Source organism: Phyllobates terribilis, unplaced genomic scaffold, assembly GCF_046119375.1.
Source record: "Phyllobates terribilis strain yellow unplaced genomic scaffold, ASM4611937v1 Scaffold_5__5_contigs__length_657084704, whole genome shotgun sequence".
In the NCBI taxonomy this organism is placed as follows: domain Eukaryota; kingdom Metazoa; phylum Chordata; class Amphibia; order Anura; family Dendrobatidae; genus Phyllobates; species Phyllobates terribilis.
The window spans coordinates 346634793-346706395 of NW_027362765.1; the positions used below are offsets into that span (position 1 = coordinate 346634793).

At 52.3% G+C, this 71603-nt stretch overlaps 2 protein-coding genes across 2 annotated transcripts in view; one reads left to right on the forward strand and one right to left on the reverse strand.

Moving 5' to 3' along the window:
* The first annotated feature begins 19057 nt into the window (after window positions 1-19057).
* On the forward strand, window positions 19058-60031 carry PDZD8 (PDZ domain containing 8). The gene is made up of 5 exons (XM_073684605.1): window positions 19058-19857; window positions 23940-24065; window positions 30693-30795; window positions 52212-52368; window positions 53917-60031. The coding sequence occupies exons 1-5, from the start codon at window positions 19115-19117 to the stop codon at window positions 56046-56048; spliced, it is 3261 nt and encodes a 1086-aa protein (XP_073540706.1). The 5' UTR covers window positions 19058-19114; the 3' UTR covers window positions 56049-60031.
* A 2352-nt stretch (window positions 60032-62383) lies between these two features.
* The window catches only part of SLC18A2 (solute carrier family 18 member A2), a 260285-nt gene continuing 251065 nt past the window's right edge, over window positions 62384-71603 (reverse strand). The window contains exons 12-16 of the mRNA XM_073684606.1: window positions 65836-65887; window positions 65692-65755; window positions 64812-64931; window positions 64517-64650; window positions 62384-63026 (exon numbers count right to left, since the gene is read on the reverse strand). Coding sequence (XP_073540707.1) covers window positions 62919-63026; window positions 64517-64650; window positions 64812-64931; window positions 65692-65755; window positions 65836-65887 — 478 coding nt within the window. The 3' untranslated portion in view covers window positions 62384-62918. The remainder of the gene's footprint in view (window positions 63027-64516; window positions 64651-64811; window positions 64932-65691; window positions 65756-65835; window positions 65888-71603) is intronic.

Sequence of the window (71603 nt, forward strand, 5' to 3'; positions counted from 1 at the left end):
CTTAACCCTCTGTGGGAAAGAGGGGATCCTCTGGTGTCCGATCTCCAGGCTTTCCTCGCGGCTTTCCGGAAGGTGTTCGATGAGCCCGGACGAAAATCTTCTACTGCCTCCTCACTTCTCCGACTCCGCCAAGGGAGTCTCTCTGTGGGCCAGTATGCCGCGCGTTTCCGAACCCTCGCATCTGAACTTGCCTGGAACAATGAGGCCCTAGTGTCCACCTTTTGGGAGGGTCTTTCCGGACGGATAAAGGATGAGCTAGCCGGTCGTGACATACCTCCCTCCCTGGACGACCTGGTGTCATTAGCTACCCGGATTGACATCCGTTTTCTGGAACGCGCTAAGGAGATTACCCGTGAGAGGAAACCTCTGCAACCCGCTCCCATCCTCCAAAGTCCAGTCTTGCAACCTGCACTCCCCCGGGTGTCTTCTCCAGCGCCTATTCAAATTGATCAAGTTAAGATGGTCAAGTCTCGCCAGGAGACCCGTCGTGCCAAGGGAGCTGCTTCTATTGTGGCAATATAGAGCATCTGATCCGCTCTTGCCCGGGAAACTCCAGTGTCTAGGACCGCTCGGAGAGGTCGTCCTAGGCAAGAGTTCTTCCTCTCCGCCCTTGACTCTGTCTGTTTCCGTTACCAGTGGTGAGACCCGCTTCTTCGAGACTGCCCATCAGGATTCCGGAGCCGCTGGGAATCTCACCCAACAGGCCGTTGTGGAGCGTTTTCAGATTCCTACCATACATCTGGCGGATCCTTTAGCGGTTTCCTCTGTGGATGGAAAGCTTCTCCCTGAAACCATCTTGTTGGTCACTGAGCCAGTAACTCTTCAAGTGGGAATGCTGCACTCGGAGAAGATCTCCTTTTACGTACTGTCCGGTCTCTCTCATCCCCTCTTGCTGGGCCTACCTTGGTTACAGAGACATGAGCCCGTCCTGAATTGGAGCTCGGGTGAGGTGCTCCGTTGGGGTCAGGAATGCCATAAAACCTGTCTGGTTCCGGTTCGTCCTGCTCGACCCCCGTCTACTCTGGCTAACCTACCTGACCTGCCAGTACCCTACTGGTCCTATGCGGACGTCTTTGATAAAAAAGGAAGCGGAGACACTACCACCTCATAGGCCGCATGACTGCCCTATCGACCTGCTACCTGGCGCTTCTCCTCCCCGCGGTCGTATCTACCCCTTGTCGCTGGCCGAGACCCGTGCCATGTCTGAATACATTGAAGAAAATCTTGCTAGGGGATTTATCCAGAAATCCACCTCTCCGGCTGGAGCAGGATTCTTCTTCGTCAAAAAGAAAGACGGCTCTCTTTGTCCTTGTATCGACTGTAGGGGCCTAAACCAGATTACCATCAAGAATAAGTACCCCCAGCCTCTCATCTCGGAGCTGTTTGACCGCCTAAAAGGCGCAAAGATCTTCACTAAGCTCGACCTGCGTGGGGAGTAATCTGGTCCGGATTCGCCAGGGAGACGAGTGGAAGACGGCGTTCAACACCCGGGATGGTCACTACGAGTACCGCGTGATGCCCTTCGGCCTCTGTAATGCTCCAGCCATCTTCCAGGAGTTAGTAAACGATATCTTTCGAGATCTCCTGTATTCCTGTGTGGTGGTGTACCTGGACGATATCTTGGTGTTCTCTCCTGATCTACCCTCTCATCGGAGGGATGTTCGTCAGGTCATGCTGAGGCTCCAGAAGAATCACCTGTATGCTAAGTTCAAGAAATGCCTTTTTGAGCAGACCTCTCTGCCGTTTCTGGGGTATATCATCTCTGAGACCGGACTGCGGATGGATCCCGAGAAGGTGTCTGCTGTCTTAAAGTGGCCCCGACCGGAGAGCTTGCAGGCTATTCAGCGGTTTCTGGGATTCGCTAACTATTACCACCTCCTTATTCCTCATTTCTCCTCCCGGACTGCTCCCATCTCTGCTCTTACCCGTAAGGGAGCAAATCCCAGGGAGTGGTCCTCCGAGGCAGAGAATGCCTTTATCTCTCTTAAACAAGCCTTCTCCTGTGCTACATCATCCGGATTGCAATAAACAGTTCTTCATGGAGGTTGATGCCTCTTCCTCCGGGGCCGGAGCAGTGTTCACCAAGAAATCCTCGTCAGGGCGGATGGTGACCTGCGGCTTCTTTTCCAAACTCTTCTCTCCGTCCCAGCGCAATTACTCCATAGGAGATTGAGAACTGCTGGCCATCAAATTAGCACTGGAGGAGTAGCGCTACTTGATTGAGGGGGCTCTGCACCCGGTGGTCATCTACACTGACCATAAAAACCTTGCTTATCTGCAGACTGCCCAAAGACTAAACCCATGTCAGGCCAGATGGCCTTTGTTCTTTGCTCAATTCTGCTTCACTCTCCATTACCGCCTGGCAGACAAGAACATTAAAGCCGACGCTCTATCCCGCTCTTTTCTGTCTTCCGACCTAGAGGAGGAGCTTCTACACATCATTGACCCCTGCAGAATTATGACTGTTGCTGCATTTGACCTGTCTCATCTACCTCCTGGTAAGATCTTTGCAGCGACTCAGGATCGGAAAAGGGCCTTACTCTGGGGCCATTCGTCCAAACTGGCTGGCCAGAGGAAGACGCTTCTGCTCATTGCCCGGCATTATTGGTGGCCCACCCTGCGGAAGGATGTTGCGGATTTTGTCACGGCTTGTTCCTCTTGTGCCAGTAACAAGATACCTAGGCACCTTCCAGCCGGCTGTCTCCTTCCTCTTCCCGTGCCTTCCGCTCCGTGGCAACATATTGCAATGGATTTCATCACGGATCTCCCTGTATCGGCTGGTTGTACTGTTATTTGGGTGGTTGCCGACCGCTTCTCCAAGATTGCTCACTTCATCCCTCTGCCTGGTCTTCCGTCTGCACCTGTGCTGGCTAAGGACTTCATCCGTCACATCTTCCGTCTCCATGGCTTACCCCTCCACATTGTCTCAGACCGAGGAGTTCAGTTCACTTCTCGCTTTTGCAGAGCCACGTGCAAGCTGCTGGATGTCTCTTTGGATATTTCTTCGACCTATCATCCTCAGTCCAATGGTCAAGTGGAATGGATCAATCAGATCCTTACCAGTTTTCTTTGGCATTTTGTCAACGCTCACCATAGCGATTGGGTTGAGCTCCAGCCCTGAGCAAAGTTTTCCTATAACAACCATGTGAGTGAGTCTTCTGCTAAGTCTCCGTTTTTTGTGGTCTACGGTCAACACCCCCGGATTCCGTTTCCAGTCTCCTCTTCTGTGGACAATCCTGCCGCGGAGTCTCTCGTCTGTGAATTTTCTGCGATTTGGGAAGACACTAGATCTGCGCTTCTTCAGTCCTCCAAGGGGATGAAGAGACATGCTGATAAGAGACGTCTGGATCCGCCTCAATTCTGTCCGGGAGACAAGGTCTGGCTTTCCTCCATATATGTTCGCCTCAAGATACCTTCCTATAAGTTGGGTCCGCGGTTCATCGGTCCGTTCGAGATTCTGAACCAAATCAATCCCGTGGCTTACAAGCTGAAACTCCCGGCCTCCTTACGGATCCCCAACTCCTTTCACGCGTCTATCCTCAAACCGGTTGTCCTTAATTCTTTCTCTGGCGATCCAGGTACCGCTCCAGCTCCAGTCTCTGCTGAGGACGTCTTTGAGGTAGAAAACATTTTGGCCACCAAAAGGGTAAGAGGAAAGACTTTCTTTCTTGTGGATTGGAAGGGGTTTGGTCCTGAGGAGAGGTCTTGGGAGCCCAGGGAGAACATTCATGCCCCTCGTCTTCTAGAAAAATTTCTTGTGGGCCTAAAGAAGAGGGGGCGTAAAGGGGGGGGGTACTGTAGCGTCGGCGTCTCTGCCTCCTGCCGGGCAGAGATGCCGTTCCCCTCACCGCCGCGGTCCCAGTTCATCGTCCTCCAGCTCCCCTGCTGCGTGCACCGAGCGCAGCTTCCCGGGCACTGTGCTTAGGGTTCACGCGCTCCCTCCCTCTTAAAGGGGCCGCGCGCTCCGTTCTAAAGAGTCCCCGGTCAATGGCCGGAGGACCACTCCTATTTAAAGCACCTCCTCCGAAATGGTTTTGTTTGTGTGTTAACACTCTCCTCAGCCCTCAGGTTCCAGTGCCCGCCAGTCTGTCTATCAGCCGTGCCCGCCAGCCTATGAGCCGTGCCAGCCTGCCTATCAGCCGTGCCCGCCTGCCTGTCTACCTGCGGTGCCCGCCGGCTACCCTACCCGGATCACCTGTTAGTTTACCTGCTGTTCCCGCCTGCTTGCCTACCCGGATCACCGGTCAGCCTTCCTGCCGTGCTCATCCGCTGTACCCGTCAGCCTCAGCCACCTGACCCGTGGGAGTCGCCTGCTCTCACACAAGGTCAATCCCAGAGTGGCACCTGGTTCACCTGCCCGATCCCTCACTGGTTCATGGAGTCGACTAAGCTGCCGTGCGACCAAGGTCGGTCCGAGCTGGCACTTAGTTACACCCCTCTGGTCCCTCCTTGCATCTCAGCACAGAGGTTCCACCACCCGGATCCGTAACAACAACAAACTGTCAAGAGAAGGAGCCCACCAAAACGCTCAGCCCGGCAAGGAGGACATTAATCAGAGAGGCAGCACAGAGATCAAAGGTAACCCTGAAGGAGATGCAGAGTTCCCAAGCAGAGACTGGAGTATCTGTCCACACGACCACAATAAGCCATACACTGCATAGAGGTGGCCTTTATGGAAGAGTCAGCAGAAAAAAGCCTTCACTTACACACAAGAATTGAGAATTGTAAGGCTCGTTTTGTGCTTGCCAAAAGACATGTGGGAGACTCCCAAAATGTATAGATGAAGGGGCTGTGGTCAGATCAGAAGAAAATTCAACTTTTTGGCCACCAAGGGAAACACTATGTCTGGTGCCAAACCAACACAGCTCATCACCCCAAGAACACCATCCCCATAGTGAAACATGGTGACAGCAGCCTCATGCTGTGGGGATGTTTTTTGGGGGCAGGAACAGGGAAAATGGTCCAAGTCGAGGGGAAGATGGATGGTGCGAAATACAGGGATATTCTTGAGCAAAACCGGTTTCAGTCTGTCAGTGATTTGAGACTAGGGCGGATGTTCAACTTCCAACAAGACAATGACCCAAAGCATACGGCGAAAGCAACACTCGAGTGGTGTAAGGGGAAACATGTAAATGTCCTGGAGCGGCCGAGTCACAGCCCAGACCTTAATCCAATGGAGAATCTGTGGTCAGACATGAAGACTGCTGTTCACCAGAGGAGACATATAACCTGAAGGAGATGGAGCAGTTTTGCCTTGAGGAATGGAGAAAAATCCCAGTGGCCAGATATGGAAAGCTCATAGAGACTTCTCCAAAGCGACTGCAGCTGTAATTGCTGCAAAAGGAGGCTCCACAAAGTACTGACTGTAGGGGTGTGAATAGTTATGTTGTCCTATTTGTTGTTTGCTTCACAGTAAATAGAAAATCAAATGTTCACAGTTGTCGGCAGGTTCTCTACATGAACTGATGCAAATCCCCAAAAAACGGTGAAATTCCAGATTGTGAGGCTGCAAAACATGAAAACCGCTAACAGGGTAGGAATACTTTTGCAAGCCAGTATATGTCTTGTATTGTTCATGTTTGTATAGTAGAAGCAAAGCTGAATTTTGGGATCATAAAAAAAAACCAGCAAGAAAAGCAGCAAAAAAGCAAAGTGTGAACATAAGCTAAGTGTGTTCCAATCATTGACATGCAGCAGTCAGTTGCCTCTGTGCCGTCTGTGAGGTCAGGAGTTCAGCGCCGTTGGCTCATAGACTGCGCAGACATGGCGGGGCACTCTCCACCTCTGATGGCGCCCAATTCTGCCAGGCCTGAGCCCATGCATAACGCCCAAAGGTGCGAGAAGACGGCGTAGCTGCAGAGAGGAGGCGGCTCCCAGTCCTCTGATTACAGTCACCAGCTGACGTCTCAATAAAGTTTATGAGCTCGTAACCTGGCGCTGCCAAAAACTGCGGAATGTGCGCCGCCTGTCAGGAGGGTGGAACCGCACGGAGGCAGCCTCGCCACTCAGCAGCGCTCCCAGCCCGAGGACTACAATGTCTCAGCCCAGGTCTTCTGCTCAGAGGATTCTCCAGACTGGATACATTGTAGCAGAACCGCAGCTGAGACAAAGCTTCATGTAAACAGAAACAATGACTGTTCCCCGAACGTCGCCTGTCCCAGGCCTTCTTGTATTTTGCATCAATGATTTGTCTGTGGTGGGAGAACCAGCAGGTCAGAGCACGTAGCGGGAGGCCATATTGTTTCCTGTGGTGACCACCTGCCCCCGAGCGTGCAGCTCCTCCACCCACGAGCAGGCAAATCCCTACCCCCATAGTGGGCAGCTTCTCCACCCCCGAGTGGGCAGCTCCCCCACCCCAGAGCGGGCAAATCCCCAACCCCAGAGTGGGCAGCTCCTCCACCCCCGAGCGGGCAGCTCCCCGACCCCAGAGCGGGCATGTTTCCCCACCCCCGAGCGGGCAGCTCCCCCACCCAAGAGCAGGCAGCTCCCCAACCCTCGAGCGGACAGCTCCTCCACCCCCGAACGGGCAGCTCCCCCACCCCAGAGCGGGCAAATCCCCAACCCCAGAGTGGGCAGCTCCTCCACCCCCGAGCGGGCAGCTCCCACACCCCCGAGCAGGCAAATCCCTACCCCCAGAGTGGGCAGCTCCTCCACCCCCGAGCGGGCAGCTCCCCCAACGCAGAGCGGGCAAATCCCCAACCCCAGAGTGGGCAGCTCCTCCACCCACGAGCAGGCAAATCCCTACCCCCAGAGCGGGCAGATCCCCCACCCCCGAGCAGGCAAATCCCTACCCCAGAGCGGGCAGCTCCTCCACCCCCGAGCGGGCAGCTCCCCCACCCAAGAGCAGGCAGCTCCCCAACCCTCGAGCGGGCAGCTCCCCAACCCCTGAGCGGGCAGCTCCCCCTACCCCCGAGCGGGCAGCTCCCCACCCCCAAGCGGGCAGCTCCCCAACCCCTGAGCGGGCAGTTTCCCCACCCCCGAGCGGGCAGTTTCCCCACCCCCGAGCAGGCAGCTCCCACACCCTGGGGCGTTCACTCCATCGAGGGCAGCGTCTCCACATTAATCAGGGCGACCCGTCTTCCATAGACTGACAGCCGCCATCAGTTCGGGTCTCCGTGCACAAATGTGGCTTACAGGTGTGGACTGGGTACCTGTCACCCCGTGTGCCAATGATCATGCACCGCACACTGCAAAGACACAGAAAATAAAGTACTGATTAATCATGTGGCAGTCACAGGCCACGGGAGACAAGGATCTCCCCAGCCACGGGAGACAAGGATCTCCCCAGCCACGGGAGACGAGGATCTCACCGGCCACAGAAGACGAGGATCTCACCGGCCACAGAAGACGAGGATCTCACCGGCCACAGAAGACGAGGATCTCACCGGCCACGGAAGACGAGGATCTCACCGGTGGGGGGAAACTATTCCCTGAAGGCGACAGGAGCAGAACATCTAATAAAACATTCACATGGTAAACGTATAATAACTGCTGAGAAACAGGACAGAGGAGGCACGGAGCGCTGCTGCCACCTGCTGGACAAAGAGCACCAGTCACAGAGCTGCAGAGCATCAGTCACAGAGCTGCAGAGCATCAGGCACAGAGCTGCAGAGCATCAGGCACAGAGCGGCAGAGCACCAGTCACAGAGCTGCAGAGCATCAGTCACAGAGCTGCAGAACATCAGTCACAGAGCTGCAGAGCATCAGGCACAGAGCTGCAGAGCATCAGGCACAGAGCGGCAGAGCATCAGGCACAGAGCGGCAGAGCACCAGTCACAGAGCTGCAGAGCATCAGTCACAGAGCTGCAGAACATCAGTCACAGAGCTGCAGAGCATCAGGAACAGAGCTGCAGAGCATCAGGCACAGAGCTGCAGAGCATCAGGCACAGAGCGGCAGAGCATCAGTCACAGAGCTGCAGAACATCAGTCACAGAGCTGCAGAACATCAGTCACAGAGCTGCAGAGCATCAGGCGCAGAGCGGCAGAGCATCAGGCACAGAGCTGCAGAGCATCAGGCACAGAGCGGCAGAGCATCAGTCACAGAGCTGCAGAACATCAGTCACAGAGCTGCAGAACATCAGTCACAGAGCTGCAGAGCATCAGGCGCAGAGCTGCAGAGCATCAGGCGCAGAGCGGCAGAGCATCAGGCACAGAGCTGCAGAACATCAGTCACAGAGCTGCAGAGCATCAGGCACAGAGCTGCAGAGCATCAGGCACAGAGCTGCAGAGCATCAGTCATAGAGCGGCAGAGCATCAGGCACAGAGCGGCAGAGCATCAGGCACAGAGCTGCAGAACATCAGTCACAGAGCTGCAGAGCATCAGGCACAGAGCTGCAGAGCATCAGGCACAGAGCGGCAGAGCATCAGGCACAGAGCGGCAGAGCATCAGGCACAGAGCTACAGAGCATCAAGCACAGAGCGGCAGAGCATCAGTCACAGAGCGGCAGAGCATCAGGCACAGAGCGGCAGAGCATCAGGCACAGAGCGGCAGAGCATCAGGCACAGAGCGGCAGAGCATCAGGCACAGAGCTGCAGAGCATCAGGCACAGAGCTGCAGAGCATCAGGCACAGAGCGGCCGAGCATCAGGGACAGAGCTGCAGAGCATCAGGCACAGAGCGGCAGAGCATCAGGCACAGAGCGGCAGAGCATCAGGCACAGAGCGGCAGAGCATCAAACACAGAGCGGCAGAGTATCAGTCACAGAGCGGCAGAGCATCAGGCACAGAGCTGCAGAGCATCAGGCACAGAGCGGCAGAGCATCAGTCACAGAGCGGCAGAGCATCAGTCACAGAGCGGCAGAGCATCAGGCACAGAGCGGCAGAGCATCAGTCACAGAGCTGCAGAGCATCAGTCACAGAGCGGCAGAGCATCAGGCACAGAGCTGCAGAGCATCAGGCACAGAGCTGCAGAGCATCAGTCACAGAGCGGCAGAGCTTCAGTCACAGAGCGGCAGAGCATCAGGCACAGAGCGGCAGAGCATCAGGCACAGAGCTGCAGAGCATCAGGCACAGAGCTGCAGAGCATCAGTCACAGAGCGGCAGAGCATCAGTCACAGAGCGGCAGAGCATCAGTCACAGAGCGGCAGAGCATCAGGCACAGAGCGGCAGAGCATCAGGCACAGAGCTGCAGAGCATCAGGCACAGAGCTGCAGAGCATCAGTCACAGAGCGGCAGAGCATCAGTCACAGAGCGGCAGAGCATCAGTCACAGAGCGGCAGAGCATCAGGCACAGAGCGGCAGAGCATCAGTCACAGAGCTGCAGAGCATCAGTCACAGAGCGGCAGAGCATCAGGCACAGAGCTGCAGAGCATCAGTCACAGAGCGGCAGAGCATCAGGCACAGAGCGGCAGAGCATCAGGCACAGAGCGGCAGAGCATCAGTCACAGAGCTGCAGAGCATCAGTCACAGAGCGGCAGAGCATCAGGCACAGAGCTGCAGAGCATCAGTCACAGAGCGGCAGAGCATCAGGCACAGAGCTGCAGAGCATCAGGCACAGAGCTGCAGAGCATCAAACACAGAGCGGCAGAGCATCAGTCACAGAGCGGCAGAGCACCAGTCACAGAGTTGCAGAGCATCAGGCACAGAGCTGCAGAGCATCAGGCACAGAGCTGCAGAGCATCAGGCACAGAGCGGCAGAGCATCAGTCACAGAGCGGCAGAGCATCAGGCACAGAGCGGCAGAGCATCAGTCACAGAGCGGCAGAGCATCAGGCACAGAGCGGCAGAGCATCAGGCACAGAGCTGCAGAGCATCAGGCACAGAGCTGCAGAGCATCAGTCACAGAGTGGGAGAGCATCAGGCACAGAGCTGCAGAGCATCAGTCACAGAGCGGCAGAGCATCAGGCACAGAGCTGCAGAGCATCAGGCACAGAGCTGCAGAGCATCAATCACAGAGCGGCAGAGCATCAGTCACAGAGCGGGAGAGCATCAGGCACAGAGCTGCAGAGCATCAGGAACAGACCTGCAGAGCATCAGGCACAGAGCGGCAGAGCATCAAACACAGAGCTGCAGAGCATCAGGCACAGAGCGGCAGAGCATCAAACACAGAGCTGCAGAGCATCAAACACAGAGCTGCAGAGCATCAGTCACAGAGCTGCAGAGCATCAGTCACAGAGCGGCAGAACATCAGGCACAGAGCGGCAGAGCATCAGGCACAGAGCTGCAGAGCATCAGGCACAGAGCGGCAGAGCATCAGGCACAGAGCGGCAGAGCATCAGGCACAGAGCGGCAGAGCATCAGTCACAGAGCTGCAGAGCATCAGGCACAGAGCTGCAGAGCATCAGGCACAGAGCTGCAGAGCATCAATCACAGAGCGGCCGAGCATCAGTCACAGAGCGGCAGAGCATCAGGCACAGAGCGGCAGAGCATCAGGCACAGAGCTGCAGAGCACCAGTCACAGAGCTGCAGAGCACCAGGCACAGAGCTACAGAGCATCAGTCACAGAGCTGCAGAGCATCAGGCACAGAGCTGCAGAGCATCAGGCACAGAGCGGCAGAGCATCAGGCACAGAGCGGAAAAGCATAAGTCACAGAGCATCAGTCACAGAGCGGCAGAGCATCAGGCACAGAGCTGCAGAGCATCAGGCACAGAGCTGCAGAGCATCAGGAACAGACCTGCAGAGCATCAGGCACAGACCTGCAGAGCATCAGGCACAGAGCGGCAGAGCATCAAACACAGAGCAGCAGAGCAGCAGGCACAGAGCGGCAGAGCATCAGGCACAGAGCGGCAGAGCATCAGGGACAGAGCGGCAGAGCATCAGGGACAGAGCGGCAGAGCATCAGGGACAGAGCGGCAGAGCATCAGGGACAGAGCGGCAGAGCATCAGGGACAGAGCGGCAGAGCATCAGGGACAGAGCAGCAGAGCATCAGGGACAGAGCAGCAGAGCATCAGGGACAGAGCTGCAGAGCATCAGGCACAGAGCGGCAGAGCATCAGTCACAGAGCGGCAGAGCATCAGTCACAGAGCGGCAGAGCATCAGGCACAGAGCGGCAGAGCATCAATCACAGAGCGGCAGAGCATCAATCACAGAGCGGCAGAGCATCAGGCACAGAGCGGTAGAGCATCAATCACAGAGCGGCAGAGCATCAATCACAGAGCGGCAGAGCATCAATCACAGAGCGGCAGAGCATCAGGCACAGAGCGGCAGAGCATCAGGCACAGAGCGGCAGAGCACCAGGCACAGAGCGGCAGAGCATCAGGCACAGAGCGGCAGAGCACCAGGCACAGAGCGGCAGAGCATCAGTCACAGAGCTGCAGAGCATCAGTCACAGAGCGGCAGAACATCAGTCACAGAGCGGCAGAGCATCAGTCACAGAGCGGCAGAGCATCAGGCACAGAGCGGCAGAGCATCAGGCACAGAGCGGCAGAGCATCAGGCACAGAGCTGCAGAGCATCAGGCACAGAGCTGCAGAGCATAAGTCACAGAGCGGCAGAGCATCAGGCACAGAGCGGCAGAGCATCAGTCACAGAGCGGCAGAGCATCAGGCACAGAGCGGCAGAGCATCAGGCACAGAGCGGCAGAGCACCAGTCACAGAGCGGCAGAGCACCAGGCACAGAGCTGCAGAGCATCAGTCACAGAGCGGCAGAGCATCAGTCACAGAGCGGCAGAGCATCAGGCACAGAGCGGCAGAGCTTCAGTCACAGATCTGCAGAGCATCAGTCACAGAGCGGCAGAACATCAATCACAGAGCGGCAGAGCATCAGTCACAGATCTGCAGAGCATCAGTCACAGAGCGGCAGAGCATCAGGCACAGAGCTGCAGAGCATCAGGCACAGAGCGGCAGAGCATCAGTCACAGAGTTGCAGAGCATCAGGCACAGAGCGGCAGAGCATCAGTCACAGAGTTGCAGAGCGTCAGTCACAGAGCGGCAGAGCATCAGGCAAAGAGCTGCAGAGCATCAATCCTGGTGTCCTGGTGATGCCGGTCCTGGTGATGTCAGTCCTGGTGTTCTGGTCCTGGTGATGCTGGTCCTGGTGATGCCAGTCCTGGTGATGCCAGTCCTGGTGTTCTGGTCCTGGTGATGCCGGTCCTGGTGTCCTGGTGATGCCAGTCCTGGTGTTCTGGTCCTGGTGATGCCGGTCCTGGTGATGCCAGTCCTGGTGATGCCAGTCCTGGTGTTCTGGTCCTGGTGATGCCGGTCCTGGTGTCCTGGTGATGCCAGTCCTGGTGCCCTGGTGATGCCGGTCCTGGTGTTCTGATCCTGGTGTCCTGGTGATGTCGGTCCTGGTGTCCTGATCCTGGTGATGCCGGTCCTGGTGATGCTGGTCCTGGTGTCCTGATCCTGGTGATGCCGGTCCTGGTGTCCTGGTGATGCCAGTCCTGGTGTTCTGATCCTGGTTATGCTGGTCCTGGTGTCCTGGTGATGCCGGTCCTGGTGTCCTGGTGATGCCAGTGCCGGTGTTCTGGTCCTGGTGATGCCAGTCCTGGTGTCCTGGTGATGCCGGTCCTGGTGATGCCAGTCCTGGTGTTCTGGTCCTGGTGATGCCGGTCCTGGTGATGCCAGTCCTGGTGATGCCAGTCCTGGTGATGCCAGTGCCGGTGTTCTGGTCCTGGTGATGCCAGTCCTGGTGTCCTGGTGATGCCAGTCCTGGTGTTCTGATCCTGGTGATGCCAGTGCTGGTGTTCTGATCCTGGTGATGCCAGTCCTGGTGTTCTGATCCTGGTGATGCCAGTCCTGGTGTCCTGGTCCTGGTGATGCCAGTCCTGGTGTTCTGATCCTGGTGATGCCAGTCCTGGTGTCCTGGTCCTGGTGATGCCGGTCCTGGTGTTCTGGTCCTGGTGATGCCGGTCCTGGTGTACTGGTCCTGGTGATGCCAGTCCTGTTGTTCTGGTCCTGGTGATGCTGGTCCTGGTGATGCCGGTCCTGGTGTTCTGGTCCTGGTGATGCCAGTCCTGGTGTTCTGGTCCTGGTGATGCCAGTTACGGTGTTCTGGTGATGCCAGTCCTGGTGTTCTGATCCTGGTGATGCCAGTCCTGGTGTTCTGGTCCTGGTGACGCCAGTCCTGGTGTCCTGGTGATGTCAGTCCTGGTGTTCTGGTCCTGGTGACGCCAGTCCTGGTGTCCTGGTGATGTCAGTCCTGGTGTTCTGGTCCTGGTGACGCCAGTCCTGGTGTCCTGGTGATGCCAGTGCTGGTGTTCTGATCCTGGTGATGCCGGTCCTGGTGTCCTGGTGTTCTGGTCCTGGTGATGCCGGTCCTGGTGATGCCAGTTCTGGTGTTCTGGTCCTGGTGTTCTGGTCCTGGTGATGCCGGTCCTGGTGATGCCAGTCCTGGTGTTCTGCTCCTGGTGATGCCGGTTCTGGTGTTCTGGTCCTGGTGATGCCGGTCCTGGTTTTCTGGTCCTGGTGATGCCAGTCCTGGTGTTCTGGTCCTGGTGATGCCAGTCCTGGTGTTCTGGTCCTGGTGATGCCAGTCCTGGTGTTCTGGTCCTGGTGATGCCAGTCCTGGTGTTCTGGTCCTGGTGATGCCAGTCCTCGTGTCCTGGTGATGCCGGTCCTCGTGTCCTGGTGATGCCGGTCCTCGTGTTCTGATCCTGGAGATGCCAGTCCTGGTGTCCAAGTTATGTCGGTCCTGGTGTTCTGATCCTGGTGATGCCGGTTCTGGTGTCCTGGTGTTGTCGGTCCTGGTGTCCTGATCCTGGTGATGCCGGTCCTGGTGTCTTGGTGATGCCGGTCCTGGTGATGTCGGTCCTGGTGTCCTGATCCTGGTGATGCCGGTCCTGGTGTCCTGATCCTGGTGATGGCGGTCCTGGTGTCCTGATCCTGGTGATGCCGGTCCTGGTGTCCTGATCCTGGTGATGCCGGTCCTGATCCTCGTGTTCTGGTCTTGGTGTCCTGATCCTGGTGATGCCGGTCCTGGTGTCCTGGTGATGCTGGTCCTGGTGTTCTGGTCTTGGTGTCCTGGTGATTCCGGTCCTGATCCTGGTGATGCCAGTCCTGGTGTCCTGGTGATGTCGGTCCTGATCCTGGTGATGCCGGTCCTGGTGATGCCGGTCCGGGTGTTCTGATTCTGGTGATGCCAGTGCTGGTGTTCTGGTCCTGGTGTCGCCGGTCCTGGTGTCCTGGTTATGTCGGTCCTGGTGTTCTGATCCTGGTGATGCCGGTCCTGGTGTTCTGATCCTGGTGATGCCGGTCCTGGTGTTCTGGTCCTGGTGATGCCGGTCCTGGTGTTCTGGTCCTGGTGATGCCAGTCCTGGTGTTCTGGTCCTGGTGATGCCAGTCCTGGTGTTCTGGTCCTGGTGATGCCGGTCCTGGTGTACTGGTCCTGGTGATGCCGGTCCTGTTGTTCTGGTCCTGGTGATGCCGGTCCTGGTGTTCTGGTCCTGGTGATGCCAGTCCTGGTGTTCTGGTCCTGGTGATGCCAGTTACGGTGTTCTGGTGATGCCAGTCCTGGTGTTCTGATCCTGGTGATGCCAGTCCTGGTGTTCTGGTCCTGGTGACGCCAGTCCTGGTGTCCTGGTGATGTCAGTCCTGGTGTTCTGGTCCTGGTGATGCCAGTGCTGGTGTTCTGATCCTGGTGATGCCGGTCCTGGTGTTCTGATCCTGGTGATGCCGGTCCTGGTGTCCTGGTGTTCTGATCCTGGTGATGCCGGTCCTGGTGTCCTGGTGATGCCGGTCCTGGTGTTCTGGTCCTGGTGTCCTGATCCTGGTGATGCCGGTCCGGGTGTTCTGGTCTTGGTGTCCTGATCCTGGTGATGCCGGTCCTGGTGTCCTGGTGATGCCGGTCCTGGTGATGCCGGTCCTGGTGTTCTGGTGATGCCGGTCCTGGTCCTGGTGATGCCGGTCCTGATCCTGGTGATGCTAGTCCTGGTGTCCTGGTGATGTCGGTCCTGGTGTTCTGGTCCTGGTGTCCTGATCCTGGTGATGCCGGTCCGGGTGTTCTGATTCTGGTGATGCCGGTCCTGGTGTCCTGGTGATGCCGGTCCTGGTGTTCTGGTCTTGGTGTCCTGGTCCTGGTGATGCCGGTCCTGATCCTGGTGATGCCAGTCCTGGTGTTCTGGTGATGTCGGTCCTGGTGTTCTGGTCCTGGTGTCCTGATCCTGGTGTCCTGATCCTGGTGATACCGGTCCTGATCCTGGTGATGCCGGTCCGGGTGTTCTGATTCTGGTGATGCCAGTGTTGGTGTTCTGGTCCTGGTGTCGCCGGTCCTGGTGTCCTGGTTATGTCGGTCCTGGTGTTCTGATCCTGGTGATGCCGGTCCTGATCCTGGTGATGCCGGTCCTGGTGTCTTGATCCTGGTGATACCGGTCCTGGTGATGCCGGTCCTGATCCTGGTGATGCCGGTCCGGGTGTTCTGATTCTGGTGATGCCAGTGCTGGTGTTCTGGTCCTGGTGTCCTGGTTATGTCGGTCCTGGTGATACCGGTCCTGATCCTGGTGATGCCGGTACTGGTGTTCTGGTTATGTCGGTCCTGGTGTTCTGATCCTGGTGATGCCGGTCCTGATCCTGGTGATGCCGGTCCTGGTGTCTTGATCTGCAGAGCATCAGGCACAGAGCGGCAGAGCATCAGTCACAGAGTTGCAGAGCATCAGGCACAGAGCGGCAGAGCATCAGTCACAGAGTTGCAGAGCGTCAGTCACAGAGCGGCAGAGCATCAGGCAAAGAGCTGCAGAGCATCAATCCTGGTGTCCTGGTGATGCCGGTCCTGGCGATGTCAGTCCTGGTGTTCTGGTCCTCGTGATGCTGGGGTCCTTGTTATGCTGGTCCTGGTGTCCTGGTGATGTCAGTCTTGGTGTCCTGGTGATGCCGGTCCTGGTGATGCCAGTCCTGGTGTTCTGGTCCTGGTGATGCCGGTCCTGGTGTCCTGGTGATGCCAGTCCTGGTGTTCTGGTCCTGGTGATGCTGGTCCTGGTGTCCTGGTGATGCCGGTCCTGGTGTTCTGGTCCTGGTGATGCCGGTCCTGGTGATGCCGGTCCTGGTGATGCCAGTCCTGGTGTTCTGGTCCTGGTGATGCCGGTCCTGGTGTCCTGGTGATGCCAGTCCTGGTGCCCTGGTGATGTCGGTCCTGGTGTTCTGATCCTGGTGATGTCGGTCCTGGTGTCCTGATCCTGGTGATGCCGGTCCTGGTGTCCTGATCCTGGTGATGCCGGTCCTGGTGTCCTGGTGATGCCAGTCCTGGTGTTCTGATCCTGGTTATGCTGGTCCTGGTGTCCTGGTGATGCCGGTCCTGGTGTCCTGGTCCTGGTGATGCCAGTGCCGGTGTTCTGGTCCTGGTGATGCCAGTCCTGGTGTCCTGGTGTTCTGGTCCTGGTGATGCCAGTCCTGGTGTCCTGGTGATGCCGGTCCTGGTGTTCTGGTCTTGGTGTCCTGGTCCTGGTGATGCCGGTCCTGATCCTGGTGATGCCAGTCCTGGTGTCCTGGTGATGTCGGTCCTGGTGTTCTGGTCCTGGTGTCCTGATCCTGGTGATGCCGGTCCGGGTGTTCTGATTCTGGTGATGCCAGTGCTGGTGTTCTGGTCCTGGTGTCGCCGGTCCTGGTGTCCTGGTTATGTCGGTCCTGGTGTTCTGATCCTGGTGATGCCGGTCCTGATCCTGGTGATGCCGGTCCTGGTGTCTTGATCCTGGTGATGCCGGTCCTGGTGTCTTGATCCTGGTGATACCGGTCCTGGTGATGCCGGTCCTGATCCTGGTGATGCCGGTCCGGGTGTTCTGATTCTGGTGATGCCAGTGCTGGTGTTCTGGTCCTGGTGTCCTGGTTATGTCGGTCCTGGTGATACCGGTCCTGATCCTGGTGATGCCGGTCCTGGTGTTCTGGTCCTGGTGATACCGGTCCTGATCCTGGTGATGCCGGTCCTGGTGTCTTGATCCTGGTGATGCCGGTCCTGATCCTGGTGATGCCGGTCCGGGTGTTCTGATCCTGGTGATGCCGGTCCTGGTGTTCTGGTCCTGGTGTCCTGGTGATACCGGTCCTGATCCTGGTGATGCCGTTCCTGGTGTCCTGATCCTGGTGATACCGGTCCTGATCCTGGTGATGCCGGTCCTGGTGTCTTGATCCTGGTGATGCTGGTCCTGATCCTGGTGATACCGGTCCTGATCCTGGTGATGCCGGTCCTGGTGTCCTGGTGATGCCAGTCCTGGTGTTCTGATCCTGGTTATGCTGGTCCTGGTGTCCTGGTGATGCCGGTCCTGGTGTCCTGGTGATGCCAGTGCCGGTGTTCTGGTCCTGGTGATGCCAGTCCTGGTGTCCTGGTGATGCCGGTCCTGGTGATGCCAGTCCTGGTGTTCTGGTCCTGGTGATGCCGGTCCTGGTGATGCCAGTCCTGGTGATGCCAGTGCCGGTGTTCTGGTCCTGGTGATGCCAGTCCTGGTGTCCTGGTGATGCCGGTCCTGGTGTTCTGGTCTTGGTGTCCTGGTCCTGGTGATGCCGGTCCTGATCCTGGTGATGCCAGTCCTGGTGTCCTGGTGATGTCGGTCCTGGTGTTCTGGTCCTGGTGTCCTGATCCTGGTGATGCCGGTCCGGGTGTTCTGATTCTGGTGATGCCAGTGCTGGTGTTCTGGTCCTGGTGTCCTGGTTATGTCGGTCCTGGTGATACCGGTCCTGATCCTGGTGATGCCGGTACTGGTGTTCTGGTTATGTCGGTCCTGGTGTTCTGATCCTGGTGATGCCGGTCCTGATCCTGGTGATGCCGGTCCTGGTGTCTTGATCTGCAGAGCATCAGGCACAGAGCGGCAGAGCATCAGTCACAGAGTTGCAGAGCATCAGGCACAGAGCGGCAGAGCATCAGTCACAGAGTTGCAGAGCGTCAGTCACAGAGCGGCAGAGCATCAGGCAAAGAGCTGCAGAGCATCAATCCTGGTGTCCTGGTGATGCCGGTCCTGGCGATGTCAGTCCTGGTGTTCTGGTCCTCGTGATGCTGGGGTCCTTGTTATGCTGGTCCTGGTGTCCTGGTGATGTCAGTCTTGGTGTCCTGGTGATGCCGGTCCTGGTGATGCCAGTCCTGGTGTCCTGGTGATGCCGGTCCTGGTGTTCTGGTCTTGGTGTCCTGGTCCTGGTGATGCCGGTCCTGATCCTGGTGATGCCAGTCCTGGTGTCCTGGTGATGTCGGTCCTGGTGTTCTGGTCCTGGTGTCCTGATCCTGGTGATGCCGGTCCGGGTGTTCTGATTCTGGTGATGCCAGTGCTGGTGTTCTGGTCCTGGTGTCGCCGGTCCTGGTGTCCTGGTTATGTCGGTCCTGGTGTTCTGATCCTGGTGATGCCGGTCCTGATCCTGGTGATGCCGGTCCTGGTGTCTTGATCCTGGTGATACCGGTCCTGGTGATGCCGGTCCTGATCCTGGTGATGCCGGTCCGGGTGTTCTGATTCTGGTGATGCCAGTGCTGGTGTTCTGGTCCTGGTGTCCTGGTTATGTCGGTCCTGGTGATACCGGTCCTGATCCTGGTGATGCCGGTCCTGGTGTTCTGGTCCTGGTGATACCGGTCCTGATCCTGGTGATGCCGGTCCTGGTGTCTTGATCCTGGTGATGCCGGTCCTGATCCTGGTGATGCCGGTCCGGGTGTTCTGATCCTGGTGATGCCGGTCCTGGTGTTCTGGTCCTGGTGTCCTGGTGATACCGGTCCTGATCCTGGTGATGCCGTTCCTGGTGTCCTGATCCTGGTGATGCCGGTCCTGGTGTCTTGATCCTGGTGATGCCGGTCCTGGTGTCTTGATCCTGGTGATGCTGGTCCTGATCCTGGTGATGCCGGTCCGGGTGTTCTGATCCTGGTGATGCCGGTACTGGTGTTCTGGTCCTGGTGTCCTGGTTATGTCGGTCCTGGTGTCCTGATCCTGGTGATACCGGTCCTGGTGATGGCGGCTCCTCTTCTCAGCTCTGACACAATCCTCCATCTGTTCCAGCCAAACAACATATTACCATGGCGACGAGAACGTAATGACGCGATACGTAGCCGACGTCGCAGTTCCGCCCCCTATGTCTTCTCCTCCAGTAAACGGTCTCAGGATGCGCTGAGTGACGGACGCCGCGCACTTTGGCCCCGCCTTCTTTCAGATGCTAGCCAATCTGCGGGAACAGTCGGTGGCAGCTGACAGACAAGCCCCGCCCCCCGCAGTGTGGCGGCCAATCAGCCGGCGGGCACTGCGCCCGGCCCCACCCCGTCCCGGTGAGGGCGCTGAGGTGCTGTCATGGTGTCCGTGCTGCTGCTGGCCGCGCTGGCCGGCTGCCTCCTCACCCTGCTGCTCCTCCTCCTCGTGTACCGCCGGCCGCCCGCGCCCCCCCCTCCTCCTCCGCCGCTGTCCCCGGGCCGCTCGGTGCAGGCGGACGCCTCGCTGCGGGACTACCTGGAGGGCTCGGCGGGCCCGGAGAGCTGCCACTTCCTGAACGCCATCTTCCTGTTCCTGTTCCGGGAGCTGCGGGACACGGCCGTGCTGCGGCGCTGGCTGCTGCGGAAGATCCGCGTGGAGCTGGAGGAGCTGCTGCTGTCGCGCACGGCCGGGCGGCTGCTGGAGGGGCTGAGCCTGCGGGAGCTGAGCCTGGGCGACGCCGTGCCGGTGCTGCGGGGGGTCCGCCTGCTGCCGCCCGAGGCCCGGCCCGACGACGACGACACGCCGCTGCCCCCGGAGCTCAGCTTCGAGCTGGAGGCGGAGTACGGCGGCGGCCTGCGGCTGGCCGTGGACGTGGAGCTGCTGTTCGGCAAGACGGCGTCGCTGTCGGTGCGGCTGGGCCGGGTGCAGGGCCGCGTCCGCCTGATGTTCCGCCGCCTGCCCTTCACCCACTGGGCCTTCTGCTTCACGGACGAGCCGCTCATAGACTTCCAGGTGCACAGTCAGATCGAGGGCCGCCCCATGCCCCAGCTGACGTCCATCATCGTCACCCAGCTGAAGAGGGTGATCCGGAGGAAGCACACACTGCCGCACTACAAGATCAGGTGAGGACGGGTACTGCAACCCCCAGCATCCTGCACACACTGCCGCACTACAAGATCAGGTGAGGACGGGTACTGCAACCCCCAGCATCCTACACACACTGCCGCACTACAAGATCAGGTGAGGACGGGTACTGCAACCCCCAGCATCCTACACACACTGCCGCACTACAAGATCAGGTGAGGACGGGTACTGCAACCCCCAGCATCCTACACACACTGCCGCACTACAAGATCAGGTGAGGACGGGTACTGCAACCCCCAGCATCCTACACACACTGCCGCACTACAAGATCAGGTGAGGACGGGTACTGCAACCCCCAGCATCCTACACACACTGCCGCACTACAAGATCAGGTGAGGACGGGTACTGCAACCCCCAGCATCCTACACACACTGCCGCACTACAAGATCAGGTGAGGACGGGTACTGCAACCCCCAGCATCCTACACACACTGCCGCACTACAAGATCAGGTGAGGACGGGTACTGCAACCCCCAGCATCCTACACACACTGCCGCACTACAAGATCAGGTGAGGACGGGTACTGCAACCCCCAGCATCCTACACACACTGCCGCACTACAAGATCAGGTGAGGACGGGTACTGCAACCCCCAGCATCCTACACACACTGCCGCACTACAAGATCAGGTGAGGACGGGTACTGCAACCCCCAGCATCCTACACACACTGCCGCACTACAAGATCAGGTGAGGACGGGTACTGCAACCCCCAGCATCCTACACACACTGCCGCACTACAAGATCAGGTGAGGACGGGTACTGCAACCCCCAGCATCCTACACACACTGCCGCACTACAAGATCAGGGGAGAGCTGGTACTGCAACCCCCAGCATCCTACACACACTGCCGCACTACAAGATCAGGGGAGAGCTGGTACTGCAACCCCAGGGACTACTGCCCCCAAACCCGGGGACTACTGCAACCCCCAGCATCCTACACACACTGCCGCACTACAAGATCAGGGGAGAGCCGGTACTGCAACACCAGGGACTGCTGCCCCCAACCCCAGGGACTACTGCAACCCCCAGCATCCTACACACACTGCCGCACTACAAGATCAGGTGAGGACGGGTACTGCAACCCCCAGCATACAGAGTACTACTGCCCCCAACACTACAAGATCAGCTGAGAGCCGGTACTGCAACCCCCAGCATACAGAGTACTACTGCCCCCAACACTACAAGATCAGGTGAGGACGGGTACTGCAACACCAGGGGCTGCTGCCCTCAACCCTGGGGACTACTGCAACCCCCAGCATCCTACACACACTGCCGCACTACAAGATCAGGTGAGGACGGGTACTGCAACCCCAGGGACTACTGCCCCCAACCCCGGGGACTACTGCAACCCCCAGCATCCTACACACACTGCCGCACTACAAGATCAGTTGAGGACGGGTACTGCACCCCCCAACATACAGAGTACTACTGCCCCCAACACTACAAGATCAGGTGAGAGCCGGTACTGCAACACCAGGGACTACTGCCCCCAACCCCGGGGACTACTGCAACCCCCAGCATCCTACACACACTGCCGCACTACAAGATCAGATGAGAGCCGGTACTGCTACCCCGGGGACTACTGCCCCCAACCCCGGGGACTACTGCCCCCAACCCCGGGGACTACTGCCCCCAACCCCGGGGACTACTGCCCCCAACCCCGGGGACTACTGCCCCCAACCCCGGGGACTACTGCCCCCAACCCCGGGGACTACTGCCCCCAACCCCGGGGACTACTGCCCCCAACCCCGGGGACTACTGCCCCCAACCCCGGGGACTACTGCCCCCAACCCCGGGGACTACTGCCCCCAACCCCGGGGACTACTGCCCCCAACCCCGGGGACTACTGCCCCCAACCCCGGGGACTACTGCCCCCAACCCCGGGGACTACTGCCCCCAACCCCGGGGACTACTGCCCCCAACCCCGGGGACTACTGCCCCCAACCCCGGGGACTACTGCCCCCAACCCCGGGGACTACTGCCCCCAACCCCGGGGACTACTGCCCCCAACCCCGGGGACTACTGCCCCCAACCCCGGGGACTACTGCCCCCAACCCCGGGGACTACTGCAACCCCCAGCATCCTACACACACTGCCGTACTACAAGATCAGGTGAGGAAGTGTACTGCAACCGCCAGCATACAGAGTACTACTGCCCCCAACACTACAAGATCAGCTGAGAGCCGGTACTGCAACCCCCAACATACAGAGTACTACTGCCCCCACCACTACAAGATCAGGTGAGGACGGGTACTGCAACACCAGGGACTACTGCCCCCAACCCCGGGGACTACTGCCCCCAACACTACAAGATCAGGTGAGGAGGGGTACTGCAACCGCCAGCATCCCGGGGACTACTGCCCCCAACACTACAAGATCAGGTGAGGAGGGGTACTGCAACCGCCAGCATCCCGGGGACTACTGCCCCCAACACTACAAGGTCAGGTGAGAGCCGGTACTGCAATCCCCAACATACAGAGTACTACTGCCCCCAACACTACAAGATCAGGTGAGAGCCGGTGCTGCAACCCCCAGCATACAGAGTACTACTGCCCCCAACACTACAAGATCAGGTGAGAGCCGGTGCTGCAACCCCCAGCATACAGAGTACTACTGCCCCCAACACTACAAGATCAGGTGAGAGCCGGTGCTGCAACCCCCAGCATACAGAGTACTACTGCCCCCAACACTACAAGATCAGGTGAGAGCCTGTACTGCAACCCCCAACATACAGAGTACTACTGCCCCCACCACTACAAGATCAGGTGAGAGCCGGTACTGCAACCCCAGGGACTACTGCCCCCAACACTACAAGATCAGGTGAGAGCCAGCCGGTACTGCAACCCCCAGCATCCTACACACACTGCCGCACTACAAGATCGGGTGAGAGCCACTACTGCAACACCAGGGCCTGTTGCCCCCACTACAAGATCAGGTTAGGAAGGGTACTGCAACCCCCAACATCCCGGGGACTACTGTCCCCAACACTACAAGATCAGATGAGGAAGGGTACTGCAACCCGCACCATCCCGGGGACTACTGCCCCCACTACTACAAGCTCAGGTGAGGAAGGGTACTGCAACTCCCAGCATCCTGGGGACTACTGGCCCCACTACTAGATCAGATGAGGAAGGGTACTGCAACTCCCAGCATCCCGGGGACTACTGCCCCCACTACTACAAGCTCAGGTGAGGAAGGGTACTGTTATACCAGGGACTACTGCCCCCAGCTTCCTACACACACTGCCGCACTACAAGATCAGGTGAGGAGTGGTACTGCAACCCCCAGCATCCCGGGGACTACTGCCCCCAATACTACAAGATCAGGTGAGGAAGGGTACTGCAACCCCCAGCATCCTGGGGACTACTGCCCCCAATACTATAAGATCAGGTGAGGAAGGGTACTGCAACCCGCAGCATCCCGGGGACTACTGCCCCCACTACAAGATGAGATGAGGAAGGGTACTGCAACCCCCAGCATCCCGGGGACTACTGCCCCCAACACCTCCTGTACACGCTGCCCCACTACAAGATCAGGTGTGAACCCGTACTGCAACATCGGGAACTACAACCCCCAAATACTGCTGCCCCCAACATCCCGGATACTACAACCCCAACACTGCAAATAATACTGCCCCCAACATCCAACACAAGTTGCTGCACTACCAGATCAGATGCTACTGCCCCCAGCATTGTGTGTCCGGTGGTGTGATCCTCTCTCTCCTCTATACACGGACAGTAATGAGGCTTTATAGTAACCCTGCACCGCCGACGCTTCATCCCCGACCGGAGGAGGAACGACTCGTCCGCCATATCGTGCAGTGATTGCCGCCCGCTCTCTGCCGATTGCCGCCCGCTCTCTGCCGATTGCCGCCCGCTCTCTGCCGATTGCCGCCCGCTCTCTGCCGATTGCCGCCCGCTCTCTGCCGATTGCCGCCCGCTCTCTGCCGATTGCCGCCCGCTCTCTGCCGATTGCCGCCCGCTCTCTGCCGTTTGCCTCCCGTGATTGCCGCCCGCTCTCTGCCGTTTGCCTCCCGTGATTGCCGCCTTCCTCCTCCGCAGGTACAAGCCGTTTTTCCCGATGCAGGTGGTGCCGGCGGCTGAGGACGGGGAGGAGCGGACGCTGACGCTGCAGGACCTGGGCCTGACGGACGGGCGGCTGAAGGTGTCTGTGATGGACTGCAGCAGGTGAGCGCCACTGGTGCGGGCGAGGATTGGGTGACTGCTGGCTGCTGCCCATATTACTGATGGGGCCAGGTGGTACTGTTGTACTTACAGAACCTCTGCTGTGTTAGGATATTACTGATAGAACCGGGTGGTACGGCTGTACTTGCAGAACTGCTGCTGAGATATTACTAATGGGGCTGGGTGGTACTGCTGTACTTACAGAACTGCTGCTGAGATATTACTGATGGGGCCATGTGGTACTGTTCTACATACAGAACCGCTGCTGTGTTAGGATATTACTGATGGGGTCGGGTGGTACTGCTGTACTTACAGAACCGCTGCTGTGCTGGGATATTAATGGTGGAGCCGGGTGGTACTGCTGTACTTACAGAACCGCTGCTGTGTTGGGATATTACTGATGGGGTCGGGTGGTACTGCTGTACTTACATTACTGCTGCTGTGCAGGGATATTACTGATGGGCTCGGGTGGTACTGCTGTACTTACAGAACCGCTGCTGACATAATACTAATGGGGCTGGGTGGTGCTGCTGTACTTACAGAACTGCTGCTGAGATATTACTAATGGGGCCGAGTGTTACTGCTGTACTTACAGAACCATTGCTGTGTTGGGATATTACTGATGGGGTCGGGTGATATTTCTGTACTTACAGAACCGCTGTTGGGATATTATTGATGGGGTCGGGTGGTACTGCTGTACTTGCAGAACTGCTCCTGAGATAATACTAATGGGGCCGGGTGGTACTGCTGTACTTAAAGAATTGCTGCTATGCTGAGATGTTACTGATGGAGCCGGGTGGTACTGCTGTACTTGCAGAACTGCTCCTGAGATAATACTAATGGGGCTGGGTGGTACTGCTGTACTTACAGAATTGCTGCTATGCTGAGATGTTACTGATGGAGCCGGGTAGTACTGCTGTACTTACAGAACTGCTCCTGAGATATTACTAATGGGGCCGGGTGGTACTGCTGTACTTACAGAATTGCTGCTATGCTGAGATGTTACTGATGGAGCTGGGTGGTACTGCTGTACTTAAAGAATTGCTTCTATGCTGAGATGTTGATGGAGCTGGGTGGTACTGCTGTACTTACAGAATTGCTGCTATGCTGAGATGTTACTGATGGAGCCGGGTAGTACTGCTGTACTTAAAGAACCGCTGCTGAGAAATTACTAATGGGGCCGGGTGGTACTGCTGTACTTAAAAAAACTGCTTCTGTGCTGGGAAATTATTGATGGGGCCGGGTGGTACTGCTGTACTTATAGAATTGCTGCTGTGCTGGGATATTACTAATGCCCCCCTGACGCTCTGCCTCGTCTCCTGCCCCCCTGACGCTCTGCCTCGTCTCCTGCCCCCCTGACGCTCTGCCTCGTCTCCTGCCCCCCTGACGCTCTGCCTCGTCTCCTGCCCTCCTGACGCTCTGCCTCGTCTCCTGCCCTCCTGACGCTCTGCCTCGTCTCCTGCCCTCCTGACGCTCTGCCTCGTCTCCTGCCCTCCTGACGCTCTGCCTCGTCTCCTGCCCCGTCTCCTGACGCTCTGCCTCGTCTCCTGCCCCGTCTCCTGACGCTCTGCCTCGTCTCCTGCCCCGTCTCCTGACGCTCTGCCTCGTCTCCTGCCCCCCTGACGCTCTGCCTCGTCTCCTGCCCCCCTGACGCTCTGCCTCGTCTCCTGCCCCCCTGACGCTCTGCCTCGTCTCCTGCCCCCCTGACGCTCTGCCTCGTCTCCTGCCCCCCTGACGCTCTGCCTCGTCTCCTGCCCCCCTGACGCTCTGCCTCGTCTCCTGCCCCCCTGACGCTCTGCCTCGTCTCCTGCCCCCCTGACGCTCTGCCTCGTCTCCTGCCCCCCTGACGCTCTGCCTCGTCTCCTGCCCCCCTGACGCTCTGCCTCGTCTCCTGCCCCCCTGACGCTCTGCCTCGTCTCCTGCCCCCCTGACGCTCTGCCTCGTCTCCTGCCCCCCTGACGCTCTGCCTCGTCTCCTGCCCTCCTGACGCTCTGCCTCGTCTCCTGCCCTCCTGACGCTCTGCCTCGTCTCCTGCCCCGTCTCCTGCCCCGTCTCCTGACGCTCTGCCTCGTCTCCTGCCCCGTCTCCTGACGCTCTGCCTCGTCTCCTGCCCCGTCTCCTGACGCTCTGCCTCGTCTCCTGCCCCGTCTCCTGACGCTCTGCCTCGTCTCCTGCCCCGTCTCCTGACGCTCTGCCTCGTCTCCTGCCCCGTCTCCTGACGCTCTGCCTCGTCTCCTGCCCCGTCTCCTGACGCTCTGCCTCGTCTCCTGCCCCGTCTCCTGACGCTCTGCCTCGTCTCCTGCCCCGTCTCCTGACGCTCTGCCTCGTCTCCTGCCCCGTCTCCTGACGCTCTGCCTCGTCTCCTGCCCCGTCTCCTGACGCTCTGCCTCGTCTCCTGCCCCGTCTCCTGACGCTCTGCCTCGTCTCCTGCCCCGTCTCCTGACGCTCTGCCTCGTCTCCTGCCCCGTCTCCTGACGCTCTGCCTCGTCTCCTGCCCCGTCTCCTGACGCTCTGCCTCGTCTCCTGCCCCGTCTCCTGACGCTCTGCCTCGTCTCCTGCCCCGTCTCCTGACGCTCTGCCTCGTCTCCTGCCCCGTCTCCTGACGCTCTGCCTCGTCTCCTGCCCCGTCTCCTGACGCTCTGCCTCGTCTCCTGCCCCGTCTCCTGACGCTCTGCCTCGTCTCCTGCCCCGTCTCCTGACGCTCTGCCTCGTCTCCTGCCCCGTCTCCTGACGCTCTGCCTCGTCTCCTGCCCCGTCTCCTGACGCTCTGCCTCGTCTCCTGCCCCGTCTCCTGACGCTCTGCCTCGTCTCCTGCCCCGTCTCCTGACGCTCTGCCTCGTCTCCTGCCCCGTCTCCTGACGCTCTGCCTCGTCTCCTGCCCCGTCTCCTGACGCTCTGCCTCGTCTCCTGCCCCGTCTCCTGACGCTCTGCCTCGTCTCCTGCCCCGTCTCCTGACGCTCTGCCTCGTCTCCTGCCCCGTCTCCTGACGCTCTGCCTCGTCTCCTGCCCCGTCTCCTGACGCTCTGCCTCGTCTCCTGCCCCGTCTCCTGACGCTCTGCCTCGTCTCCTGCCCCGTCTCCTGACGCTCTGCCTCGTCTCCTGCCCCGTCTCCTGACGCTCTGCCTCGTCTCCTGCCCCGTCTCCTGACGCTCTGCCTCGTCTCCTGCCCCGTCTCCTGACGCTCTGCCTCGTCTCCTGCCCCGTCTCCTGACGCTCTGCCTCGTCTCCTGCCCCGTCTCCTGACGCTCTGCCTCGTCTCCTGCCCCGTCTCCTGACGCTCTGCCTCGTCTCCTGCCCCGTCTCCTGACGCTCTGCCTCGTCTCCTGCCCCGTCTCCTGACGCTCTGCCTCGTCTCCTGCCCCGTCTCCTGACGCTCTGCCTCGTCTCCTGCCCCGTCTCCTGACGCTCTGCCTCGTCTCCTGCCCCGTCTCCTGACGCTCTGCCTCGTCTCCTGCCCCGTCTCCTGACGCTCTGCCTCGTCTCCTGCCCCGTCTCCTGACGCTCTGCCTCGTCTCCTGCCCCGTCTCCTGACGCTCTGCCTCGTCTCCTGCCCCGTCTCCTGACGCTCTGCCTCGTCTCCTGCCCCGTCTCCTGACGCTCTGCCTCGTCTCCTGCCCCGTCTCCTGACGCTCTGCCTCGTCTCCTGCCCCGTCTCCTGACGCTCTGCCTCGTCTCCTGCCCCGTCTCCTGACGCTCTGCCTCGTCTCCTGCCCCGTCTCCTGACGCTCTGCCTCGTCTCCTGCCCCGTCTCCTGACGCTCTGCCTCGTCTCCTGCCCCGTCTCCTGACGCTCTGCCTCGTCTCCTGCCCCGTCTCCTGACGCTCTGCCTCGTCTCCTGCCCCGTCTCCTGACGCTCTGCCTCGTCTCCTGCCCCGTCTCCTGACGCTCTGCCTCGTCTCCTGCCCCGTCTCCTGACGCTCTGCCTCGTCTCCTGCCCCGTCTCCTGACGCTCTGCCTCGTCTCCTGCCCCGTCTCCTGACGCTCTGCCTCGTCTCCTGACGCTCTGCCTCGTCTCCTGACGCTCTGCCTCGTCTCCTGACGCTCTGCCTCGTCTCCTGACGCTCTGCCTCGTCTCCTGACGCTCTGCCTCGTCTCCTGACGCTCTGCCTCGTCTCCTGACGCTCTGCCTCGTCTCCTGACGCTCTGCCTCGTCTCCTGACGCTCTGCCTCGTCTCCTGACGCTCTGCCTCGTCTCCTGACGCTCTGCCTCGTCTCCTGACGCTCTGCCTCGTCTCCTGACGCTCTGCCTCGTCTCCTGACGCTCTGCCTCGTCTCCTGACGCTCTGCCTCGTCTCCTGACGCTCTGCCTCGTCTCCTGACGCTCTGCCTCGTCTCCTGACGCTCTGCCTCGTCTCCTGACGCTCTGCCTCGTCTCCTGACGCTCTGCCTCGTCTCCTGACGCTCTGCCCCGTCTCCTGCCCCGTCTCCTGACGCTCTGCCCCGTCTCCTGCCCCGTCTCCTGACGCTCTGCCCCGTCTCCTGCCCCGTCTCCTGACGCTCTGCCCCGTCTCCTGCCCCGTCTCCTGACGCTCTGCCTCGTCTCCTGCCCCGTCTCCTGACGCTCTGCCTCGTCTCCTGCCCCGTCTCCTGACGCTCTGCCTCGTCTCCTGCCCCGTCTCCTGACGCTCTGCCTCGTCTCCTGCCCCGTCTCCTGACGCTCTGCCTCGTCTCCTGCCCCGTCTCCTGACGCTCTGCCTCGTCTCCTGCCCCGTCTCCTGACGCTCTGCCTCGTCTCCTGCCCCGTCTCCTGACGCTCTGCCTCGTCTCCTGCCCCGTCTCCTGACGCTCTGCCTCGTCTCCTGCCCCGTCTCCTGACGCTCTGCCTCGTCTCCTGCCCCGTCTCCTGACGCTCTGCCTCGTCTCCTGCCCCGTCTCCTGACGCTCTGCCTCGTCTCCTGCCCCGTCTCCTGACGCTCTGCCTCGTCTCCTGCCCCGTCTCCTGACGCTCTGCCTCGTCTCCTGCCCCGTCTCCTGACGCTCTGCCTCGTCTCCTGCCCCGTCTCCTGACGCTCTGCCTCGTCTCCTGCCCCGTCTCCTGACGCTCTGCCTCGTCTCCTGCCCCGTCTCCTGACGCTCTGCCTCGTCTCCTGCCCCGTCTCCTGACGCTCTGCCTCGTCTCCTGCCCCGTCTCCTGACGCTCTGCCTCGTCTCCTGCCCCGTCTCCTGACGCTCTGCCTCGTCTCCTGCCCCGTCTCCTGACGCTCTGCCTCGTCTCCTGCCCCGTCTCCTGACGCTCTGCCTCGTCTCCTGCCCCGTCTCCTGACGCTCTGCCTCGTCTCCTGCCCCGTCTCCTGACGCTCTGCCTCGTCTCCTGCCCCGTCTCCTGACGCTCTGCCTCGTCTCCTGCCCCGTCTCCTGACGCTCTGCCTCGTCTCCTGCCCCGTCTCCTGACGCTCTGCCTCGTCTCCTGCCCCGTCTCCTGACGCTCTGCCTCGTCTCCTGCCCCGTCTCCTGACGCTCTGCCTCGTCTCCTGCCCCGTCTCCTGACGCTCTGCCTCGTCTCCTGCCCCGTCTCCTGACGCTCTGCCTCGTCTCCTGCCCCGTCTCCTGACGCTCTGCCTCGTCTCCTGCCCCGTCTCCTGACGCTCTGCCTCGTCTCCTGCCCCGTCTCCTGACGCTCTGCCTCGTCTCCTGCCCCGTCTCCTGACGCTCTGCCTCGTCTCCTGCCCCGTCTCCTGACGCTCTGCCTCGTCTCCTGCCCCGTCTCCTGACGCTCTGCCTCGTCTCCTGCCCCGTCTCCTGACGCTCTGCCTCGTCTCCTGCCCCGTCTCCTGACGCTCTGCCTCGTCTCCTGCCCCGTCTCCTGACGCTCTGCCTCGTCTCCTGCCCCGTCTCCTGACGCTCTGCCTCGTCTCCTGCCCCGTCTCCTGACGCTCTGCCTCGTCTCCTGCCCCGTCTCCTGACGCTCTGCCTCGTCTCCTGCCCCGTCTCCTGACGCTCTGCCTCGTCTCCTGCCCCGTCTCCTGACGCTCTGCCTCGTCTCCTGCCCCGTCTCCTGACGCTCTGCCTCGTCTCCTGCCCCGTCTCCTGACGCTCTGCCTCGTCTCCTGCCCCGTCTCCTGACGCTCTGCCTCGTCTCCTGCCCCGTCTCCTGACGCTCTGCCTCGTCTCCTGCCCCGTCTCCTGACGCTCTGCCTCGTCTCCTGCCCCGTCTCCTGACGCTCTGCCTCGTCTCCTGCCCCGTCTCCTGACGCTCTGCCTCGTCTCCTGCCCCGTCTCCTGACGCTCTGCCTCGTCTCCTGCCCCGTCCCCCCCTGACGCTCTGCCTCGTCTCCTGCCCCGTCCCCCCCTGACGCTCTGCCTCGTCTCCTGCCCCGTCCCCCCCTGACGCTCTGCCTCGTCTCCTGCCCCGTCCCCCCCTGACGCTCTGCCTCGTCTCCTGCCCCGCCCCCCCCTGACGCTCTGCCTCGTCTCCTGCCCCGCCCCCCCCTGACGCTCTGCCTCGTCTCCTGCCCCGCCCCCCCCCTGACGCTCTGCCTCGTCTCCTGCCCCGCCCCCCCCTGACGCTCTGCCTCGTCTCCTGCCCCGCCCCCCCCTGACGCTCTGCCTCGTCTCCTGCCCCGCCCCCCCCTGACGCTCTGCCTCGTCTCCTGCCCCGCCCCCCCTGACGCTCTGCCTCGTCTCTTCCAGGCTTCTGATCTTTGGCTCTTATGACCAGGAGACGCACATTCACTGCACCTTGGAGATCAGCGGCGCCCCATGGAAGGAGAAGACCAGGACTTCAATCAAGACGGTAAGAGCCCCCTCCCACCCCTCATAGCAGCCGTGCCTCCTGCCCACCAGTGACTGCACCAGCAGAATAGTGAGTGCAGCTCTGGGGTATAATACAAGAGGTAACTCAGGATCAGTAATGTAATGTATGTACACAGCGACTGCACCAGCGGAATAGTGAGCGCAGCTCTGGAGTATAATACAGCATATAACTCAGGATCAGTAAGGTAATGTATGTACACAGTGACTGCACCAGCGGAATAGTGAGCGCAGCTCTGGAGTATAATACAGGAGGTAACTCAGAATCAGTACTGTAATGTATGTACACAGTGACTGCACCAGCAGAATAGTGAGTGCAGCTCTGGAGTATAATACAGGATGTAACTCAGGATCAGTAATGTATGTACACAGTGACTGCACCAGCAGAATAGTGAGCACAGCTCTGGAGTATAATACAGGAGGTAACTCAGAATCAGTACTGTAATGTATGTACACAGTGACTGCACCAGCGGAATAGTGAGCGCAGCTCTGGGGTATAATACAGGAGGTAACTCGGGATCAGTAATGTAATGTATGTACACAGTGACTACACCAGCAGAATAGTGAGCGCAGCTCTGGAGTATAATACAGGAGGTAACTCCGGATCAGTAATGTAATGTATGTACACAGTGACTGCACCAGCAGAATAGTGAGCGCAGCTCTGGAGTATAATACAGGATGTAACTCCGGATCATTAATGTATGTACACAGTGACTGCACCAGCAGAATAGTGAGTGCAGCTCTGGAGTATAATACAGGATGTAACTCAGAATCAGTAATGTAATGTATGTACACAGTGATTGCACCAGCAGAATAGTGAGCGCAGCTCTGGAGTATAATACAGGATGTAACTCAGAATCAGTAATGTAATGTATGTACACAGTGATTGCACCAGCAGAATAGTGAGTGCAGCTCTGGAGTATAGTACAGGAAGTAACTCAGGATCAGTAATGTAATGTATGTACACAGTGACTGCACCAGCAGAATAGGGAGTGCAGCTCTGGAGTATAATACAGGATGTAACTCAGGATCAGTAATGTATGTACACAGTGACTGTAGCAGAATAGTGAGTGCAGCTCTGGAGTATAATACAGGAGGTAACTCAGGATCAGTAATGTATGTACACAGTGACTGCACCAGCAGAATAGTGAGTGCAGCTCTGGAGTATAATACAGGATGTAACTCAGGATCAGTAATGTAATGTATGTACACAGTGACTGCACCAGCAGAATAGTGAGCGCAGCTCTGGAGTATAATACAGGATGTAACTCAGGATCAGTAATGTAATGTATGTACACAGTGACTGCACCAGCAGAATAGTGAGTGCAGCTCTGGGGTATAATACAGGATGTAACTCAGGATCAGTAATATATGTACACAGTGACTGCACCAGCAGAATAGTGAGTGCAGCTCTGGAGTATAATACAGGATGTAACTCGGGATCAGTAATGTAATGTATGTACACAGTGACTGCACCAGCAGAATAGTGAGTGCAGCTCTGGGGTATAATACAGGAGGTAACTCAGGATCAGTAATGTAATGTATGTACACAGTGACTGCACCAGCAGAATAGTGAGTGCAGCTCTGCAGTATAATACAGCAGGTAACTCCGGATCAGTAATGTATGTACACAGTGACTGCACCAACAGAATAGTGAGTGCAGCTCTGGGGTATAATACAGGATGTAACTCCGGATCAGTAATGTAATGTATGTACACAGTGACTACACCAGCAGAATAGTGAGTGCAGCTCAGGAGTATAACACAGGAGGTAACTCAGGATCACTAATGTAATTTATATACACAGTGACTCCACCAGCAGAATAGTGATTGCAGCTCTGGAGTATAATACAGGATGTAACTCAGGATCAGTAATGTAATGTATGTACACAGTGACTGCACCAGCAGAATAGTGAGTGCAGCTCTGGAGTATAATACAGGATGTAACTCAGGATCAGTAATGTATGTACACAGTGACTGCACCAGCAGAATAGTGAGTGCAGCTCTGGAGTATAATACAGGATGTAACTCAGGATCAGTAATGTAATGTATGTACACAGTGACTGCACCAGCAGAATAGTGAATGCAGCTCTGGAGTATAATACAGGAGGTAACTCAGGATCAGTAATGTAATATATGTACACAGTGACTGCACCAGCAGAATAGTGAGTGCAGCTCTGGAGTATAATACAGGATGTAACTCAGGATCAGTAATGTATGTACACAGTGACTGCACCAGCAGAATAGTGAGCCCAGCTCTGGAGTATAATACAGGATGTAACTCAGGATCAGTAATGTATGTACACAGTGACTGCACCAGCAGAATAGTGAGTGCAGCTCTGGGGTATAATACAGGATGTAACTCAGGATCAGTAATGTAATGTATGTACACAGTGACTGCACCAGCTGAATAGTGAGCGCAGCTCTGGGGTATAATACAGGAGGTAACTCAGGATCAGTAATGTAATGTATGTACACAGTGACTGCACCAGCAGAATAGTGAGCGCAGCTCTGGAGGATAATACAGGATGTAACTCAGGATCAGTAATGTAATGTATGTACACAGTGACTGCACCAGCAGAATAGTGAGTGCAGCTCTGGAGTATAATACAGGATGTAACTCAGGATCAGTAATATATGTACACAGTGACTGCACCAGCAGAATAGTGAGTGCAGCTCTGGAGTATAATACAGGATGTAACTCAGGATCAAGAATGTATGTACACAGTGACTGCACCAGCAGAATAGTGAGTGCAGCTCTGGAGTATAATACAGGATGTAACTCCGGATCAGTAATGTAATGTATGTACACAGTGACTGCACCAGCAGAATAGTGAGTGCAGCTCTGGGGTATAATACAGGATGTAACTCAGGATCAGTAATGTATGTACACAGTGACTGCACCAGCAGAATAGTGAGTGCAGCTCTGGAGTATAATACAGGATGTAACTCGGGATCAGTAATGTAATGCATGTACACAGTGACTGCACCAGCAGAATAGTGAGTGCAGCTCTGGAGTATAATACAGCAGGTAACTCCGGATCAGTAATGTATGTACACAGTGAGTGCAGCTCTGGGGTATAATACAGGATGTAACTCCGGATCAGTAATGTAATGTATGTACACAGTGACTACACCAGCAGAATAGTGAGTGCAGCTCAGGAGTATAACACAGGAGGTAACTCAGGATCACTAATGTAATTTATATACACAGTGACTCCACCAGCAGAATAGTGAGTGCAGCTCTGGAGTATAATACAGGATGTAACTCAGGATCAGTAATGTAATGTAATGTATGTACACAGTGACTGCACCAGCAGAATAGTGAGTGCAGCTCTGGAATATAATACAGGATGTAACTCAGGATCAGTAATGTATGTACACAGTGACTGCACCAGCAGAATAGTGAGTGCAGCTCTGGAGTATAATACAGGATGTAACTCGGGATCAGTAATGTAATGTATGTACACAGTGACTGCACCAGCAGAATAGTGAATGCAGCTCTGGAGTATAATACAGGAGGTAACTCAGGATCAGTAATGTAATATATGTACACAGTGACTGCACCAGCAGAATAGTGAGTGCAGCTCTGGAGTATAATACAGGATGTAACTCAGGATCAGTAATGTAATGTATGTACACAGTGACTGCACCAGCAGAATAGTGAGTGCAGCTCTGGAGTATAATACAGGAGGTAACTCAGGATCAGTAATGTAATGTATGTACACAGTGACTGCACCAGCAGAATAGTGAGCGCAGCTCTGGGGTATAATACAGGAGGTAACTCAGGATCAGTAATGTAATGTATGTACACAGTGACTGCACCAGCAGAATAGTGAGCGCAGCTCTGGGGTATAATACAGGAGGTAACTCAAGATCAGTAATGTAATGTATGTACACAGTGACTGCACCAGCAGAATAGTGAGCGCAGCTCTGGAGGATAATACAGGATGTAACTCAGGATCAGTAATGTAATGTATGTACTCAGTGACTGCACCAGCAGAATAGTGAGTGCAGCTCTGGAGTATAATACAGGATGTAACTCAGGATCAGTAATATATGTACACAGTGACTGCACCAGCAGAATAGTGAGTGCAGCTCTGGAGTATAATACAGGATGTAACTCAGGATCAGGAATGTATGTACACAGTGACTGCACCAGCAGAATAGTGATTGCAGCTCTGGAGTATAATACAGGATGTAACTCAGGATCAGTAATGTAATGTATGTACTCAGTGACTGCACCAGCAGAATAGTGAGTGCAGCTCTGGAGTATAATACAGGAGGTAACTCAGGATCAGTAATGTAATGTATGTACACAGTGACTGCACCAGCAGAATAGTGAGCGCAGCTCTGGGGTATAATACAGGAGGTAACTCAGGATCAGTAATGTAATGTATGTACTCAGTGACTGCACCAGCAGAATAGTGAGTGCAGCTCTGGAGTATAATACAGAAGGTAACTCAGGATCAGTAATGTAATGTATGTACACAGTGACTGCACCAGCAGAATAGTGAGTGCAGCTCTGGAGTATAATACAGGATGTAACTCAGGATCAGTAATGTAATGTATGTACACATTGACTGCACCAGCGGAATAGTGAGTGCAGCTGTGGAGTATAATACAGGATATAACTCAGGATCAGTAAGGCAATGTATGTACACAGTGACTGCACCAGCAGAATAGTGAGTGCAGCTCTGGAGTATAATACAGGATGTAACTCAAGATCAGTAATGTAATGTCTGTACACAGTGACTGCACCAGCAGAATAGTGAGTGCAGCTCTGGGGTATAATACAGGAGGTAACTCAGGATCAGTAATGTAATGTATGTACACAGTGATTGCACCAGCAGAATAGTGAGTGCAGCTCTGGAGTATAATACAGGATGTAACTCAGGATCAGTAATGTAATGTATGTACACAGTGACTGCACCAGCAGAATAGTGAGTGCAGCTCTGGAGTATAATACAGGATGTAACTCAGGATCAGTAATGTATGTACACAGTGACTGCAGCAGAATAGTGAGTGCAGCTCTGGAGTATAATACAGGAGGTAACTCGGGAACAGTAATGTATGTACAAAGTGACTGCACCAGCAGAATAGTGAGTGCAGCTCTGGAGTATAATACAGGATGTAACTCAGGATCAGTAATGTATGTACACAGTGACTGCACCAGCAGAATAGTGAGTGCAGCTCTGGAGTATAATACAGGATGTAACTCAGGATCAGTAATGTATGTACACAGTGACTGCACCAGCAGAATAGTGAGTGCAGCTCTGGAGTATAATACAGAATGTAACTCAGGATCAGTAATGTAATGTATGTACACAGTGACTGCTCCAGCAGAATAGTGAGTGCAGCTCTGGAGTATAATACAGGCTGTAACTCAGGATCAGTAATGTAATGTATGTACACAGTGACTGCACCAGCAGAATAGTGAGTGCAGCTCTGGAGTATAATACAGGATGTAACTCAGGATCAGTAATGTATGTACACAGTGACTGCAGCAGAATAGTGAGTGCAGCTCTGGAGTATAATACAGGATGTAACTCAGGATCAGTAATGTATGTACACAGTAACTGCACCAGCAGAATAGTGAGTGCAGCTCTGGAGTATAATACAGGATGTAACTCAGGATCAGTAATGTAATGTATGTACGCAGTGACTGCACCAGCAGAATAGTGAGTGCAGCTCTGGAGTATAATACAGGATGTAACTCAGGATCAGTAATGTAATGTATGTACACAGTGACTGCACCAGCAGAATAGTGAGTGCAGCTCTGGAGTATAATACAGGATGTAACTCAGGATCAGTAATGTAATGTATGTGCGCAGTGACTGCACCAGCAGAATAGTGAGTGCCGCTCTGGAGTATAATACAGGATGTAACTCAGGATCAGTAATATAATGTATGTACGCAGTGACTGCACCAGCAGAATAGTGAGTGCAGCTCTGGAGTATAATACAGGATGTAACTCAGGATCAGTAATGTAATGTATGTACACAGTGACTGCACCAGCAGAATAGTGAGCGCAGCTCTGGGGTATAATACAGGAGGTAACTCAGGATCAGTAATGTAATGTATGCACACAGTGACTGCTCCAGCAGAATAGTGAGTGCAGCTCTGGAGTATAATACAGGATGTAACTCAGGATCAGTAATATATGTACACAGTGACTGCACCAGCAGAATAGTGAGCCCAGCTCTGGGGTATAATACAGGATGTAACTCAGGATCAGTAATGTAATGTATGTACACAGTGACTGCACCAGCAGAATAGTGAGCGCAGCTCTGGGGTATAATACAGGAGGTAACTCAGGATCAGTAATGTAATGTATGCACACAGTGACTGCTCCAGCAGAATAGTGAGTGCAGCTCTGGAGTATAATACAGGATGTAACTCAGGATCAGTAATGTAATGTATGTACGCAGTGACTGCACCAGCAGAATAGTGAGTGCAGCTCTGGAGTATAATACAGGAGGTAACTCTGGATCCGTAATGTATGTATACAGTGACTGCACCAGCAGAATAGTGAGTGCAGCTCTGGGGTATAATACAAGAGGTAACTCAGGATCAGTAATGTATGTACACAGTGACTGCACCAGCGGAATAGTGAGCGTAGCTCTGGAGTATAATACAGCATATAACTCAGGATCAGTAAGGTAATGTATGTACACAGTGACTGCACCAGCGGAATAGTGAGTGCAGCTCTGGAGTATAATACAGGATGTAACTCAGGATCAGTAATGTAATGTATGTACACATTGACTGCACCAGCGGAATAGTGAGTGCAGCTCTGGAGTATAATACAGGATGTAACTCAGGATCAGTAATGTAATGTCTGTACACAGTGACTGCACCAGCGGAATAGTGAGCGCAGCTCTGGAGTATAATACAGGAGGTAACTCAGAATCAGTACTGTAATGTATGTACACAGTGACTGCACCAGCAGAATAGTGAGCGCAGCTCTGGGGTATAATACAGGAGGTAACTCGGGATCAGTAATGTAATGTATGTACACAGTGACTACACCAGCAGAATAGTGAGCGCAGCTCTGGAGTATAATACAGGATGTAACTCAGAATCAGTAATGTAATGTATGTACACAGTGATTGCACCAGCAGAATAGTGAGTGCAGCTCTGGAGTATAATACAGGAGGTAACTCAGGATCAGTAATGTATGTACACAGTGACTGCACCAGCAGAATAGTGAGTGCAGCTCTGGAGTATAATACAGGATGTAACTCAGGATCAGTAATGTAATGTATGTACACAGTGACTGCACCAGCAGAATAGTGAGTGCAGCTCTGGAGTATAATGCAGGAGGTAACTCTGGATCAGTAATGTATGTACACAGTGACTGCACCAGCAGAATAGTGAGTGCAGCTCTGGAGTATAATACAGGATGTAACTCAGGATCATTAATGTAATGTATGTACACAGTGATTGCACCAGCAGAATAGTGAGTGCAGCTCTGGAGTATAATACAGGATGTAACTCCGGATCATTAGTGTAATGTATGTACACAGTGACTGCACCAGCAGAATAGTGAGTGCAGCTCTGGGGTATAATACAGGAGGTAACTCAGGATCAGTAATGTAATGTATGTACACAGTGACTGCACCAGCAGAATAGTGAGTGCAGCTCTGGAGTATAATACAGCAGGTAACTCCGGATCAGTAATGTATGTACACAGTGACTACACCAGCAGAATAGTGAGTGCAGCTCAGGAGTATAACACAGGAGGTAACTCAGGATCACTAATGTAATTTATATACACAGTGACTCCACCAGCAGAATAGTGAGTGCAGCTCTGGAGTATAATACAGGATGTAACTCAGGATCAGTAATGTAATGTATGTACACAGTGACTGCACCAGCAGAATAGTGAGTGCAGCTCTGGAGTATAATACAGGATGTAACTCAGGATCAGTAATGTATGTACACAGTGACTGCACCAGCAGAATAGTGAGTGCAGCTCTGGAGTATAATACAGGATGTAACTCAGGATCAGTAATGTATGTACACAGTGACTGCACCAGCAGAATAGTGAGTGCAGCTCTGGAGTATAATACAGGATGTAACTCAGGATCAGTAATGTAATGTATGTACACAGTGACTGCACCAGCAGAATAGTGAATGCAGCTCTGGAGTATAATACAGGAGGTAACTCAGGATCAGTAATGTAATATATGTACACAGTGACTGCACCAGCAGAATAGTGAGTGCAGCTCTGGAGTATAATACAGGATGTAACTCAGGATCAGTAATGTATGTACACAGTGACTGCACCAGCAGAATAGTGAGCCCAGCTCTGGAGTATAATACAGGATGTAACTCAGGATCAGTAATGTATGTACACAGTGACTGCACCAGCAGAATAGTGAGTGCAGCTCTGGGGTATAATACAGGATGTAACTCCGGATCAGTAATGTAATGTATGTACACAGTGACTGCACCAGCAGAATAGTGAGCACAGCTCTGGGGTATAATACAGGAGGTAACTCAGGATCAGTAATGTAATGTATGTACACAGTGACTGCACCAGCAGAATAGTGAGCGCAGCTCTGGGGAATAATACAGGAGGTAACTCAGGATCAGTAATGTATGTACACAGTGACTGCACCAGCAGAATAGTGAGCCCAGCTCTGCAGTATAATACAGGATGTAACTCAGGATCAGTAATGTAATGTATGTACACAGTGACTGCACCAGCAGAATAGTGAGTGCAGCTCTGGGGTATAATACAGGATGTAACTCAGGATCAGTAATGTATGTACACAGTGACTGCACCAGCAGAATAGTGAGTGCAGCTCAGGAGTATAACACAGGAGGTAACTCAGGATCACTAATGTAATTTATATACACAGTGACTCCACCAGCAGAATAGTGAGTGCAGCTCTGGAGTATAATACAGGATGTAACTCAGGATCAGTAATGTAATGTATGTACACAGTGACTCCACCAGCAGAATAGTGAGTGCAGCTCTGGAGTATAATACAGGATGTAACTCAGGATCAGTAATGTAATGTATGTACACTGACTGCACCAGCAGAATAGTGAGTGCAGCTCTGGAGTATAATACAGGATGTAACTCAGGATCAGTAATGTATGTACACAGTGACTGCACCAGCAGAATAGTGAGTGCAGCTCTGGAGTATAATACAGGATGTAACTCAGGATCAGTAATGTAATGTATGTACACAGTGACTGCACCAGCAGAATAGTGAATGCAGCTCTGGAGTATAATACAGGAGGTAACTCAGGATCAGTAATGTAATATATGTACACAGTGACTGCACCAGCAGAATAGTGAGCCCAGCTCTGGAGTATAATACAGGATGTAACTCAGGATCAGTAATGTAATGTATGTACACAGTGACTGCACCAGCAGAATAGTGAGCGCAGCTCTGGGGTATAATACAGGAGGTAACTCAGGATCAGTAATGTAATGTATGTACACAGTGACTGCACCAGCAGAATAGTGAGCGCAGCTCTGGGGTATAATACAGGATCTAACTCAGGATCAGTAATGTAATGTATGTACACAGTGACTGCACCAGCAGAATAGTGAGTGCAGCTCTGGAGTATAATACAGGAGGTAACTCAGGATCAGTAATGTAATGTATGTACACAGTGACTGCACCAGCAGAATAGTGAGCGCAGCTCTGGAGGATAATACAGGATGTAACTCAGGATCAGTAATGTAATGTATGTACTCAGTGACTGCACCAGCAGAATAGTGAGTGCAGCTCTGGAGTATAATACAGGATGTAACTCAGGATCAGTAATATATGTACACAGTGACTGCACCAGCAGAATAGTGAGCCCAGCTCTGCAGTATAATACAGGATGTAACTCAGGATCAGTAATGTAATGTATGTACACAGTGACTGCACCAGCAGAATAGTGAGTGCAGCTCTGGAGAATAATACAGGATGTAACTCAGGATCAGTAATGTAATGTATGTACACAGTGACTGCACCAGCAGAATAGTGAGTGCAGCTCTGCAGTATAATACAGGATGTAACTCAGGATGAGTAATGTAATGTATGTACACAGTGACTGCACCAGCAGAATAGTGAGTGCAGCTCTGGAGTATAATACAGGATGTAACTCAGGATCAGTAATGTAATATATGTACACAGTGACTGCACCAGCAGAATAGTGAGTGCAGCTCTGGAGTTTAATACAGGAGGTAACTCCGGATCATTAATGTAATGTATGTACACAGTGATTGCACCAGCAGAATAGTGAGTGCAGCTCTGGAGTATAATACAGGATGTAACTCAGGATCAGTAATGTAATGTATGTACACAGTGACTGCACCAGCAGAATAGTGAGTGCAGCTCTGCAGTATAATACAGGATGTAACTCAGGATCAGTAATGTAATGTATGTATACAGTGACTGCACCAGCAGAATAGTGAGTGCAGCTCTGGAGTATAATACAGGAGGTAACTCCGGATCAGTAATGTATCATAGAATCATAGAATCATAGAATGGTAGAGTTGGAAGGGACCTCCTGGGTCATCTGGTCCAACCCCCTGCTCAAAGCAGGATTCACTAGATCATCTCAGACAGATGTCTGTCCAGCCTCTGTTTGAAGACGTCCATTGAAGGGGAACTCACCACCTCTCGTGGCCGCCTGTTCCACTCATTAATCACCCTAACTGTCAAAAAGTTTTTTCTAATATCTAATCTGTGTCTCCTCCCATTCAGTTTCATCCCATTGCTTCTAGTCTTTCCTTGTGCAAATGAGAATAAAGATGATCCTTCTACAATGTGACAGCCCTTGACATATTTGTAGACAGCTATTAAGTCTCCTCTCAGTCTTCTTTTTTGCAAGCTAAACATTCCCAAATCCTGCAACCGTTCCTCATAGGACATGGTTTGCAGACCAGTCACCATTCTGGTCGCTCTTCTCTGAACTTGCTCCAGTTTGTCGATGTCTTTTTTAAAATGTGGTGCCCAAAACTGTACACAGTATCCAGATGAGGTCTGACCAAAGAGGAGTAAAGACCGATAATGACTTCACGTGATCTAGACTGTATGCTTCTGTTAATACATCCCAGAATTGTATTTGCCTTTTTTGCTGCTGCATCACACTGTTGACTCATGTTCAGTCTATGATCTATTAGTATACCTAAGTCTTTTTCACATGTACTGTTGCTTAGCTCTATTCCTCCCATTCTGTATATGCTTTTTTCATTTTTATTGCCCAGATGTAGTACTTTGCATTTTTCCCTGTTAAAAACCATTCTGTTGGTTGCTGCCCACTGCTCCAGTTTATTTAGGTCTTTTTGAATCCTCTCTCTCTCTTCTCTAGTATTAGCTATCCCTCCTAGCTTTGTGTCTTCAGCAAATTTAATCAGTTTACCCTCAATTCCTTCATCTAAATCATTGATAAAGATGTTGAACAATACAGGTCCCAGGACGGAGCCCTGTGGTACCCCACTTGAGACATTCATCCAGCTGGATGTGAAGCCATTTACAACCACCCTTAGAGTCCGATCACTAAGCCAGTTATGAATCCACCTAACAGTTGCCTGGTCCATTGCATACTTGGTCATTTTTTCAATAAGGATGGTGTGAGATACTTTGTCAAATGCTTTGCTGAAGTCAAGATATACTATATCTACAGCATTTCCCTGATCCACCCAGTCAGTGATTCTGTCATAGAAGGAAATTAAGTTAGTCTGACATGACTTGTTAGTTACAAACCCATGCTGACTCTGGTTAATCACTTCATTCTTATCCATATACTTACATACATGTTGTTTAATAATTTGTTCAAAGATCTTTCCTGGTATAGAAGTCAGACTCACCGGCCTATAGTTCCCTGGGTCCACCTTCTTCCCCTTTTTGAAGATAGGAACAACATTTGCTCTTCTCCAGTCTTCTCGGACTTCTCCTGTTCTCCAAGAATTTTCAAAGATTATGGAGAGTGGTTCTAAAATTTCTTCTACGATCTCCTTCAGTACTCTGGGGTGTAATTCATCTGGACCTGGAGACTTGAACTCATTTATGTTAGCTAAATATTCCCTCACAATCTTTCTGTTTACAGATAACTTGGATTCCTCTATTCCTTTAAAAGGACAGTGAAGATAAGTTGATGTTACATTTTCTTTCTGAGAGAAAACAGATGCAAAATAGGAATTAAAAAGTTTGGCCTTCTCAACATCCTCTCTTACCATTTCTCCATTTTCATCCTGTAAAAATCCTATAGCATCTTTGACTTTTCTTTTACTTTTGACATACCCCCAAAATCCTTTTTTATTGCTTTTGACATCTCTTGCAAGCCTTAATTCATTGTCAGCTTTAGCTAACCTGATACGTGCCCTGCAGGATCTGCAGACTGCATTCTAATCTTCTTTAGATATGCCTCCCTCTTTCCATTTAATAAACATTTCTTTCTTTCTTTTTAGCATGTGTTTAAGTTCTGTGTTCATCCATCCTGGTTTCCTTAAATGCTTCCCATTCTTCCTACTTTTCGGGATTGTTAACGATTGTGCTTTGAGAATCTCATTTTTAAAAATTTCGCATCCTTCCTGGACATTTTTGTCCTTAAGGACATCCAGCCATTGGATCCCTCCTATTCTCTTTCTGAGTCTCTTAAAATCTGCCTTTCTAAAATCTAACCTTGAAGTTTGAGTCTTCACATGTCTTCCTCCTCTAGTTATCCAAAATTCTATAATAGCATGATCGCTGCCTCCTAGGGTCCCAGCCACCTTTACCTCCTCAACCATTTCCTCCTTGTTTATAAGGATTAGATCCAAAGTAGCAGATCCCCTTGTTTTCTCCCCTACCTTTTGGAAGATAAAGTTGTCAGCAAGAGAGGATAAGAATTTGCTTGACCTGTTAGTTTTACTTGAGAGAGATTCCCAACAAATGTCTGGATAGTTGAAATCTCCCATGACCACTACGTCATATTTTTTGGAGAACTTGGTCATTTGATGCATAAAGAGTTCATCCATATCTTCAGCTTGCCCAGGTGGCCTGTAGTAAATGCCTACAATGGTGTCCTTTCCGTTGTTCTCTCCTTGTATTCTTACCCAAACAGTTTCCACAGAACTCCCAGTCTCTGAAGCTTCAATCTCTGTGCAGATATACGCTTTTCTAACATACAATGCGACACCTCCTCCTCGTTTATCAAGTCTGTTTCTTGCAGATAAGTTGTATCCTTTTAGCCTTTTATTCCAATCATGTGTATCGTCCCACCAAGTTTCAGTGATTCCAATGACATCATATTCCTTTTCCTGCATTAGTAGTTCCAATTCTCCTTGTTTGTTGCCCATGCTTTGTGCATTTGTATAAAAACATTTTAGTTTGTGATTGGTTTCTCTTCCTCCCATATTTTTATTATTTAGATTGTTTTGTCTTTGTTCTTCTTTTCCACTTCCAGTAGCAGAGATCTCAATAGTATTTGTCAGCTGTATGGCTTTTTCTGGCCTTTTGCTTCCCTTCCCACATTGTTCTGGTATAAAGCTCTTCTGATGAGTGTAGCAAGGCGACTTCCAAATACATGTTTTCCAGTCTTAGTAAGGTGCACCCCATCTCTAGCAAGTAGTCCATCGTATAGGTAATTCATTCCGTGATCCAGAAATCCAAATCCTTGTTGACGGCACCATCGACGTAGCCAGTTGTTCACCTGTAGAATCTTATTCCACCTCATTGTTCCATGGCCATCCACTGGGAGGATGGATGAGAAGACCACCTGCGCTCCCAATTCTTTCACTTTCTTGCCTAAGTCTTCAAAGTCACTGCAGATGGTTTCCAGGTCCTTTCTTGCGGTGTCATTGGTCCCCACATGTATTAGCAGGAATGGGTAGTGATCTGTAGGTCTGAAGAGTCTTGATATCCTGTCAGACACATCTGTAATTTTTGCTCCTGGAAGACAGCACATTTCTCTTGAGGTTATGTCTGGTCTGCAGATAGCGGCCTCTGTTCCTCTTAACAGGGAATCCCCCATGACCACCACTCTCCGTTTTTTCTTCACAACATTCTTCTTTCTCCATCCAGGAGGATTCTGAGGGCTTACAAGGTTATTCATTGCTGGCAAAGTCTTATTTTGCTGTATTTCTTCATGGTTCTCCTGCGTGAGAGCCTGGTACTGGTTCCTGAGCAGTATGGGTGCTGACTGCCTCTCGATCCTCCGGCTTCTCGGGGTCACAGGCTTCCATTCCTCTGTTTCCTCAGGTGCAGTGAGAATTTCTTCTCTTTCTGAATCATGAAGAGATAATTCTGCTCTGTCTAAGAACTCTTCACCTTCCTTAATGATTTTCAAGGTAGTTAACCTCTCTTCTAGATTTTGCAACTTTTCCTCCAACAGGGACACAAGCTGCATTTCTGGCATGTGAAGTTTGGCTTTTCCACTGGCAAGTCTGTGAACATGTAGCAGGATATGCAGCTCACCAAATGGCTCCTGGACTCTTCCATGTTCTTATTGTTAATGTTCTGAAAACAGTGAAAAAAGCTTAAAAAAACACAGCTGTACACAGTGACTGCACCAGCAGAATAGTGAGTGCAGCTCTGGAGTATAATACAGGATGTAACTCAGGATCAGTAATGTAATGTATGTACACAGTGACTGCACCAGCAGAATAGTGAGTGCAGCTCTGGGGTATAATACAGGATGTAACTCAGGATCAGTAACGTAATGTATGTACACAGTGACTGCACCAGCAGAATAGTGAGTGCAGCTCTGGGGTATAATACAGGATGTAACTCAGGATCAGTAATGTAATGTATGTACACAGTGACTGCACCAGCAGAATAGTGAGTGCAGCTCTGGAGTATAATACAGGATGTAACTCAGGATCAGTAATGTAATGTATGTACACAGTGACTGCACCAGCAGAATAGTGAGTGCAGCTCTGGAGTATAATACAGGATGTAACTCAGGATCAGTAATGTAATGTATGTACACAGTGACTGCACCAGCAGAATAGTGAGTGCAGCTCTGGGGTATAATACAGGATGTAACTCAGGATCAGTAATGTATGTACACAGTGACTACACCAGCAGAATAGTGAGTGCAGCTCTGGAGTATAATACAGGATGTAACTCAGGATCAGTAATGTAATGTATGTACACAGTGACTGCACCAGCAGAATAGTGAGTGCAGCTCTGGAGTATAATGCAGGAGGTAACTCAGGATCAGTAATGTAATGTATGTACACAGTGACTGCACCAGCAGAATAGTGAGTGCAGCTCTGGGGTATAATACAGGATGTAACTCAGGATCAGTAACGTAATGTATGTACACAGTGACTGCACCAGCAGAATAGTGAGTGCAGCTCTGGGGTATAATACAGGATGTAACTCAGGATCAGTAATGTAATGTATGTACACAGTGACTGCACCAGCAGAATAGTGAGTGCAGCTCTGGAGTATAATACAGGATGTAACTCAGGATCAGTAATGTAATGTATGTACACAGTGACTGCACCAGCAGAATAGTGAGTGCAGCTCTGGAGTATAATACAGGATGTAACTCAGGATCAGTAATGTAATGTATGTACACAGTGACTGCACCAGCAGAATAGTGAGTGCAGCTCTGGGGTATAATACAGGATGTAACTCAGGATCAGTAATGTAATGTATGTACACAGTGACTGCACCAGCAGAATAGTGAGTGCAGCTCTGGAGTATAATACAGGATGTAACTCAGGATCAGTAATGTAATGTATGTACACAGTGACTGCACCAGCAGAATAGTGAGTGCAGCTCTGGAGTATAATACAGGATGTAACTCAGGATCAGTAATGTAATGTATGTACACAGTGACTGCACCAGCAGAATAGTGAGTGCAGCTCTGGAGTATAATACAGGATGTAACTCAGGATCAGTAATGTAATGTATGTACACAGTGACTGCACCAGCAGAATAGCGAGTACAGCTCTGGAGTATAATACAGGATGTAACTCAGGATCAGTAATGTAATGTATGTACACAGTGACTGCACCAGCAGAATAGTGAGTGCAGCTCTGGAGTATAATACAGGATGTAACTCAGGATCAGTAATGTATTTACACAGTGACTGCAGCAGAATAGTGAGTGCAGCTCTGGAGTATAATACAGGATGTAACTCAGGATCAGTAATGTATGTACACAGTAACTGCACCAGCAGAATAGTGACTGCAGCTCTGGAGTATAATACAGGATGTAACTCAGGATCAGTAATGTAATGTAATGTATGTACACAGTGACTACACCAGCAGAATAGTGAGTGCAGCTCTGGAGTATAATACAGGATGTAACTCAGGATCAGTAATGTAATGTATGTACACAGTGACTGCACCAGCAGAATAGTGAGTGCAGCTCTGGAGTATAATACAGGATGTAACTCAGGATCAGTAATGTAATGTATGTACACAGTGACTGCACCAGCAGAATAGTGAGTGCAGCTCTGGAGTATAATACAGGATGTAACTCAGGATCAGTAATGTAATGTATGTACACAGTGACTGCACCAGTAGAATAGTGAGTGCAGCTCTGGAGTATAATACAGGATGTAACTCAGGATCAGTAATGTATTTACACAGTGACTGCACCAGCAGAATAGTGAGTGCAGCTCTGGAGTATAATACAGGAGGTAACTCAGGATCAGTAATGTATGTACACAGTGACTGCACCAGCAGAATAGCGAGTACAGCTCTGGAGTATAATACAGGATGTAACTCAGGATCAGTAATGTAATGTATGTACACAGTGACTGCACCAGCAGAATAGTGAGTGCAGCTCTGGAGTATAATACAGGATGTAACTCAGGATCAGTAATGTAATGTATGTACACAGTGACTGCACCAGCAGAATAGCGAGTACAGCTCTGGAGTATAATACAGGATGTAACTCAGGATCAGTAATGTATTTACACAGTGACTGCAGCAGAATAGTGAGTGCAGCTCTGGAGTATAATACAGGATGTAACTCAGGATCAGTAATGTATGTACACAGTAACTGCACCAGCAGAATAGTGACTGCAGCTCTGGAGTATAATACAGGAGGTAACTCAGGATCAGTAATGTAATGTATGTACACAGTGACTGCACCAGCAGAATAGTGAGTGCAGCTCTGGAGTATAATACAGGATGTAACTCAGGATCAGTAATGTAATGTATGTACGCAGTGACTGCACCAGCAGAATAGTGAGTGCAGCTCTGGAGTATAATACAGGATGTAACTCAGGATCAGTAATGTAATGTATGTACACAGTGACTGCACCAGCAGAATAGGGAGTGCAGCTCTGGAGTATAATACAGGATGTAACTCAGGATCAGTAATATAATGTATGTACGCAGTGACTGCACCAGCAGAATAGTGAGTGCAGCTCTGGAGTATAATACAGGATGTAACTCAGGATCAGTAATGTATGTACACAGTGACTGCACCAGCAGAATAGTGAGCGCAGCTCTGGGGTATAATACAGGAGGTAACTCAGGATCAGTAACGTAATGTATGTACACAGTGACTGCACCAGCAGAATAGTGAGTGCAGCTCTGGGGTATAATACAGGAGGTAACTCAGGATCAGTAATGTAATGTATGTACACAGTGACTGCACCAGCAGAATAGTGAGTGCAGCTCTGGGGTATAATACAGGAGGTAACTCAGGATCAGTAATGTAATGTATGCACACAGTGACTGCTCCAGCAGAATAGTGAGTGCAGCTCTGGAGTATAATACAGGATGTAACTCAGGAACAGTAATATATGTACACAGTGACTGCACCAGCAGAATAGTGAGCGCAGCTCTGGGGTATAATACAGGAGGTAACTCAGGATCAGTAATGTAATGTATGCACACAGTGACTGCACCAGCAGAATAGTGAGTGCAGCTCTGGAGGATAATAAAGGATGTTATTTGGGGATGACTGCCCACCAGCAGATTTAGCTCTTTTTGCCGGCTGTAGTTCTTCTTGTTGAACACTAGGTGGTGCCCTCTTACCACGTTTTCCTGTAGACATTGCAGGTCGTTCTGTGTTGGGTCACAACCTGTTTCATGGAAACTTGTAGCTTATATAGAACCATGGAGAAGGCAACAGAGGGATGAGCAGCAGAGCTGGCCTGGGGGCTGCAGAGCGTTCCTCCCGTGTCAGGATCAGCGCTGCCTCCTTTTTCTGACATTTGCTCAAAATGTTCTTTTCTTGTGAATCTAAGCCTCGGATTTATCTGGAAATGTCGCTTCATGGTAATGAGGTGCAGAGCTCCCTGCGTCCTCCTCTGCCAAGATAATTCCCATCCTCGTCACTACTACTGGCCGCGCCGTGCGCCCCCTCTCTCTCGGGCCCCCTGGGTGCGCCGTGCACCCCCCTCTCTCTCGGGCCCCCTGGGTGCGCCGTGCACCCCCCTCTCTCTCGGGCCCCCTGGGTGCGCCGTGCGCCCCCCTCTCTCTCGGGCCCCCTGGGTGCGCCGTGCACCCCCCTCTCTCTCGGGCCCCCTGGGTGCGCCGTGCGCCCCCCTCTCTCTCGGGCCCCCTGGGTGCGCCGTGCGCCCCCCTCTCTCTCGGGCCCCCTGGGTGCGCCGTGCACCCCCCTCTCTCTCGGGCCCTCTGGGTGCGCCGTGCACCCCCCTCTCTCTCGGGCCCCCTGGGTGCGCCGTGCGCCCCCCTCTCTCTCGGGCTCCCTGGGTGCGCCGTGCGCCCCCCTTTCTCTCGGGCCCCCTGGGTGCGCCGTGCGCCCCCTCTCTCTCGGGCCCCCTGGGTGCGCCGTGCACCCCCCTCTCTCTCGGGCCCCCTGGGTGTGCCGTGCACCCCCCTCTCTCTCGGGCCCTCTGGGTGCGCCGTGCACCCCCCTCTCTCTCGGGCCCCCTGGGTGCGCCGTGCGCCCCCCTCTCTCTCGGGCTCCCTGGGTGCGCCGTGCGCCCCCCTCTCTCTCGGGCCCCCTGGGTGCGCCGTGCACCCCCCTCTCTCTCGGGCCCCCTGGGTGCGCCGTGCGCCCCCCTCTCTCTCGGGCCCTCTGGGTGCGCCGTGCACCCCCCTCTCTCTCGGGCCCCCTGGGTGCGCCGTGCGCCCCCCTCTCTCTCGGGCCCCCTGGGTGCGCCGTGCACCCCCCTCTCTCTCGGGCCCTCTGGGTGCGCCGTGCGCCCCCCTCTCTCTCGGGCTCCCTGGGTGCGCCGTGCGCCCCCCTCTCTCTCGGGCTCCCTGGGTGCGCCGTGCGCCCCCCTCTCTCTCGGGCCCCCTGGGTGCGCCGTGCGCCCCCCTCTCTCTCGGGCCCCCTGGGTGCGCCGTGCGCCCCCCTCTCTCTCGGGCCCCCTGGGTGCGCCGTGCGCCCCCCTCTCTCTCGGGCCCCCTGGGTGCGCCGTGCGCCCCCCTCTCTCTCGGGCCCCCTGGGTGCGCCGTGCGCCCCCCTCTCTCTCGGGCTCCCTGGGTGCGCCGTGCGCCCCCCTCTCTCTCGGGCCCCCTGGGTGCGCCGTGCGCCCCCCTCTCTCTCGGGCTCCCTGGGTGCGCCGTGCGCCCCCCTCTCTCTCGGGCTCCCTGGGTGCGCCGTGCGCCCCCCTCTCTCTCGGGCTCCCTGGGTGCGCCGTGCGCCCCCCTCTCTCTCGGGCCCCCTGGGTGCGCCGTGCGCCCCCCTCTCTCTCGGGCCCCCTGGGTGCGCCGTGCGCCCCCCTCTCTCTCGGGCCCCCTGGGTGCGCCGTGCTGTTTTCTCTGCAGAGGAGATGCGTCCGGACTCCGGAGGAGCCGCCTCCATCCAGGTGTCCATCTCGGGGGTCACTGCAGACAGAGCGGAGGTCTCGCTGTACGGATCACGTTCTGTGCCGCCTTCATCTGCTGCTGAAATCCTCTGTGCTGCTGGGGACCTGCTCCTTCTGCCATGTAGCGGTTTGTGGCCTCCTCTAACAGCTGTAATACTCTGTGCTGCTGTGGTGGCTGCTGCTGATCTGTGTCGGAGGCTGTGCACACAGATAACTCTGCCGCTGTGCGCTGCTCACCTCCCCCCGGACTTGTCTATTGTCTGCTGTTGTCATCCTGTGCACACAGACATTACATGGCCGCCTGCTACTCCGTTATCAGCCGGCCGGGCGGCGTTTGCGGGCCCTGGGACGGCCGGACGGCGTTTGCGGGCCCTGGGACGGCCGGACGGCGTTTGCGGGCCCTGGGACGGCCGGGCCATGTCTTGCATTAACCCTTCAGTCCCGTGTTTAGCATTGCGCCTGCTGAGCGCTGCTCCGGGGTCGGTTGACCGTGGTCTCCTGCTCTCAATGTGAGTTTCCTGAAATTGAACTAATTGGATTAGAGGGTCCACATTTCAATCAGGTGACGGATGGGATTACGGTGATCCGTGGCCCCAGGGCCGCTCTGCTGGCAGTCTGGGCTAATGGGATGTGACACGGCTCTGCCGCCCTCCCAGCTGCCAGCGACAGGCGCCCTTTATCAATGAGCAGCCATGGTGACATGCTGAATTCTCCATCCTGCGGTCTACACCCCCTCCCTCCATATGTGGGGCATGTGAAGTGTAAGCTCTGTGGGTGACAAGGGGTTACACCCACTCCCCATCCTGAGGTCACATGACCTTACTGCATCTCTGGATCCCCTCTGGCACCAGCTCCTAAATCACGTCCAATAAGGCAGCAGCGCCCTGCTTGCCGCGTTGCTCGTCGGCGCCCTGCTTGCCGCGTTGCTCGTCGGCGCCCTGCTTGCCGCGTTGCTCGTCGGCGCCCTGCTTGCCGCGTTGCTCGTCGGCGCCCTGCTTGCTGCGTCGCTCGTCTTGCAGGGGAAGAGGGGGTTATAATTATCTGGTGTGCGGGGGAGGGAGTTATCGTGACGGCCGGTGTCCGTTAGCTCATGTCTGTGCCGTGGCCACTGGGGCCGGTATTCGGAGGGACCCGCACCCCTAATTCTCTTGCTTCGCGCTTCTCCCGTTCTTTGACTTGACTTCCGATCCAATGACTTAAACCATTTCTCTCTCATTAGTGGCAGCTGCTGCAGAACCTCGTCCCCTGATTAGTGGTGTGAACACAGATCAATAGCGCTCGCTGTGCGGCTGGAAGGAGACAGCGCCGCTCCTCTGTAATGAGTCTCCTGGAGCCGCGCTGCTGACTAATTGCTGTGCCGGGGCGCGGGGCACGCAGTGCCGGCGGGGGCCGGGGATTATCGAGCGCGGTGATTGCCGCTCGCTGCCTCCTCTCTGTAATTGGCTTTTATTTCTAATGTCTCTATAATTGGTAAACATTTTACTTTCATCGTCTGCTGGGAACGTGCGAGAGACCATCAGGGAGACGTCTGTGACCGACTGCCTCCAGTGTGAGGAGCCGCCCGAGCTGTGAATACAATGCTAGACATATAGTGAGGACTGACACAGGGAATGGTCCATTGCTCTGCTCCCCGCGCCGTCTGCTCCCCGCGCCGTCTGCTCCCCGCCGCACTCGTTAATGATGACTAATGTCTCCTCTTCTGTTACAGGTGGAGCTCGTTAAAGGAACATCGCAAAACATTGGCCTGGTAATGGTGCAGGCGAGGGACGGGGAGTCTGGACACGTCTGTGTGGAGACGGTGACGCCGAACTCTCCCGCTGCCGGAGCAGATCTGAAGAAAGGCGACCGGCTAATTGCAATAGGAGGTGAGAGGAGCCTAGACCACCCTGCAAATGCCTATCCTCCAGTCACCCCCAGAGCTGCAGTCACTATTCTGCCAATACATTGTGTATTTTGCTGTTCACCCGTCATTAGTCCACGTGCCACTCTCTCACCCTCGTTATCCCTATCCACGTGCCACTCTCACCCTCGTTATCCCTATCCACGTGCCACTCTCACCCTCGTTATCCCTATCCACGTGCCACTCTCTCACCCTCGTTATCCCTATCCACGTGCCACTCTCTCACCCTCGTTATCCCTATCCACGTGCCACTCTCACCCTCGTTATCCCTATCCACGTGCCACTCTCTCACCCTCGTTATCCCTATCCACGTGCCACTCTCTCACCCTCGTTATCCCTATCCACGTGCCACTCTCTCACCCTCGTTATCCCTATCCACGTGCCACTCTCTCACCCTCGTTATCCCTATCCACGTGCCACTCTCTCACCCTCGTTATCCCTATCCACGTGCCACTCTCTCACCCTCGTTATCCCTATCCACGTGCCACTCTCTCACCCTCGTTATCCCTATCCACGTGCCACTCTCTCACCCTCGTTATCCCTATCCACGTGCCACTCTCTCACCCTCGTTATCCCTATCCACGTGCCACTCTCACCCTTCGTTATCCGTATCCACGTGCCACTCTCACCCTTCGTTATCCGTATCCACGTGCCACTCTCTCACCCTCGTTATCCGTATCCACGTGCCACTCTCTCACCCTCGTTATCCGTATCCACGTGCCACTCTCTCACCCTTCGTTATCCCTATCCACGTGCCACTCTCTCACCCTCGCTATCCCTATCCGCGTTGCCACTCTCTCACCCTCGTTATCCATATCCACGTGCCGCTCTCTCACCCTCGTTATCCGTATCCACGTGCCGCTCTCTCACCCTCGTTATCCCTATCCACGTGCCACTCACCCTCGTTATCCCTATCCACGTGCCGCTCTCTCACCCTCGTTATCCGTATCCACGTGCCGCTCTCTCACCCTCGTTATCCGTATCCACGTGCCGCTCTCTCACCCTCGTTATCCCTATCCGCGTTGCCACTCTCTCACCCTCGCTATCCCTATCCGCGTTGCCACTCTCTCACCCTCGCTATCCCTATCCGCGTTGCCACTCTCTCACCCTCGCTATCCCTATCCGCGTTGCCACTCTCTCACCCTCGCTATCCCTATCCGCGTTGCCACTCTCTCACCCTCGTTATCCGTATCCGCGTTGCCACTCTCTCACCCTCGTTATCCGTATCCACGTGCCACTCTCTCACCCTCGTTATCCGTATCCACGTGCCACTCTCACCCTTCGTTATCCCTATCTACGTGCCACTCTCTCACCCTCGCTATCCCTATCCGCGTTGCCACTCTCTCACCCTCGTTATCCGTATCCACGTGCCACTCTCTCACCCTCGTTATCCCTATCCACGTGCCACTCTCTCACCCTTCGTTATCCCTATCCACGTGCCACTCTCTCACCCTCGCTATCCCTATCCGCGTTGCCCAGTTCTTGGTATTAATATTCAGTTCTGTCTCCACAGACATCAAGGTCACGTCTTCAGTTCAGGCTTCAAAACTCATCAAACAGGCTGGAGACCGAGTGCTGCTGTTCTACGAGAGGCCAGTGGGTCAGAACCAGAGCGGTTCGGGGCCACAGGAGAACGTGGGGCCGCTGGACGACTCTACTTTCCCTCAGACGTTTGATGAGGACTCCACCAGTCCGCTTGTGGACCCGGAAGCCCGAGAGTTAGACTCTGAGTTTGAGGACTTGGCTTGTGAAGTGAAACCTGCGGCGGGGAGTAAAGATGACATATTCCTGCCTGTAAATCAGAGCCCCAAACGTCTTGTTGGAAACCTCTCTACTAAGTCCCTGGGGTCCATCTCTCCCATCCTGAGTCGGAAGCCAAATCCAGCAGGTTCTCAAACTACGTCGAAGGTTCAAACCAAAGTGGGGAAATTGAGCGCCCCAGAGACCCAGGAGCCACCTCAGCTACACAGAACATCATCCGGATCTGGAAACAAGCCCCCAGTGCCCCCAAGACCTCAAGTCAAACTTACCTTAACCACCTGTGACGCTCCCAACACTGTAGACTTGAACGACGCCTTGGTAGAGAAACCGGACAAAGCTGCTCCACCCTCTGTGAATGGTGAGAAGGTGACAGAGAAGCCTCCAAAATCTACAGATCTGGCAGAAGAACCAATATCCCAGAAACCCAACTCCATTAAGCCGGATCCTGCTAAAGACAAGACATCTGAAAGCTCCACCAGTACAAAAGACAGCTCCGAGGACCAGCAAGTGTGGGAGTCACCGGAAACACCGTACCGGAGTCGTCAGGGGCGTTGGCCAAGGGCTTCTTGTATATTTGATGTAGAAAACCACCACCGATACCTGAATGTAGCCCTCTGGTGCAGGGACTCTTACAAGACCGGAAGTCTTTGCTGCGTTGGTCACGTCAGTATCAAACTTGAAGATATTTCCTTAGAGTGTCTTTCCATGTCCTCTCTGGAGTTTCTAACTAGCTATAAGCTGAATCCCCCCGAACCCAAGGTGTCCGTCAGCAGAACGGCCCTGAGGAGCTTGAGTATGCATAAGGGCTTCAATGAGAAATTCTGCTATGGAGACATCACCTTAAGCTTCAAATATCTGCTGGAAGGAGAGTCCGAGACCTCCAGTATCCAACAGGAGAAGGAGAAGGACAGCAGCTTCAACGAGGACCTGGCCATGCTTCAGAAAGATGAGGTTCTGCTGGCCCCGGCCACTTCCTCTGAATCCAAACATAACTTTCAAGATACTCAGTTCCAGAATTCCACCCTGTGCGACCATTGTAAGAGAAAGGTCTGGACGAAGGCCGCCTCGCAGTGCATGATCTGTGGCTACGTCTGCCATAAGAAATGTCAAGAGAAATGTCTGGCAGAGAACCCATACTGTCAATCCCTGGAGAAGAGGGTCGACCTCGAATCCAAATCTCTTGGAACCAGAACGACTGGCATCACGCGGCATATCATCAACACCAGTTCTCGCCTATTGAACTTACGACAAGCCCCTAAGACGAGGCAGCCCGAGCAAGGCGGCTGCGATCTGGTTGAGCCCTCGCCAAAGCAAACGCCCAACACTTCTGACAACGAGAGCAGTGACACGGAAACTGGTGGAGCTGGCAGCCCTTCCAAACGGCCGGGAAGTGCCTCCGGAAAACTGCTGCGCAAGGAGGGGGGTCTGGACGACAGTGTGTTCATCGCGGTCAAAGAGATCGGTCGAGATCTATACCGAGGTTTGCCAACAGATGAGCGGATCCAGAAGCTGGAGTTCATGCTGGATAAGCTCCAGAATGAGATCGATCAGGAGCTGGAACATAATAATTCTCTCGTGAAGGAAGAGCGAGAAACGGCAGACAGCCGGAGGAAAGTCCTGATAGCAGCAGCGCTGGCCAAATCCGGAGAACGGCTGCAGGCGCTGACGCTGCTCATGATCCATTACCGGGCAGGAATCGAGGACATTGAGTCGCTGGAAAACTCCTCTCTGGCTCATCCCAGAAAAATGCCACCATATGAGGAAGAGTCCATGGCCGTCTCTGAAGCTGCCGATAATGAGGATGAAGATGCTTCTCTTGACCAGAGAGAACCATTGAACGATCCCTTAGAGGAGAACCCGCTCGACTCACCGGAGCTGGAGTGAAGGACTTATCGCTGCTCCCCGCCACGTGTACCTCGCCGCCGCTCCCCGCGCCCCGCCACGTGTACCTCGCCGCCGCGCCCCGCCACGTGTACCTCGCCGCCGCTCCCCGCGCCCCGCCACGTGTACCACGCCGCCGCTCCCCGCGCCCCGCCACGTGTACCTCGCCGCCGCTCCCCGCGCCCCGCCACGTGTACCTCGCCGCCGCTCCCCGCGCCCCGCCACGTGTACCTCGCCGCCGCTCCCCGCGCCCCGCCACGTGTACCTCGCCGCCGCTCCCCGCGCCCCGCCACGTGTACCTCGCCGCCGCTCCCCGCGCCCCGCCACGTGTACCTCGCCGCCGCTCCCCGCCACGTGTACCTCGCCGCCGCTCCCCGCCACGTGTACCTCGCCGCCGCTCCCCGCCACGTGTACCTCGCCGCCGCTCCCCGCCACGTGTACCTCGCCGCCGCGCCCCGCCACGTGTACCTCGCCGCCGCGCCCCGCCACGTGTACCTCGCCGCCGCGCCCCGCCACGTGTACCTCGCCGCCGCGCCCCGCCACGTGTACCTCGCCGCCGCGCCCCGCCACGTGTACCTCGCCGCCGCGCCCCGCCACGTGTACCTCGCCGCCGCGCCCCGCCACGTGTACCTCGCCGCCGCGCCCCGCCACGTGTACCTCGCCGCCGCGCCACGTGTACCGCGCCCCGCCACGTGTACCTCGCCGCCGCGCCCCGCCACGTGTACCTCGCCGCCGCGCCCCGCCACGTGTACCTCGCCGCCGCGCCCCGCCACTCCACCACGTTGCGTTGTATAGCGGGGTCACTGCTGTGTGGGGGTCGTTGTTGGCAGGAAGGGATGTTCTCTGCAATCACATGACAAGGACTCGTTCTAGGCCGAATGTTTGCTGCTCCACCACCGCGGATGTCCGTTTTTCTCTTCTTTTGTAGCCGCCATTTTGTATGAATGTTTGTTTAATGTGAAAGTTGTTTTTCTTTGGAAATATTCCATTTTTGGGGTGTTGTGGTGGAGGGGCGTGAAGACTTGTGCTAATCCTTTGCTGGCAGAGGAAGCTATAATCTGACGGCTGTGATGTACAGTATTGTAGACTGTCTTCCCCGCTGTATGACAATACCAAAGATGGCTCCATTGTGTAGAGACGAGCGGCCCTGTCCCAGCGCCGTAACGAGGGCTCGTGCTGGTGTCACGCACGTCCAACCAACGCGTCCCGACCACATATCACATGGCCCACCGCTCCTCGGCCCACTCACTGGAGGATCTCGGTAGACGAATGACCACGTGGGGAGTATATTCTGCACCCCATCATGTACCTCTACCGCACCGCTCCTCCATCACGGCAGCCCCCTACTTCATGAACGTTTGCACAGATTTAGCGAATATGCACCGAGGGACCCAGGCGCGAGCTGCGCTTTTATTTGCATGTCGTGTCTGAATGACTTTCTGCCAAGTACATTTTTGTGTGAGAAGGATTTTATTTTTTCCACGTCGGCCATCACCAGAAACGTGGATGGCGCCAGCTCCAGTCAACGCCGACTCGTTTTATGTCGCTAGTAGCCGTTCCAATGTGCGTTCACTCCACCTGTTCACAAATATGATACTGCGCCGAGGCGGTGGTCCCGGAGGCGCGGTGGTCCCGGAGGCAAGTCCGGTGTGCTGGTGCTTCTGGTGGGGCGGTCTGCTGCTTTTGGACTGACTCGGGGGGGCTCTGCTGCGGCGAGGGGGCCTCACATTATGTGCAATCGTTGCCGCATTACTGTAGACTCGCGCCAGTGGCCGGATTATAAGAAATCTCATAGCCATTCCTGAAAATGACCCAAAAAATGTGGGGGGCAGCAGCTCCTGTCCCGGCAGCGGTGGACTGCAGCTCGAGACCCCAGAGACCCCGCAGCTGTTCACTGACGCCATCTTTGCTTGATGAGCCATAATAGATGAAAGTCATGAGCAGGCGTTTGGGTGTGTGGGGGGCACCCCTGGGTCTGTATGTTGGGGGGTCCCCTGGGTGTGTGTGTGTTGGGGGGCAGCTTTTGGGGATCTCCATTGATGATTTGTGCAATGTCTGCGCTCTTGGCCATGCACCAAGTACAAGCTGAGCCGCCGGTCTGGGGGGCTATAATGCTTCCTCCGCCTCCACAGAATATGAAGGTGATTGTGATTTTTTTTTTTCTAAATTTGTATTCTACTGAAAATTGAATTCTATGCACAATAAATACGACCTGTCACTTTAAGAAGGGTCCAGCCGCCCTGGATGGTTGTGGCCGATGGGACCGTGCGCTCCAGATGGCGCTCTGCGGGGCGGAGGCCTGCTGCTGCTCTTGTGCGCTGCAGCGGGTTCTGGTTTTGCAGAGCGGCCTCCGTGTGCCTCCTCCATCATGACCAGCTCTGTACACAAGGTGATTACTGTCGCAGCGACCGCTATAATCAGCTCTGAGAGCGTCATGATCGGCTGTTTTCTTATTTTGCATCATCGTCCTTTCCCCGTGACCCTGTGACTTTGCCTCCGGCTGAACAGTACAGGCGGCTTCATGCCGGCATCGATTGCAGGTGGAGATTCTTCTCTCCGGAGTTGGTGGCATTATACTCGGTGATCTTCCTGATCGGAGCCGTAATTGGCTTGTAGAGGGCTAATGCCAAGAAATACATTGCCACAGAATAATAATAATCATCTTTTTATTTATATAGCGCCAACATATTCCGCAGCGCTTTACGATTCAGACAATTTACAGACATTATGATCACTGTCCCCACTGGGGCTCACAATCTACATTCCCTATCGGTCTTTGGAGTGTGGGAGGAAACCGGAGAACCTACAAACTCCTTGCAGATGTTGTCCTTGGTAGGATTTGAACCCAGGACCCCAGCGCCGCAAGGCTGCAATGCTAACCACTGACCACCATGCTGCTTTCTTTGCTCCACTTCTCACCTAGACTGCGTCTCTGACTACGCTACACCACCTCCCTTCTGCTACCGCCCATCTGATCCTCGGCTCTGCCGGTGCCGCCCCGCCTCCCTCCTGCTACCGCCAATCTGATCCTCGGCTCTGCCGGTGCCGCCCCGCCTCCCTCCTGCTACCGCCGATCTGATCCTCGGCTCTGCCGGTGCCGCCTCGCCTCCCTCCTGCCACCACCGATCTGATCCTCGGCTCTGCCGGTGCCGCCCTTCCTCCCTCCTGCTACCGCTGGTGTGATCCTCGGCTCTGCCGGTGCCGCCCCGCCTCCTCTACACCACTTTCATATGTCGGCTTCTTCTCACGCCTCCTCTCAATCGGCTGTTTGGCTTCAATCAGTGCATCTTGTCCTTTCCCCTCCTCAGCCATACTCCGCCCCACTGCACCTTGTCTGATGGCTGCTCGGCCATGGCTTCGCTCGGTCGGTCTGTGTCCCTTGTGTCCGGTTTTAATCCTCACCACGTCCGCTCGTTGGCATAGTTGGTCTGGTGTAGGACCGCTCCTGCGGCGTACATGTTAGGAGGGTCCTAGCTTTGGCTGGCTTTTGGTGCATTGATGGTCTTGGCCAGTTTCTTGCTCTGCGGTCCGTGCCCAGTATAGCGATCACGTGGCTCTATCAGTATAAATGTAGGGAGTGGGGCCGGTTGTGTACGATGCGTGACCTTTCTTCCTGCTGTATGTGCACCTTGTACAGCTTAGACTTTGTGTCTTCCGACATCTATGGACCATTCTCGTGTCCTCACATTCCACGTGCCCTGCGGCAGCGGCGGCATTAATCCTGTAGACGTGTCATGAGGAGCGGCAGTGGAACCGGCGGATGATTCAATGCTGCTAATTCCATATCTCTTTTGTAAAATGCAGAATATATGTAGTGCAATATTTTTCTATACAGGGAGGGAAGATAACGGGATCTGTCAGGGAAGCGTCACACATGAGTCCGACTGCAGCCGAGGTTCCTGGGATGAACTGGAAGAGTCTGTATAAACTTTCCAATGATGCTGTAATGTACATACTGTAGCTTCCATAATAAAAACATGGCAGGATGCACTGTGCCGCGTGCGCTCATTAACCCCTCTGCTGTGATTGCAGCAGATGGAGATTCCCAGAAGTCAACAAGGTCATTGCAGGTGTTGGTGGTGAAGCCTCAGGTACACTCCCGTACAACCATGGTGTAGCCACTGTACCTACCTCCAATAAGTAAATAGAGTTAGCGTCAGGGCCCCTTTAAATTGCTTCCTCCTAAGAAGTCCTAGATTACAGCTGTTCTTGAGGCTGACATGGCTCCTGATCATCAGTTATAGCCAATGATCCTGAATCCATGGAAAGTGGAGTCCTACAGAAACAGCTGTCATGGCTCTGTACATCAGGGCTGGAATAGCTGAAGCTCCTGGAGCGGATCGTCCATCCAAGGAGAAACTACTGAAAAAGAGCAAAGCGTGAGCTGATGAGCCTGTGGAGATGGAGGTAAAGGATGGAAAAGTCAAGATTCATAACATCAGATGTGCAGTGGACTGGAAGCTAAAAAGAAAGTACCGGTGCGCTGAGCGGAGGTGGTACCGGAGCGGGGGAGGGGACTATTCTGGACCAGGTAGTGCACCGGCGATCGTCGTGGTCTAGAGCTGAAGACCAGCGATGAGACATCCACAACATTAGGGAAATGTTACTCTAGAAAGTAGCTCTCAGACTGAGTGGTTAGTGGGGGCAATGGGATCTCTGGGGGCGCAGTGGTCTGCAGCTCGGGAACAGAACGATACTACTTTCCACTTCTTGATGTCGAGCTTTCAACCTGACCTTGTATTTTGGATAGTTTGGGCGTGAGACCATGAGACGAGTGCACTTTCCTCTGCTCTTATGGCCATTCACATCCTCAGCTGAAGCGACAGAACAACCTGTCCATACTCCGAGTCCACGTGTGGGGAATTTAAGAACCCTTATTCCGTAATTTGGTTCCGTCCCGGCCGCAGGGACTGCTTATAAATTCACTAGATATGAAGGTTGGTTTAATGTTGGCTTAGGCTATCTGCCGGTATCCTGGACACGAGAGAGGTTTCTCTTCACTACGAGACTGAGGGTGATGATCCGGTACAAGTGCTCCTTTCCCAAAAAATAAATGCAAACTCATCCTAAAAGTCTCCTCTTCGCCGAACGCTTCGACTATCGTCCTTGTTGTTCACGGCAGAATGGAGCAGGGTGATTGTAAAGGACGTAGACCACTCCAACTTCCTAATAAGTGGAAGAATTGGAGACACCAGTGCAGAGCATTACTTTCCTATCAGAACAAGAAGTCATCTACATCACAACCCGACGCATTGATCAGCGCACCCCATCATTCAGGTCGTGAATCATCAACCAGCAAGTAGGATGCGTCTGCCCGGACACGATCCAACTCCTGGTCATAATGTGCCTCCGGCTGAAGGCTCCGGCTCGGTGATTTGCATACAATTAGCGCTGAGCTGACTTAATTGGCCATGATAATTGCAGTGTGTGTGGAGAAGTGGGCTCATTACCTCACGTTACAAGCCTCCTAGTTATAACCTTCAGTGGAAAGTTGTGAGGAGCACGGACCCACGTGGCTTCGGAGCTGAAATCTGTGCATTTAGATAAAAACGGAAGCTCTTCTAACATTGGAGTAAAGCTTCTCGACATCTGATACAAACACATCTCTAATATGAAAGTTGCTTAAAAACAAGCTTGGCTTAAGTAAATTGAGCAAGAAGTCGTCTGTCTCCACCGTCTTGAAATACAGTAGTTTTATACACCACAATTTAAAAGCCGCGTTCTACCAGAACGATCAACCTTGGAGCCCATAATTCCCTACAGGGAAGTCTTAAGGCCTCTATACATATTATTCTAACGTTGGCAGAAGTGACCGACAGAATAATGTGTGTAGGGGCCTCCCAACTATTCTGTCTGGGAAGATGAGGTTGCCGCCTGTCTGACTTTGGATTGCTGATTCTTTTCTCGGTGAAGAAAGCTGCCATCGTAGAAGTAGGCAGTGACTCGGAGGAACTGGAGCAGTCCGCAAAGCTCAGCGCAGTCAGGACAGGCACCTATCGTCTGGTTACATAAGGATTCTTGCGTTGCCACTTACCCACAATTTTTCCCATCTTGGGGGGGGTTTCTCGACAAACATCTCACATGAACACACACCAATGGCCAAGTGTTGGTGGTTTCAATGGAAATAGAGAAGAAATCAGCTGCCAGTCATCCAGTTCTCCTAGATAATCTGTTCTCAAACTTCCCAATCCCCCTGACATCATCTAGTGGAGAAGAGCTGGAAGACCCCCTATCCATGCTGGACATCACTTGATGTGGACGCTGGCCCTGGTCACGGACGTTACCCATATGATTGGTTTCTGCAGGTCCCTTGAATACAACGAGACAGGGGGTCCAGCTTGGGTTTTATACCTTTTTATACACATTTTACATTACACTTACAGTAGTTAAAAATATATTGCATAATATGTAATAAAATGAAATACATAAAATAAAGTTTCTCAACAATATATTTATAGAAACGGGTCTATAAAAGCTCGTGTTACCCAGTAAGGCGGTTGGCGATGCGCGTAGATTTCACACATCACATCTGGGGACAGTGAAAAGAGAATAGTATTGGTGTTTGAGCGGAATCGGCGCGAAGAGAGCGAGCCGCAGACGTCACGGATCACCACACGTCTGACAACCAGGCGGCGTCGGCCCAGCCATCGGCACGCTGGCGGCTAACCGGCTGCTCGTATCATTCTGGAATTGGACCCTTCAGAACGCCCACGTAATTCTGCAGGGTGTCGGACAGCTGGGGAGGCCCCGCTCTCCGTGTCACCGCCATTCCGCTAGGACAGAACGAGACCTTTGGCTTGTTACTATGTCACTGTTAGACCAATGATACAACAATGAAATGTGAGAACAACTAGCTATTAAGCAGAGTCCGGCTCATTCATCACTCTCCGACTCCTCCTCATCGGCGGCATAATACGGCTGCGCGCTGTTCTGCGTGTACATACGTTTCTTCACGGGGCAGTTGTGCTCCATGAGAATGGCCTGTAGGGTAGAAGCAGATTATATTAGAGTGCAAATAGTTTTATCCCGAGGCCACAGAGGTAAGTCTCTGCCTAAACGAACAAATGTCAGACTGTGACCGGAAGGCTGCGAGGCCCAGGCCCAATTCTGATTCTCTTAATGGTGCCAGACCCCCTACATCATCTAGCACCGCGACGATCAGCTCAACAACTACAGCAGAACTTGTGGACAATGGGACGTTCATCCAAATCTCCACCTGGAAAATGATCTAAAAGACAAGACGCCAACTAGGACCTGTCCAAGAACACATCGATAGATGGATCGTTACAGACATGATGAGCAATTTCCTTCTCTCCCTAAGAACATTGCATGAAATCTCTGCACCTTCTTGGCTTTATCTAAAGAAAGTAAATATTTTCTTCAAACCAATTAAGACCCCCCCCAATACACATTAGATATAAGCCCACCAAACCCTCGACTGTCAGGCGATTCTGCCCATATCAATGTGTAGATTGGCCTTCTGTCTCCTCCTTTAGCTGGCAACAGGGGAGAGAAGGATCGAGCCAGTTGGACTTCCAACATTTGGGCCTTTTGTCTTCTAATTCACTAAGAGAAGGGTCTGGAAGGAGGAAAGGACAGGAGGAGGAGGATGGGATTCTGAAGGAGGACAGGGGTTTGGAGGGAAAAAGAGGAGGACATAGGAGTCTGGAGGAAGGCTGTAGAGACACGATTCTGGATGGGAAGAAGAGAACAGAGTGGAGTAAGGAGGGAGAAGGACAGGGTTCTGGAGAGGAAGAGGAGTTTGGATGGAAAAGTAGGAGGGAGGAAGAAGGAAAGGAATGAGTATTCTGAAGGGGGAATGAGGAGTCTGGGGGGAGAAAGAAGAGGACAGGGAAAGGAGTCTAGAGGAAGGAAGAAAGAAAAAAGAGGAGTCTGGAGGGAGAAAGAAGAGGACAGAGAGAGGAGTCTGGAGGGAGAAAGAAGAGGACAGAGAGGAGTCTAGAGGAAGGAAGAAAGAAAAGAGGAGTCTGGAGGGAGAAAGAGGAGGACAGAGAGAGGAGTCTAGAGGAAGAAAGAAAAGAAGAGTCTGGAGGGAGAACGAAGAGAGAGAGAAGAGGAGGACAGAGAGGATTCTTGAGAGAGGAAAAAAAGGATATAGGATTGTGGATGGGAAAGGAGCAGAACAGTGGAAAGAGATGAAGGTGTCTATAGAGGACTCGGGAGTGCTAGGCTGAGCTGACCATTTCTGTGTATGGGTGAGTTGGGGAGATGACTGTCGGCTGAATAATTGTTCTGCCGCCATCTTATCCTGTGCTCATCAGGTTCAACTAGAGGAAGGGCATTGGCCACCCATTGGTTCTGTTGTAAAGTTCTGTGGCAGCGCCCATATATCAGATATGACGGATTATCAGGTTTAAGGATGAGAAGAGATTATGGATTCAGATTAAGTTCTCATTTATTACTGAAAATGCCGACGCTGCTATTGGCGACAACAAGTCCCGTTCTCTTACCATCTTCTCTTCTTTGGCTGGAGGACTTCTGAGGAACAGACAAAGCGGAGCGAAGACAATGTCCACTATTCCAATAATCGTCATGAGCCAGGGGAACCCGATGGATTTAGCGATGGCACCTCCAGCAGACGGCCCTGGAAGAAATGAGCAGTGATCATGATGATGGACGGTCTGTGGGAATAAGCAGCTGTCAAAGGCGAGGAGGACTGAGACGCAAGCTCTGAACGAGCAGCAGGCTACGAGACGACGCAACGTGATGTCACCAGGCGTCTCTGCAGAAACATGTACCGCTCACCTAATGCAAACCCCATACAGAAGGCCACGTCCGCAATGGCGTAAACACTGCCGTAGACCGAGACGTGGCGCAGATCCACCAGGTAACCCATGATGGGCATCATCGATGAATCCACCATCCCTGCCAGAAACATGATAAAGAATACTTCAATAGGGCTACACCCCCCCAGAGGCCAGGGTGACAATGTCAGCTCCAAACTTAATGTCTCGCATGATTTGCATCCAAAATTTAATAAACTTTATTTGATATTTCTGGAAGTCTGGACACCCGGCATTTATTACCCAGGGTCACCCAGTATGGGTTAGTACACCGGTCACCCAGTGCGGGTCAGTACGCCGGTCACCCAGTGCGGGTCAGTACGCCGGTCACCCAGTGCGGGTCAGTACGCCGGTCACCCAGTGCGGGTCAGTACGCCGGTCACCCAGTGTGGGTCAGTAAGCCGGTCACCCAGTGTGGGTCAGTAAGCCGGTCACCCAGTGTGGGTCAGTAAGCCGGTCACCCAGTGCGGGTCAGTACGCCGGTCACCCAGTGCGGGTCAGTACGCCGGTCACCCAGTGCGGGTCAGTACGCCGGTCACCCAGTGCGGGTCAGTACGCCGGTCACCCAGTGCGGGTCAGTAAGCCGGTCACCCAGTGTGGGTCAGTACGCCGGTCACCCAGTGCGGGTCAGTACGCCGGTCACCCAGTGCGGGTCAGTACGCCGGTCACCCAGCAGTCCTGCACAACTGCCTGGTGGCCAGCCGATAGTTCGATTACATCAATGATCTGACACAACCATCGGTGACAACTGCTGGAAAAGAATCTGAACTGATTGCAGACTACGTCCAGTATCTGCACCGGGACGATGGATATCAGCATGTGCCGGGGAGCACACAACTTACCGATGGCAAATCCAACGCCAAAATTTGGTGCTATTAATCCATAAATATCCTTCGCGAAAGGCACCTGAGTACGAAATGCAATGAGAGATGACCGGGAGAAAGTATATGAGATAAACCCGCCATATCATGTACTACTGAACTCACACATATAACGCTGATCCCCACCAGTATCATCCCGATGAACGCGCACAGCCACCTGCAACCAGACAATACGGTGAGAAGCCTTCTCCAAACGCCAAGCACACACCGAGACAACGGAGACCAAGAGGACTCAAGAGTGGAGATCAGTGATATATTCTTACCCATAGGAGCAGGTATATTCTTGTATATAGGAGCAGTATTATAGTAGTTATATTCTTGTACATAGGGGCAGTATTATAGTAGTTATATTCTTGTATATAGGGGCAGTATTATAGTAGTTATATTCTTGTATATAGGAGCAGTATTATAGTAGTTATATTCTTATACATACGGGCAGTATTATAGTAGTTATATTCTTGTATATAGGAGCAGTATTATAGTTATATTCTTATACATACGGGCAGTATTATAGTAGTTATATTCTTGTATATAGGAGCAGTATTATAGTAGTTATATTCTTATACATAGGGCCAGTATTATAGTAGTTATATTCTTGTACATAGGGGCAGTATTATAGTAGTTATATTCTTGTACATAGGGGCAGTATTATAGTAGTTATATTCTTGTACATAGAGGGCAGTATTATAGTAGTTATATTCTTGTACATAGGAGCAGTATTATAGTAGTTATATTCTTGTACATAGGGGGCAGTATTATAGTAGTTATATTCTTGTACATAGGGGGCAGTATTATAGTAGCTATATTCTTGTACAGAGGGGGCAGTATTATAGTAGTTATATTCTTATACATGGGGCCAGTATTATAGTAGTTATATTCTTGTACATAGGAGCAGTATTATAGTAGTTATATTCTTGTATATAGGAGCAGTATTATAGTAGTTATATTCTTATACATACGGGCAGTATTATAGTAGTTATATTCTTGTATATAGGAGCAGTATTATAGTAGTTATATTCTTGTACATAGGGGCAGTATTATAGTAGTTATATTCTTGTACATAGGAGCAGTATTATAGTAGTTATATTCTTGTATATAGGAGCAGTATTATAGTAGTTATATTCTTATACATAGGGCCAGTATTATAGTAGTTATATTCTTGTATATAGGAGCAGTATTATAGTTATATTCTTATACATACGGGCAGTATTATAGTAGTTATATTCTTGTATATAGGAGCAGTATTATAGTAGTTATATTCTTATACATAGGGCCAGTATTATAGTAGTTATATTCTTGTACATAGGAGCAGTATTATAGTAGTTATATTCTTGTATATAGGAGCAGTATTATAGTAGTTATATTCTTATACATACGGGCAGTATTATAGTAGTTATATTCTTGTATATAGGAGCAGTATTATAGTAGTTATATTCTTGTACATAGGGGCAGTATTATAGTAGTTATATTCTTGTACATAGGAGCAGTATTATAGTAGTTATATTCTTGTATATAGGAGCAGTATTATAGTAGTTATATTCTTATACATAGGGCCAGTATTATAGTAGTTATATTCTTGTACATAGGGGGCAGTATTATAGTAGATATATTCTTGTTCATAGGGGCAGTATTATAGTAGTTATATTCTTGTACAGAGGGGGCAGTATTATAGTAGTTATATTCTTGTACATAGGGGGCAGTATTATAGTAGTTATATTCTTGTACATAGGGGCAGTATTATAGTAGTTATATTCCTGTACAGAGGGGGCAGTATTATAGTAGTTATATTCTTGTACATAGGAGCAGTATTATAGTAGTTATATTCTTGTACATAGGAGCAGTATTATAGTAGTTATATTCTTGTACATAGGGGGCAGTATTATAGTAGTTATATTCTTGTACATAGGAGCAGTATTATAGTAGTTATATTCCTGTACAGAGGGGGCAGTATTATAGTAGTTATATTCTTGTACATAGGGGCAGTATTATAGTAGTTATATTCTTGTACATAGGAGCAGTATTATAGTAGTTATATACTTGTACATAGGGGGCAGTATTATAGTAGTTATATTCTTGTACATAGGGGGCAGTATTATAGCAGTTATATTCTTGTACATAGGGGGCAGTATTATAGTAGTTATATTCTTGTACATAGGAGCAGTATTATAGTAGTTATATACTTGTACATAGGGGGCAGTATTATAGTAGTTATATTCTTGTACATAGGGGGCAGTATTATAGTAGTTATATTCTTGTACATAGGAGCAGTATTATAGTAGTTATATTCTTGTACATAGGGGGCAGTATTATAGCAGTTATATTCTTGTACATAGGGGCAGTATTATAGTAGTTATATTCTTGTATATAGGAGCAGTATTATAGTAGTTATATTCTTGTACATAGGGGCAGTATTATAGTAGTTATATTCTTGTACATAGGGGGCAGTATTATAGTAGTTATATTCTTGTACATAGGGGGCAGTATTATAGTAGTTATATTCTTGTACATAGGGGGCAGTATTATTGTAGTTATATTCTTGTACATAGGGGGCAGTATTATAGCAGTTATATTCTTGTACATAGGGGGCAGTATTATAGTAGTTATATTCTTGTACATAGGGGGCAGTATTATAGTAGTTATATTCTTGTACATAGGGGCAGTATTATAGTAGTTATATTCTTGTACATAGGAGCAGTATTATAGTAGTTATATTCTTGTACATAGGGGCAGTATTATAGTAGTTATATTCTTGTATATAGCGGCAGTATTATAGTAGTTATATTCTTGTATATAGGAGCAGTATTATAGTTATATTCTTATACATACGGGCAGTATTATAGTAGTTATATTCTTGTACATAGGGGCAGTATTATAGTAGTTATATTCTTGTATATAGGAGGAGTATTATAGTAGTTATATTCTTATACATAGGGCCAGTATTATAGTAGTTATATTCTTGTACATAGGAGCAGTATTATAGTAGTTATATTCTTGTATATAGGAGCAGTATTATAGTAGTTATATTCTTATACATACGGGCAGTATTATAGTAGTTATATTCTTGTATATAGGAGCAGTATTATAGTAGTTATATTCTTGTACATAGGGGCAGTATTATAGTAGTTATATTCTTATACATAGGGCCAGTATTATAGTAGTTATATTCTTGTATATAGGAGCAGTATTATAGTTATATTCTTATACATACGGGCAGTATTATAGTAGTTATATTCTTATATATAGGAGCAGTATTATAGTAGTTATATTCTTATACATAGGGCCAGTATTGTAGTAGTTATATTCTTGTACATAGGAGCAGTATTATAGTAGTTATATTCTTGTACATAGGGGGCAGTATTATAGTAGTTATATTCTTGTATATAGGAGCAGTATTATAGTAGTTATATTCTTATACATACGGGCAGTATTATAGTAGTTATATTCTTGTATATAGGAGCAGTATTATAGTAGTTATATTCTTGTACATAGGGGCAGTATTATAGTAGTTATATTCTTGTACATAGGAGCAGTATTATAGTAGTTATATTCTTGTATATAGGAGCAGTATTATAGTAGTTATATTCTTATACATAGGGCCAGTACTATAGTAGTTATATTCTTGTACATAGGGGGCAGTATTATAGTAGATATATTCTTGTTCATAGGGGCAGTATTATAGTAGTTATATTCTTGTACAGAGGGGGCAGTATTATAGTAGTTATATTCTTGTACATAGGGGGCAGTATTATAGTAGTTATATTCTTGTACATAGGGGCAGTATTATAGTAGTTATATTCCTGTACAGAGGGGGCAGTATTATAGTAGGTATATTCTTGTACATAGGAGCAGTATTATAGTAGTTATATTCTTGTACATAGGAGCAGTATTATAGTAGTTATATTCTTGTACATAGGGGGCAGTATTATAGTAGTTATATTCTTGTACATAGGAGCAGTATTATAGTAGTTATATTCCTGTACAGAGGGGGCAGTATTATAGTAGTTATATTCTTGTACATAGGGGCAGTATTATAGTAGTTATATTCTTGTACATAGGAGCAGTATTATAGTAGTTATATTCTTGTACATAGGGGCAGTATTATAGTAGTTATATTCTTGTACATAGGGGGCAGTATTATAGTAGTTACATTCTTGTACATAGGGGCAGTATTATAGTAGTTATATTCTTCTACATAGGGGGCAGTATTATAGTACTTATATTCTTGTACATAGGGGCAGTATTATAGTAGTTATATTCTTGTACATAGGGGCAGTATTATAGTAGTTATATTCTTGTACATAGGAGCAGTATTATAGCAGTTATATTCTTGTACATAGGGGCAGTATTATAGTAGTTATATTCTTGTACATAGGGGGCAGTATTATAGTAGTTATATTCTTGTACATAGGGGGCAGTATTATAGTAGTTATATTCTTGTACATAGGAGCAGTATTATAGTAGTTATATTCTTGTACATAGGGGGCAGTATTATAGTAGTTATATTCTTGTACATAGGAGCAGTATTATAGTAGTTATATTCTTGTACATAGGGGGCAGTATTATAGCAGTTATATTCTTGTACATAGGGGCAGTATTATAGTAGTTATATTCTTGTACATAGGAGCAGTATTATAGTAGTTATATACTTGTACATAGGGGGCAGTATTATAGTAGTTATATTCTTGTACATTGGGGGCAGTATTATAGCAGTTATATTCTTGTACATAGGGGGCAGTATTATAGTAGTTATATTCTTGTACATAGGAGCAGTATTATAGTAGTTATATACTTGTACATAGGGGGCAGTATTATAGTAGTTATATTCTTGTACATAGGGGGCAGTATTATAGTAGTTATATTCTTGTACATAGGAGCAGTATTATAGTAGTTATATTCTTGTACATAGGGGGCAGTATTATAGCAGTTATATTCTTGTACATAGGGGCAGTATTATAGTAGTTATATTCTTGTATATAGGAGCAGTATTATAGTAGTTATATTCTTGTACATAGGGGCAGTATTATAGTAGTTATATTCTTGTACATAGGGGGCAGTATTATAGTAGTTATATTCTTGTACATAGGGGGCAGTATTATAGTAGTTATATTCTTGTACATAGGGGGCAGTATTATTGTACTTATATTCTTGTACATAGGGGGCAGTATTATAGCAGTTATATTCTTGTACATAGGGGGCAGTATTATAGTAGTTATATTCTTGTACATAGGGGGCAGTATTATAGTAGTTATATTCTTGTACATAGGGGCAGTATTATAGTAGTTATATTCTTGTACATAGGAGCAGTATTATAGTAGTTATATTCCTGTACATAGGGGCAGTATTATAGTAGTTATATTCTTGTATATAGGGGCAGTATTATAGTAGTTATATTCTTGTATATAGGAGCAGTATTATAGTAGTTATATTCTTATACATACGGGCAGTATTATAGTAGTTATATTCTTGTATATAGGGGCAGTATTATAGTAGTTATATTCTTGTATATAGGAGCAGTATTATAGTAGTTATATTCTTATACATACGGGCAGTATTATAGTAGTTATATTCTTGTATATAGGAGCAGTATTATAGTTATATTCTTATACATAGGGCCAGTATTATAGTAGTTATATTCTTGTATATAGGAGCAGTATTATAGTTATATTCTTATACATACGGGCAGTATTATAGTAGTTATATTCTTGTATATAGGAGCAGTATTATAGTAGTTATATTCTTATACATACGGGCAGTATTATAGTAGTTATATTCTTGTATATAGGAGCAGTATTATAGTAGTTATATTCTTGTACATAGGGGCAGTATTATAGTAGTTATATTCTTGTACATAGGAGCAGTATTATAGTAGTTAT

Coding starts and splice junctions, on each gene's coding strand:
- PDZD8 (XM_073684605.1), top strand. CDS start 19,115: ATGGTGTCCGTGCTGCTGCTGGCCGCGCTGGCCGGCTGCCTCCTCACC. Junction 19,858..23,939: donor CTGCCGCACTACAAGATCAG/GTGAGGACGGGT, acceptor CCTCCTCCGCAG/GTACAAGCCGTTTTTCCCGA. Junction 30,796..52,211: donor CCAGGACTTCAATCAAGACG/GTAAGAGCCCCC, acceptor CTTCTGTTACAG/GTGGAGCTCGTTAAAGGAAC.